The sequence below is a fragment of the Capricornis sumatraensis genome, chromosome 8 (assembly GCF_032405125.1).
Source record: "Capricornis sumatraensis isolate serow.1 chromosome 8, serow.2, whole genome shotgun sequence".
NCBI lineage: Eukaryota > Metazoa > Chordata > Mammalia > Artiodactyla > Bovidae > Capricornis > Capricornis sumatraensis.
In genome coordinates this window covers 7979149-8044239 of record NC_091076.1, presented here as the reverse complement: position 1 = coordinate 8044239, position 65091 = coordinate 7979149, and the positions used below count along the sequence as shown (strand labels likewise).

At 52.7% G+C, this 65091-nt stretch overlaps 4 protein-coding genes and 1 non-coding gene across 15 annotated transcripts in view; 1 reads left to right on the top strand and 4 right to left on the bottom strand.

Annotated features, from left to right (window-relative positions):
• Positions 1-5041: 5041 nt before the first annotated feature.
• SF1 (splicing factor 1) lies at positions 5042-18839 on the bottom strand. Of its 10 annotated transcripts, none has more exons than XM_068978758.1 (14): positions 18103-18839; positions 16651-16779; positions 13932-14007; positions 10754-10906; positions 10463-10552; positions 9738-9921; positions 9534-9649; positions 9327-9434; positions 8467-8647; positions 7937-8210; positions 7561-7620; positions 7266-7445; positions 6350-6554; positions 5042-5917 (listed from the first exon to the last, which is right to left on the bottom strand). In XM_068978758.1, exons 1-14 carry the CDS (start codon positions 18503-18505, stop codon positions 5788-5790), a joined length of 2289 nt encoding a protein of 762 aa, XP_068834859.1. In that variant the 5' UTR covers positions 18506-18839; the 3' UTR covers positions 5042-5787. The 10 variants fall into 10 exon arrangements, with proteins under 10 accessions (XP_068834859.1, XP_068834862.1, XP_068834860.1 ...); XM_068978761.1 differs by having other exon boundaries at positions 18475-18839; XM_068978759.1 differs by lacking the exon at positions 6350-6554.
• Positions 18840-29793: 10954 nt separating this feature from the next.
• MAP4K2 (mitogen-activated protein kinase kinase kinase kinase 2) lies at positions 29794-43041 on the bottom strand. Of its 2 annotated transcripts, none has more exons than XM_068977843.1 (32): positions 42946-43041; positions 42743-42800; positions 42416-42506; positions 42265-42329; positions 41901-41956; positions 41527-41574; positions 41398-41440; positions 40938-41010; positions 40726-40857; positions 40589-40651; positions 40162-40243; positions 39962-40069; positions 39435-39513; positions 39083-39141; positions 38282-38325; positions 38162-38200; positions 38037-38070; positions 37828-37933; positions 37660-37748; positions 37543-37584; positions 37359-37443; positions 37186-37265; positions 37046-37106; positions 36845-36962; positions 32918-32976; positions 32706-32809; positions 32440-32617; positions 31662-31730; positions 31483-31569; positions 31170-31240; positions 30848-30903; positions 29794-30736 (listed from the first exon to the last, which is right to left on the bottom strand). In XM_068977843.1, exons 1-32 carry the CDS (start codon positions 43039-43041, stop codon positions 30649-30651), a joined length of 2463 nt encoding a protein of 820 aa, XP_068833944.1. In that variant the 3' UTR covers positions 29794-30648. The 2 variants fall into 2 exon arrangements, with proteins under 2 accessions (XP_068833944.1, XP_068833945.1); XM_068977844.1 differs by having other exon boundaries at positions 37660-37724.
• A 438-nt stretch (positions 43042-43479) lies between these two features.
• On the bottom strand, positions 43480-49721 carry MEN1 (menin 1). Its single transcript, XM_068976210.1, has 10 exons — positions 49695-49721; positions 48841-49301; positions 47704-47912; positions 47377-47505; positions 47045-47085; positions 46884-46971; positions 46070-46206; positions 45520-45655; positions 44900-45064; positions 43480-44699 (listed from the first exon to the last, which is right to left on the bottom strand). Coding segments are annotated over exons 1-10 (1848 nt in total). The 5' UTR covers positions 49697-49721; the 3' UTR covers positions 43480-44219.
• Positions 49722-54616: 4895 nt separating this feature from the next.
• On the top strand, positions 54617-54689 carry TRNAE-CUC (transfer RNA glutamic acid (anticodon CUC)). The gene has a single exon. It is a non-coding gene; the product is annotated as a tRNA-Glu (tRNA).
• Positions 54690-60546: 5857 nt separating this feature from the next.
• CDC42BPG (CDC42 binding protein kinase gamma) overlaps positions 60547-65091 on the bottom strand; it is an 18172-nt gene continuing 13627 nt past the window's right edge. The window contains exons 30-37 of the mRNA XM_068978618.1: positions 64904-65091; positions 63772-63869; positions 63465-63549; positions 63239-63359; positions 62995-63115; positions 62772-62895; positions 62565-62650; positions 60547-61620 (exon numbers count right to left, since the gene is read on the bottom strand). The exon at positions 64904-65091 is cut by the window's right edge and continues 412 nt beyond it. Coding sequence (XP_068834719.1) covers positions 61564-61620; positions 62565-62650; positions 62772-62895; positions 62995-63115; positions 63239-63359; positions 63465-63549; positions 63772-63869; positions 64904-65091 — 880 coding nt within the window. The 3' untranslated portion in view covers positions 60547-61563. The remainder of the gene's footprint in view (positions 61621-62564; positions 62651-62771; positions 62896-62994; positions 63116-63238; positions 63360-63464; positions 63550-63771; positions 63870-64903) is intronic.

Here is a 65091-nt window from a genome sequence, read left to right as displayed (position 1 = left end):
TGCTGGCTTGAGAGGCCTGAGATTTGATTGGAGCGGCTGGGCTGTGACTTTGGCTGAGGCTGCCCTGAATTCGGATTATGGATGAAGGATGGGGCCTGACTGTGGGCCCTCAATCAGGGCTCCTTGGAGAGGCCAAGGGGGCTGTCGAGGAGGACAGGTGTCAGGAGGCCCAGCCTCCAGCAGAGCAGCTTGGCTTCGGTTCTTGACTTTCACACAACAGGCTGCACACCATGGGCAGGATGCTCTCTGGTCAAGCTGCTATGGTGGCCCTGCCCTTTGGTGGGGAGGACATATGCTGTGGCTGAAGGCCACCTGCGCAGAGCATCAGGGTGCCCCGAACAGAAAAGGTGAAGCTAACGGAGGACACTGGGCATCTGAAAAAGGGGGACCGGGACTCTCGGTTCCAGGAGAGGTCGCCTGAGGCAGGGCCACTGCCCCCACCCCATCCCCCACCAAAGTCCAGCCACTCTGAGCTCCCCCTGTTGCTGTCTCTCAAGGAGCTCTGAAGTGACCTTTCAAGGGGGATGGTCAGATTACAGGCCAGCTTTGGCTAGGGGCCACCAGCCTGGAGCAGGGGCCCCTGGGAACTGTAGTCCTGTGGCCCACAGGGGTAGGAGAACTGAAGCAGTCCATACACACACACACACAGACACACACACAGACACAGGCACAAGACACACACACACACACAATGGTATCAATCCCCATGCCGCAGGTGAGTGAAGGCCTTCTCCCATTCATTTCTCCTGCCCTGGAGCCACGCAGTTCCTAAAGATCCTTTAGGATGGACTGGTTTGATCTCCTTGCAGTCCAAGGGACTCTCAAGAATCTTCTCCAACACCACAGTTCAAAAGCAACAATTATTCGGCGCTCAGCTGTCTTTATGGTCCAGCTCTCACATCCATACACTACCACTGGAAAAACCATAGCTTTGACTAGATGAACCTTTGTTGCCAAAGTAATGTTTCCGCTTTTTAATATGCTGTTTAGGTTGGTCATACGGAGAAGGCAACTCACTCCAGGACTCTTGCCTGGAAAATCCCATGGACGGAGGAGCCTGGTGGGCTGTCATCTATGGGGTCGCACAGAGTTGGACACAACTGAAGTGACTTAGCTGCAGCAGCAGCAGGTTGGTCACAGATCCTGCTTTGTTCCTGTTTTTTGGCTGTGCCAAGTCTTAGTTACGGCATGTTGGGATCTAGTTCTCTGGCCAGGGGTGGAACCTGGGCCCCTGCCCTGGGAGTGCAGTTTTAGCCACTGACCACCAGGGAAGTCCCCTGCTTTGTTCTTTGAGCAAAAGGAGCCAAGGGCCTTGTGCTATTTCAAAGGAGGCTGGGCCTCCTAGAGTGGTGGGCCCGGGGAAGAGGAGCCTGGGTGTTCTGGTCTGAGGGCCAAGGAAGCACATCAGAAGCCTGGCCAGCTGCAAGATGCTACAGTTTGTTTCAAGGACGGCCCAGCCGTTTCTGAGAACTTTCTGAGCCACAACAGATCCAGCCCTGGAAATGGCAGCTTAGTATGGAGGCCAAACTCCTAGTCTTCCGAAAGCCAAGCCCTGCTCTGCCTCTGCTCCCAGACAGCGTCTGGGCTGGTCTTCCTTAGGGTGTGCTTCAAAAAAAAAAGACCAGGAAGAGGATTCCAAGACACACCTACACCAAGGTCGTATGAACATAGAAAACTTTCTCTTTTGCATTTTAAAACTATCCTACACCTTGCATTTCAAAAGAATGCCTGGTGGCTCGGTGTGTAACGCAGCCTTTCCTCCTGGGCTATGCCTCAGGGGAGGCTCACCTCCCCACCTCCCGACCCGTACCAAGCACTGAGCTCGGCCAGCATCTCGGGCGCCTGGCCTGCCTTCCTCGTGGAGTGCCGAAGAGAGCTCAGAGGCATTTTGGCACCAGTTGCCCGTGTTGGCACCTCATGCCCCAACTGTGGCCGCATGCTTTGGCCACGCAAACCTTCTTTGCACTGACCCTTAATTTTCCTGCTGCTAAGAACCTGCTCCCAACAGAGCACATTGCTATCTTATTCTGCTCCCCAAGTCAACTCAATCCACACCCCTCCCCCTGCTCAACTGGGTGAGCACCCTGCCCCTGCACTCAAGGAACTGGCTGAACTGGGACACAACATGTTTCTGGTGGGAAACAAATGTGATACTTTGAGTTGGTTTCTCCAGCTACCTTTCTCCTGGGCTCTTTTGGCCTTTGTTGTGTCTATGGCACCCATTGGAACTTGCCAGTCTTTTCCAGGGTAATGCCACCCCAGGAGACCCTTCTTTATTTCACATCCCCCAGCCCAGCATGATGGAAACTTGAAAACTGAAACTGACCTACTGGCTTCCCCAAGTCCTTCCCCCATTTCACTCCCCATTGGCGGTGTGTGTATAGGTTTATGTATCAGTTCAGTTGCTCAGTCGTTATCTGACTCTTTGCCACCCCATGGACTGCAGCACACCAGGCTTCCATCACCAACTCTTGGAGCTTGCTCAACTCGTGTCCATCGAGTCAGTGAGGCCATTCAACCATCTCATCCTCTGTCGTCCCCTTCTCCTCCCGCCTTCAATCTTTCCCAGCATCAGGGTCTTTTCCAATGAGTCGAGTTTCTTCAAATCAGGTGGCCAGAGTATTGGAGCTCCCAGCTTTAGCATCAATCCTTCCAATGACTATTCAGGACTGATTTCCTTTAGGATTGACTGGTTTGATCTCCTTGCAGTCAGTCTGAGGGACTTTGAAGAGTCTTCTCCAACACGGCAGTTCAAAAGCATCAATTCTTTGGTACTCGGCTTTTTTTATGGTCCAACTCTCACATCTGTACATATTATATATATATATACGTAATTCTGCTCATTTATTCAGGCTGTGCTTGGCCTTCGTTGCTGTGCAGGGTTTTCTCTAGTTGCAGCAAGCAGGAGCTACCCTCTACCTGATGTGTGCAGGCTTCTCATTGAGGTGGCTTCTTTTGTTGTGGAGCATGGGCTCTAGGGGGCTTGGGCTTCAGTAGCTGGGCTCCCAGGCTCTACAGTGCTGGCTCAGTAGTTGTGGCACACAGGCTTAGTTGCTCCTTAGTTGTGGGATCTTTCCAGATCAGGGATGAAACCTATGTCTCCTGCATTGGCAGGCATTCAGCACCGAGCCCCCAGGGAAGCCTTAATACTTCATTTACTTATTTGGCCTGTGCCGGGTCTTAGTTGCTGCACACAAGAGCTTTTGTTGCAGTATGTCGGATCTTATTTCCCTGACCCCTTCACTGGGCACACAGTCTTAAGCCACTGGACCAGCGAAGTTCCTTTTAAAGAACCCTGAAACACAATTTCCCAGCCCGAACTCTGAACTAACTCTATGTTGTTTATGTCCAATGGTTTCTAAACAGATACATCAACTAACTCAAGAGGTTGTTTATGTCCGACTAGATTTCCAACCAGAAATCCTGTCTCCTTCCTGGGACCAATCTTGGGTTTCTCCAGAGCACTTGGCGGGGTCTCAGTAACAGAGCCCTAACAGTGACCTTTCTCAACGGACATTCCTTCCACCAACCTGGCTCTGAGGGGGCAGGGAAGACACTGCTGCAGCAGCAGAACCAGAACAGGGTCAAGCAGAGGGCTCTGCCTTCCCCCAGGGGCCCAAGGCGGCTGGGAAAGCCCTCTTCACCCCTCTGGTTCCACCACAAAGGCAGGTGCTTGCTGCTTTGGAGAAAGGGCCGAGACCATGCCCCAGCCAGCCACTTTGTTACTCACCAAAACCTAAACAAAACCTCACTGCTGGGAGCAGAGCCGGAGCGAGCTCAGGAATGGAGCTGGCCCCAGGGAGAGAGACAGAAGAGATAGCTGAGCTATGGTTAAGTCATTTATTGATTTTATTTCTAAAAGCCACATAGCGCCACTTTGCCTCTTCCAGAGCTTCAAAGAGCTAATTAACCGCCCAATGAGCCCACCAGGGAAACCGAGCTTGTGGGGGAAGCAACGCGGTGAAGCCAAGGTCAAAGAGGGTTGCCAGGCCCCAGGCCCTGCCCCCGTTCTGTCAGCTAAGGACAAAGAAGAAAGATCTCCCCTCTCTTTCAGTCAAGGGACCTTTAGGGCCTGCTTGTGGAGACCTAGTGAATAGGTCCAGCTTCTCAGGCTCCATTAACCCCTGCAGGCCTACAGCAAAGCAGCCCAACCAAGCTGGACAGGGCTCAGACACCAAGGGCCTGCTCCATCTCCAAGCTGCAGAAGAGCCCAGTCCAGCGTTGTCTCCACTGGCCCAGTGCTGTGGGCTGCAAAGCTTGCTGTCCTTCAGCCTGCCCAAAGGGAAGGTGGTGGGAAGTGTGGGGTCCCATGCAGGTCCAAGAACTGCCGTAAATCAGCAGAAGCTGCTGATCAAGGACCTCACTCACTACCCCAGAAGTCCCAACTGGGTTTTCCTGGTGCCACAACGGGCCTGTCCCATTAGCCCAGACACAGAACAAAACAGCCTGAGACCCTCTATGAAGTGCTTACAAAGCATAAAGTGGGGCCCCTTCTCCTGCCCCCACCTCTCCCCAAAGCCTGCCATGGTGGCAGGCTGCGAGTCACCAGCAGAGAGAAAAGGCCACTTGGCGGTTTTAATTTTAGCAGCTTGGAGCCTGACAGGCAGGATTAGTTGGCTTGACCTTTCGTGCTGAGGCCTCCCCAGGCCCAGGGCCTCAGTCAGGTGGCAGCTTCCAGGCACGAAACACAACTGGAGCTCATCGAATGTGGGGGTCCGAGCCCCAGGGGAAGGCCTTCAAAAGGACAAAGACCAGGAAGGGGGAACCTGGTCTTCAGCCATTAATCAGTGAACTAGCAGAAGGTGGGGCCACCCACACACCAGCTTCCCCAGCAGACCTGCACAGGGAGGGAGAATGGGAACCAAGGGTGGGGGCAGCGGACTTCCTTAAATGAAGGTTCCAGAGGCTCCCCTGGGAAAGGGACAGTGGGGCCAGATGCTGAACACAGCTTCGGTACCTGGTGCTGGCACCGACAGTGGCAGAAGTGTGAGAGAAAAGAAAAACAACAGACCCAGAAAACCACACTGCTCTTTTATTCAATGGAACACCCCCCTTTAACGCAGTGTTGAATCATACACCAAAAAGCCCAGAGAAATGTCTGCTGATAAACCAGTGAAGAGAACGCGCATCATACATTATTGTCAACATAATCACTCCATGAAGAGGGGAGGAAAGGAAGGAAGCAGAACGAAGAAGGCAAGGGGCTCAAACCCCTCAACACTGCAAAACATTCAGACGTTTGGGATTAAAATGAATTTTAAAAGGTAGCCTTCCAGGAAGGAGAGGAACAAATGGAATCTGAGGCAGCTCAGGGAGCGCTGAAAGGGCTCTGCAGGCTGCAGACAAGCCCCAGGCAGCTTACGTGGCTCCACCTCCTGCAGGCAGGAGTGCCAGGATGGCTATGGACCCTGAACCTGGAGACTGACCCACTACCCCACGAGGGTGGCAGAGACAAAACCCCACACTTAAAATTAAGGGGAAAAAAAGTATCTCAGCTTGAAAAAAATATGGCAGTTTGAAAATCTTGGAACCAAAGTCACCCACCCCACCCTGCCACACTGATGGCCCAAATTCTTTGCCTAAAAACCACTTGCTCCTCTCTCCTTAAAGAAGAACCAGGAATGAGAAAAGGGAAAGGAATCTAATTGCAGCAGAAGACCGGGGAGAGCATCTCCTTGGACGGAGTCTGAAGAAAGGCAGAGAGAAGGACTAACAAGAAAAAAGAAAAATTAATAAAAATTTCACAATATGGAGCCAGCGTGTTCCGATTCCGTCCATAAAAATAACTCAGGCTGCTTTGCCGAACCATCCTGTCCACCAGGGGCGCTGCTGAGGCTGTCTGCCTGGAAGGGTCACCAATGGGCGCGGAAAGTCCTCACTCTCATGGCTCGGGCCATCGCCGCCGCGGGGAGGGATCCTGGCGGCCCAGTGTGGGGAGAGGCAAAGGGATTTGGGTGAGGAGAGAAAGAAGACAAAGAAGACACTCGATGCTACGGGGCGCCAGGAGAGCCCAAGCTGGCGCCCCATTACCACCTGCCCATTCCCAAGCGAGTCCTCAGTCGCTTGGCCCAGCCCGGTGCGTGCACACACACACATGCGTGCACACAATCACATGCGTGCATCCCAATGTCTGGCTCCATATGGTGAGGTTCGGCGTGTGTTTAAACGAGACCAATTCTCTCTATATATAATATATATTTTCTTAAAAAACCAAGTCTAGTTCTGTGGTGGAGGCGGTGGGGGAGCTGGAGGCATCCCAAAGGGTGGCATGCCCGCCACCCCCATGCCCATCATGGTGACAAAGTTAGAAGGGTCCATGGGAGGCGGAGGAGGAGGGGGTGGGGCATACATCATGCCGGCGGAACCAGGCGGCGGAGGCGGCGGAGGGGGAGGGGCCCCGGGCGGCAGAGGCGGCTGGACCCCTGGGGGCAGGGGCACCATAGTGGGGTTGCCTTGCATCTGAGGGGCTCCTGGAGAAGCTGCGGCAGCCGCCTGCTGCTGTTGCCATGGCGGGATGGACCCTGTGCCAGCGCTCGTGGTGGTAGTCGTCGTATCTGGGGTGGTAAAGAAGCCCAAGGTCACACGCGCGGGGGCACACCGCGGCTCTCTGCGGCTGCTGCCTTGGGATGGGGGGGCGAGGGATGCCTGCTCCTTGCTTGGCATGCGGTACGGTGGTGGGGGGCGGGCGGGCGGGGTGGTCCTGGCGATGGGGGTGGAGGGGTGGGCAGGACTACCCTGGGGTCAGCCTCAAGGTCTCTAGGCTTAGCGGAGTAAGCCCTTTTGTCACCAATGCCCCTGGAAGGGCTGAGGGGAAGGTACCAGACACAAGAACCGGCTCTGACATCCCTCCGCCCATCCGCCGCCACCACCGAACGGCACATTCAACCTCAAGGCCACAGCTACTCCCCGGTTCCATCCCTGCAGTCTCTCAGGCCCCAGTCACATCCCTCTCCAGAGCATGCATGCACCCCCCCAACCCTAGGCCTAAGGCGCAGGCGTGGGCCAGCCAGCGGCTCCCAGCCTACAATGGCGGGCTCCCCTCCAGCCCCCACAAACCTCTCTCCAGACACAGCCTCGCCAGACATCAGCTCTCCTCCCCCAGACCCCCAGGGGCCACAAGGCCCTTTCTGTTTACCCCACAGCAGAGACCAGAGTCTCATCCCAAGGTGTCTGCCTGCCTGTCTGAGCTGGGAGGGTCTCTCATTCCTCTCAGCCCCACCCTCCCAATACCACCCACCCCCACCAGCCCAAAATACTCCACTCACTTTGCTGCCATGGCAAGGGGGTACTGGAAGCCATACTGCTGCTGGGCGGAGGGGGTGGCGGAGGCTGCTGCTGCTGCTGCTGCCACGGGGGAAGAGGACCAGAGGGAGGGGGTGGAGGCTGCCCACTGGGAGGCGGCGGCGGCGGCGGCATCATGCCCATAGGTGGCGGCGGCATCATACCTGCAGAGGCAGAGTGTGAGGCCTCAGGAGAGGAGACAGGTTCGCCACAGGGCTCCCACTGCCTCCCCAGCCTAGGCAGGCAGCACGCCTCAGGAAGCACCAACCAGGCTGTTACCTTTTCCTTGATGCAGGCGATAGACCCCAGAGCCCACAGGCGTACTTCCCAGGTACTGATCTTGATGGAAGGAAAGAGCAGGGACTTAGCAGGACATTGGAACTGACCGGGGAGATACACCCCCACCAATAGCTCAGTCAGTGGCAGTGATGGCCACTTACAAGAGCAGTTCTGAATGCTACCTCTACGAGGCAGGCCTGTGTATACCCCACATAGAAATCCCTTCCTGAACCAGAAGGGAGATTCTCCTGACCTGGAGACCAAGCCTCAGCGAGAGACTCAGCACCGACACTCAACCCCTCTGAGACCTGCTCGCAGCCATGTAAAGCCCTGCTTACCCCAAAGCCCCAAGGTTTCTGGTCTGACACTTACTTACCCATTGGAGGAGGGCCATGGTGCCCAGGTGGGTGGGGGCCCTGGTTCATCGGTGGTGGTGGGGGCTGCATCCAGGGGGGCGGTGGTCCATTAGGGTTGTGCTGCATGGGATGTCCACCATGCCCACCTGTGAGGCTGGGCAGCGGGTGTGGGAAGCTGTGGGGACCACCTCCGGGCCCACCAGGGCCACCTCCATGCATGCCATGGTAGGGCCGACTCTCTGACGGGCCGGAATTCATCCAGGGTGGGCGGCTCTGGGTAGTGGACATGAGAGACTACGTGAGAGCATTCCCGCCAGTGTCCCTGCCTGCTCCCTTTGGCGGCAACACTGTTCTTTCGGCTATGCCACAGGACCAGGAGGCAAGGCCAAGACCTCCCCAAACTGAGAGGTCCCCGAACATTCCTGACGGCCCGAAAGAACAATGTTGCCGGCCATGTCCACTGTTCTACCCCAAGCGCCTGGCCACATACTCCCATCTCTCGGGAAGAGAAGAGGGGGCCAGGCTGTGAGAACCACCCCCTGAAACTCACCGGCGGAGGTGGGTTGTTGGCGGGAGCAGCAGGCCGAGGTGCACTGGCCAGTGGTGTGGTGGCAGGCCCAGAGGTGGAGCCCACAGATGCGGGCACAGGTGCCTCCCCCAGTTCAGCCATGAGGGACAAGTATTCTTTATCCATCCGCGCTTTATCCTGAGCTGACTGGGGGTCACCAGGCCTAACGGTGAGGTAGGCACACAAAGAGAAAAGGGGTGGGGAAGACTCATTAATATGGAAACCTTTACTTTGAAGAATTTACACAAAGTTCAGAGGAATTCAGTCACCCTTTCTAACACCCCTTCCTTGAAACAGTCCCATCAGCTCTTCAGCTCTGTGCCCAGCTCTGCATCTGGGAAAAGCACATGGACCTCTGCCACAGCAGAGACCCCTGGGCAAGAACAGAGGAGAAAGGAAGCCAGGAAAACTCCAGGTTTTCCCAAAACAGCTAGTTCCATCAATTTCCACATTACAAGTATGAGGAAAGGAAAATCTATGCAAGACCAGAGCAGCTGCCAACACTTTCTTAACAAGGCTTTTTATATTTATCACTCAAAGTAGAAAAACATTGCTATCAAATGCTGAATTGCAACTGGTCAAAACTATAAGCTGTCTTATAATACCAACCATAAGCAACAAACAGCAGTTAGCAATGAGCCACAGTGAAAACATCTATACCTAGAAGGGAAGTTTTCAGGTTCCCTGGGCTCAAGATAATAAAGTAGGGATGTTTGCCATCAACTGTTTTCCTGGGCTTTGCATCACACTGTTAATAGACCAAACTCACTGAAAGGAAGCTCTTGGGTCTGCAGGTTAACACGAGCTGTCCTATACACCAGAGGCTACCAGGAAACCCTCACCTTTGGAACTTGCAATCGGAAGCAATGTGGCCAGCCCCTCCACACTTGGTACACACTGTGGTATTGGTAATGCTGCGGGTCTCAGAGCTCTGCCAGGGTCTTAAGATCCTGTTGAGACAAAAAGGTCACCTCAAGGGCTGTGGCCAAGCACTCTTCTTCCATAGGTTCTGGTTTTGGTGCACATCCCTCTAAACCAATCATACGTACCTGTTATCATCTTCCCGAAGGGTCCCATTCAAGCGAGCCAACTCTCGAAGTTGCATCTTCCGTAGGTCATTCTGGTCCTCAGGAGTCTCGATACCCTGCTTCAGAATGTTTCTTATCTGGTAGAGACGCAACGGGCACAGTTATGTAAGTCCTGGGACTGCCACCTAGGTTTCTGGTTGGAGGCTTCCTTCCTGACTCCCTCACCTGTTCTACTGCTTTCTTCACATTCTCCATGGTATTGGCAGTGACCAGGGCATGAAGTGGCTCATCTTCTCCCGGCAGCATCTGGCCATCTTTGCGCCCAACTTTTCCTTCTTTCACAGAACCTTTCCCCCGGATCATGATCTTGGCATTACACTCCTTCTCTATGTTCTTTAAGGTGTTCCCTCTATAAGAGGCAGAAAAGATGGCTTTACTACCCAACATGGAAATTGAGAGTGGCTCACTGGGCAGTGACAGGAAACCGTGAGTGTATAGAATGGGATTTTCCCACCAACAGCTCCACGATCTTTAAGTTAAGGTCATAGACAGCAATCCTCAAGATCTGACTTCTCTGCGGTGAAATGGAAAATTTTCTCACCGAAAGGCACTCACTCAGCCAAAGTGAACATCCTACCAAAAGCAGGAAGATGGTACCAAGAAAGGCACAAGACAGACACATCTCCCAGGTCTTTGCATGCGTGCTCAGTTACTAAGTCGCATCTGACTCTTGTGACCCCCATGTAGCCCACCAGGCTCCTCTGTCCACGGGATTTTCCGAACAAGAACACTGGAGTGCATTGCCATTTCCTCCTTCAGGGGATCTTCCCAACCCAGAGATCGAACCATGTCTGTTGCATTAGCAGGCAGATTCTTTAACACCAAGCCACCCAGGGAGCTCCTCCCAGGTCCTTGGGAATTCTGTATTCCATAGAACAGCAGGTACTCACCTTGGCCCAATCAGCAGCCCCACAAAATTGATTTCTGGATACTCATCTTGTGGGATCATGACTTTATCGCTCACACGTGTTGCTGGAGGTCTAAGAAAGAAAAGACTCAGACTCTGCACACTTCTGACGTGACACAGATAATCAATAGCTCTTCTAGAACTAACCTTCTGTACCACATGTTGTTATGGGTGACAGAGGTAAGGAGTGAGAGGTTAGTATCCACAATGCTCTAGTACACCACACCTAATCCGTTGGGGTCTTTATCCCGGACCACCCAGTCCCCTGGCTTACTTGTAATCTGCAGGAGGCTTGAAATCAGGGTTGAGGGCAACCATTTCCGTGATGAGATTATGCCGTTCCTCCTCAAGTTTCTTGCGGGTGCGGAACTCGCGAGTGTTAAGCCTCTTCCCCTCACTATTGTAGATGGGCTCAGGGGAAGGGGACCTGTGGGAAACAGACCACTGTCACCCCTCTGCCTTCACTTTACTCTCATTCCCACACGGGCTAAAACAAGTCTTCCCCAGCCCCTCTGCCTCTCAAGACCCTAACACAACACTCTTCGGAGGAACCGACCATAACGTGTGCTATTCAAAATCGTGTGGAATAGGGAGGTGGAAACTTGCTTAGCATCAGGGGGACTGGGGTGTGTGTGAGAAAGGAAAAAAGTGGTTTTGTTCTCAAAGTGATGAGAGGAAAAAAAGTCTGTCCTTCTAAGGGAAAATCTCTAGACTGTAAATGGCAAGGACTGTATCATCCTCTGGAGTCTTCTTGCCAAATATGAATTTTCTTTTGTTTGGGAAAAAAAAACATATTACAACTTTATGAACCACGGAAACCCCAAGTTTAGGTAAAACGTTTAATGACTCTTGCAGAGCTCATGCCATAACAGGAAGAGAGGCTGTACCCCTACCACATAGTTAAGTATGAGCTCTTTAACCCAATACAGCTGGGACTCAAGGCTACTGCAGCTACTTGGCCCCCACAATGGAGAGAGATGGTTCAAGGCTTCGTCTCTGCTTTTCCTTCAATGGCCTGGCTGGCTGTGTCCAAGGCCCAGGAGTCAACCTGTTTTCTGGCTGTTCGAGGTTAGGGAGTCTGGGTAGAGAAAACCGTTAAATTGCTAAAGCAGCTTCTCTGAGAGGCTGCAAATGCAGATTTGGTCAAGTATTTGTCTAGGGTCTGAACCTGCAAACAGCAAGGGGAAAACCTATGATTCTCCACCAGAGTTTACAAGTCCAGAAAGCAGATTTTCTCTCTCTTTTTTTTAAAGGAGTAAAATGCTGTTGCTACAAGTAAAAAATAGCAATGATAAAATGATCAGTTTACCACAGCTGGATTTTGCGGTAATAAAAAAAAGAGAAGTTACACTCCTAGAATTCTGAGTTAAGATTACAAAAAGGACCATAGCTTGATATTCTGAATGAAAATTTAGTAGCAGCTGCAAGAAGGGAAGAGACCATGTGGATCAGGTTATTTTAAAAACATCCTGAAAGTAGTCAAGATTCCTATACCCTTTGTTTAGTTGAGAGAACCTTGCCTAGTTGGAGAGCAAGGACTGAACTCGGCTGCTCCCACTGTCTTCAGCCTAAAGGGAACCATGTCATACCACGTTACACACACGATGGAATAAAAGGTCAGGTTTGTTCATGGCTAATGACGGCTAAATGACACCTCCGTTTCTAGCATCTGTATAAACTGTTAGCACAATCCAGTAATAGTGAACAAAGACAAACATACCCCAGCTCATTAGACTACCATCTTATACATTTAAATCTACAGAAGATTTTAAAACATTTTTAACTGTGCAACTTAAGCAACATCAAAATGGCATTAAGTGGCTTCATACTGAGAATACACCTTCTTAAGAAATAACCTTAAGTGAGAAACTCATGCATTTCCCTCCAACCTGGGCTCTTTCAAAGCAAAACCATCAGGCATTAATTAGGGCCTCTTTCAAACTGAATTCAAGTGAGGAAAAAAAAACTCTCCTCTGATTTTATTTCTAACATGCTTGACATTTCTAATTCCCACCTCATTCATAGCTGTCTAGAATTAAGCACTTCTGGCTAATCACCAAAAGAAGCTTTACCAGTACCAAATTGGTCATTTAAAGGCCCCACAACAGTGTAACCTCTTTCCAAATTGTGGAAGTGAAAGGCAAAAACCAATATTCTAGAGGTCAGACTGGCCCAACTTCTTCGCTTTGAGTAAGAATAGTATTAGAGGTCATCTAATTTCTAATTCAAATTCTCCAGGAAACAAAGGTTTGTTAAAAATTCAACTTTTTGAGGAACTGCCTGGTAACCTGTGGACATATTATTAAAGGAAAAAGGGCCAAAAAGGCACTAAACAGTTGTGGTCTATAATCTATAAAGCAAATCTAAAAAAAAATAAAAAAGTCAAAATATAAAACATAACCACCCTCCAACCAAAATTTACAGGTGAAAAAATAAAAATTTAATTAACTCAAATGAAAAGTATTAATATATGTTACTTTGCTTCCTGACACAGGACACCAGAAAGGTGCTTATTTAAGTGAGTGGCTTCAAAAACCATTACATCATCTTCCTTATTTAACAAGTTATTAAAATAGGTAGCAAGCCAAAAACACTACTTTTTAAAGCAAAGTGTCTTCAACTATGCTGCATGCACTAAGAGAAACTTCACTGAGGAGGCACACTGCCTTTCTATTAAATGAACCAGATTTTAGCTGTTCAAATATTGGCCTGCCAATAAAATTCTTGTTAAAAAAGTTCATTTCCCTCAAACTTTGTAGACTTTTTACTTTTTAGAGGTGAGAAATTACAAACTGAAATGACATGACCACAGCTGTTTAAGGACCACACTCCCTTTAAAAAAAAAAAAAGTAATTGGTTGGTTGCTTGCCTTCCCAAAACAGGTGAAAATATTCTGGCCCCTCCCAACACCCCAGGCAATGGCCAAGGCTGACAATTAACTGGCAGCAATGAAGCAAGTTGGTTAGAATCTTGTCTATTTCAAAACCATGAGCAGGAGACTGCAGCATAAGCTGACCAGACTGAGTTTCTGGCCTGCTCAAATTCAGTAATGCTCAAAAATATTCTTATTCCCTACATTGTGTAGTACCTGTGAAGAACACGCTACACCTGGGCTTTCAGCCAAAGGAAGGACTGAAATTGCTGGTTAATGGGCCGCCTCACTGTCCCTACTAGTGGGTAAATCGGGTTAAAATCTACATGCTTTTCAATTGAAAACCAGTTGTCCGTTTTCCTGTAACTTTTGATTCTGCTAATAATTAAATTTCATTCCAATTTGCTAACTGATGACTGACCATATATACTGCTAATTTACACTCTAGTTCCCAGAATGGTCACAGTACCAGTCTTCTTACTAGGATTTTATTGAACTGACACAACATGTTGCCACCAGTAAAACGTATTGAGAAAAAGGTAAAAGCGTTACTGTCAGCTGGTTAAAACTGTTTCCCAACCTGTCCTCAGGGTTAGGGGGGATGCCCAGGTCTCCTGTGCGCAGTTTACGAGTCAGGTCTTCTATCTGCAGTTGCACTGGAAGAAACCAGGTTAGGAAAGAAAAAAAAGGATGGAAAAAAGACAATGTTACCAAAAAACATCTCAAATCTCAACAACAAGCATGAAGAACTCGGAGACTTTGAAAGGGACGACTGATCAGTGAACACATTGAGGCAAAAACTCCCAACCATCTACTGGCAGGAGTCCACTTACATCTCTAAGTATCTTTCACTTCAAAATGGTTATCACTTAAGGAAGCAAACAGTTTGTTGGAAGAGGGGTTAGCAGTATAGACTGTTCACTAAGGCTAACATGAAAACAATTATTAGGAGGCGTTTTGCCTCTTCCTCTCACCATGGCCTGCTATGCAACTGGCACCCAGAACTGAACCATGTATGTTACACGAATACCCTGTTCCCACCAAATTACATTCTTGAGTGTAAGACTCTTAGATTTTATTTTTCCTTCATCAAAACTTAAACATAACCCAAAATGAGATTCAATTAACATGGGACAAGGAAAAACACCAGTTAAGCAAAGATCATTTTCACTGTTACCAGGATTAAAATTCCTTAAATGAAACATTTAATAACCAATTCAACAGTCTCATATGTAAGTTTGTGCATATTCTTTCTGTAAAACCAGATCCGTACTAGTAAGGATCTCCCAATACCTGTTGTTTTCATTCAAATTTTATGACAATCAGTATACCTTAATACACCAGTAACAAGGCAGAAAGTTTAGACTCGCTCCTTACATGGGGAATAAAAGTAGGGGTGCAGAGAATGAAAAGTGTGGGTCAAGGAGTTATGTGGGGCCCTCAGACCTTGACAAATGACCAAATGAGGCTGTACATGAAAAAGAGAGATGAGGGTTTCACAAAAGTTCAGTGACTCCAGGGAAGTGTTACCCAGCTGATTTTCTCAAGATAATGGGAAATGTGAAGCCAGATTCTTCACATGCTGAATGACCACCTGTTTCTTACCTTTGTAGCATCTGAGTGTCCTAAGCAGGTATCTCTAACAAGGGCAAGTCTTAATGGGTTGGGTTCAAGTTGAGTTGACTCCAAGAATTAACACATGTCTAACCCCAGACACCCTTCTAATTTTAAATACACCTCACAGGGCTATATCCCACATCCACTCCAACTCAGAAGAAATGAAAATGTACATTAATATCAAAAGAGTATATTGGGGACATCCTGTGTAAGAGAGATAAAAGAGCACGAAGACATATGTGGGCCCCTAAGTTGTTTTATGCAAGAAAAGTTCTGACTTGGCAGTCAGGTGTTAGGCTCAACTGCTCAACGTGAAAGTCACCTTCATGGAGGTACGGCAGTACTCATAACTGGACAGCAGGGATGTGGGCTCTGATCTGAGGAGACCACCGGCACCTGAATCTAAAGGTTGCCATCTTCCTTGGAGAAGAGACCTACACTAGCTCAGGCTTTGATTACACGTTTAAACGCTCTTAGGACCCAGAGCAGTAACTTCCTCCAAAGGAAGAGAGCTGGAAATGTAAAGAATGAAGCTGTTTTTCTCATTTTCTACATCTGCTTGTGTTCTTGGGCTATCACTCCACTAGGGACATTTTCATAAGGTTATCAAGACCCAGACTAGTCAAATACAAGACATAAAAGGATGGGTAGAAATAGACTCAACAGTAGGGAAAGAAGAATTATTAGTATTGTAAAAAGGAGATAAGACAATTTCAACAACTCAAAATTCTCAGCAGTCTAGAAAAGAGATGAAGACCCTCAAGAACAATAATGGCCTAGAGGACCTCGTGGTCTAGGAGGCTTCTGCCCTAATTTACTCGAATGTTTATTTGGTTAGTAGGAAATGTGTATCAAGTAAACTTTTTTGAGACAGCTGTACAGGTACACAAATAAATGTAAAACTTGCATTAAAAACCTTTTATTTCTTTAAAAAAAGGTAATTTTGAAGTCAGTTTCATTTCTACTGTGGACATTGGTAATTCTCAAAATTCCCCAACAGTTAAGATCTTTTATCCTAACCACCTCATTATTCCAGATCCAAGCAGTACCCCTTTCCCTGCAGAGTTCCTTAGGAGTAAACACAAGAGCCCTCATTTTAAGACAGCTCTCCAAAGACCAAACCAGAAAAGATGCTGAAGGAAAGGTTAAATTCAACAAAATGGTAAAAGGGGGTAAACACACTTTCAGAACCACTTTTTGATTAAACTGAGTTTTTTCCCCTTTCACAAAGTACCTATAAAAAAATAAAAGACCACATTTTAGGGAAAGGAGGAATATGAAATTATGGTGAAAGGCCAGGCTGTGAAAAAGGTACTTGGTTTACAATACCTGCAGTGTTCTCCACTGGGGCCAAGTCCAGAGAGGCATGTAACACTCACCTCATCAATTGGTAATGAACAGCAGCTGAAAAGGGTCGGGTGGGGTGCTGGGCTGGAAACTATTCTCATTCCTAAGCAGGCCCCTCTACCCTTCTGGCACTCATGGAGAACACTGCTGTTACCAACAGACCAAAACAAGGAGCTACAAATGCAGGACTCACAGAGCAAAAACTGATGGATTATATCAAAGTCATCTGACCATAGCTCCTCTCAAAGAGAAAACTGTAAAGTCCCAAACTTTCAACAAATAAAATGGTTCAGTAACAATCTGAAAATGCATTTGAGTGCAGAACGTGTATTTACCTATATAAGCTCTTTCTTGCTCCCGAGTAAGTCCAGGGGGGATGACTGTAGGCATTCCTGGAATCACCGTCTTCTGTTCCATTGTGTCTTGATTCCAGCGGCTCCTCTTCCGCTTCTTACTGGGGAAGTCTAAAAGAGATAAGGTTCGTCAGATGCAAACATAAACCAGCAGAGTAACTACCAACAAGCAGTTTAGGATACTTATGATACTACACACAACCTCAGCAGACCGTGAAACTGAGAACTTGACCTAAAAAGAAACAGCAAAGAATGGAAGACAAACCTGGGAAGTCAAAAGACATGGCCACTAGAAGGGGACCTGGGTCTGAAAAGTTAACACTGCACATTTGTAATTTTTGTCCACAGAAATGTTGTGAAATATGTAAACAAGAAATCTCAGTGCATAAAGTTTCAAGTAGTGAAATAAAAAAGTATTGAGATAATAATATACCACACGGTTGTCCATAAACCTCTTAACAGCCCGAGGACATAAGAGCAGACTGAATATTCAAGGTATAAAGCAATATTGTTAACTTCTGGCTCCTCCCACCTCCCCACCAGTCACCTGAGACAAAACACAACTAAACTTATGGTTATCAACTGAAAAACCTGGATTTTTCAGCAAAATCACTTTTCTCCTCAGAGGTTTGGCTAAAGTCAGCATTTTCCTGGCCAGGTGGACACTTAGGGTCTAAAAAATGTATCATTAAGTTCAACAAAGAACAAACTATACAACAGGAGCCAAATCTTTCTTCCCCAGTACACAAGCAGAAACTTCCTGGCGTTTGATACACAAAGGTGCCTTCTCAGGAGCGAGACCCAGCGGAAAAGCCTCAAGAGGAGGCGTGTCATACTTCCTAGGTAGATACAGTGAGATATGGAAACGAACGGAACAGCCTTCCCCAAAAAGGGCCACAAAAAAATCGGACCCAAACACCCCCTGAAGACTTTCGTCCATTCTGGTTCTGAAGTGAAAGCCCTGTCTTATTAAAGAAGTTTTAAGGAGCTTCTCTTGGTACTTTCTTCCTTTAGGACTCGACTACAACCAGGAAGAGGACGCTCCACGTCATCAGTTGACCGTTTCCGCCCTCTGGACTTGCACGAGGCACCCCAACCACCCACTCGATCCCCTATACACACCCGCTCCTGAACACCAGGGGCAGAGAGCAACAAGGGGTCCCCCCATTCCCGGCTTTTAGGATAGCCACAAAGCCCGGCCGCCAAACTGCGCCTGCGCGCAACAAACTTCCTCCCGCCGGGCCCCCACCTCTGAGGCGCGTGCGCACTCGAGGCCCGAGAACCAGGCCGCGCGCCCCGTGGCTCCGCCGCCCGGGCCTCCCCGTGCGCGCGCGCGCCCCTGCCGCGTGCAGCCGCCGTCGCCGCCGCCGCGCGGCTCTCAGCCGGCCGGGCCCATCCGCGCAGCGCCTCGCACGCTCTCTCGGCCCGACTCACCTCCTCCGCCGCCGGTCGGGCCCGGCTGCTGGTCCTGACGCGGCGGCTGGGGTGGCGGTGGCTGTGGTGGCGACACGCGCTGGTAGAGCGGCGGCGGAGGGGGCGGCTGCGGCGGCGAGTACGAGGAGCCCGAGGAGGGGGGCGGTGGCGGCGGCGGCTGCTGGGGAGGCGGGGGGGGCGGCGGCGGCGGCGGCGGCGGTAGCGCCGCAAAGGGGAAGGCCGCGGTCAGGGCCCCCACCGAGCCCACGGGCGGGGGCGGCAGCGGCCCGGACACCAGCAGCCCCGCCCCAGGCCCGGGGGCAGTCGGTGGTCCCGGCTCGAAGCCCCCTTTGGGGCCAGGGAGGGGAGGGAGGCCTGGGGGGCCCAGCTTACCCAGCGGCGTAGCGTTCGCTCCGGTCGCCATGGCGCCCCCAGGGACCGGCACCGGCGGCTCCTTTTCGGCGGCGGCTACTTCTTCGCGAATCTTCTGGGGGGAGGGGACCCGACTGCGCTGCCGCGGAGCGCGCGGAACCCGTTCTCTCACGCGGCGGGGCGGCGGCGGCGCGAGACGCACAAAGAGGGAGGAGAGAGAGCGCCGCGGGGGCGGATCGGGGGCGACGGGGCCGGGGCCTGGATTGGGCCGAGCGGAGGCAAAGGGTCGGAATCGGCGGCCTCCGATTGGTGGAGCCTTAGCTTTTCTCGATGCGCGCTGGGATTGGCCGGACCGTTAGGCCAGGCGAGGAAATGGCGGCCGAGCCTGAAGAGCTGGGAGGTGTCGCAGCGCGCACTTCATTTGTTACTGCGCGAACAGAGCTCGGAGTCCAGAAAGGAGGGATAGGGTGGGGCAGACTCTGTGACGTATGGGGCCAAGAGCTCTCCCATTGGGTGGGCTGGTGTAGTCAATCAATCTCCGTTGCGTCGTAATGTCCTGGGATTGGCTGTCGCTGTTTTTTTTTTTTTTTCCTTGCTCCTTTTCCCCCGGGAGTAATTTCGCTGGGTTTAAGCTAGAGGTCGCGGCGGAAAAGCCTTGGCGGAACAAGGGGTCGGGGAGGAGCGGGACAGGAGCGCGCATGCATAGATGGGGCAAAACCGTGTCTCTGTCCCTGGCTTCAGCGTCGACCCTCGGGTCCGGCGCGGAAGCCCTTGGTGACGTCAATCCTCGAGTCCCCTGGTAACCCGGAACCGAGGGATGGGGGAGGGGCTGGCGCGGACCCGTAAACCGGATCCGTCGACAACACAGGTAAACGAGGACTTCCTGTTTTTGAAAAAAATAGAAAGTGGGAGGAAGAAGGATTAAAAACGGTATCCGAGCCCATGGAGGTACACATATCTTAGGTGAAAAGCAATATGAAGTTATCAAAAATACCGTGCGTTTTCATTAGAATCCCAGCGAAGTTAAGATTGATTAGATCATCTTTTAAGTCAAATAAAATAACTGAAAATAGTGGGGAAATTTGTAAACTAGGTTGAGGAGCTTGCCTTTCCGAATAATACAAAAGACACATTAATGAAACAATGTGGTATTGTTGTAGGAAAGACAGTACAATAGGATAGAGTCTAACCAAAAAAATGGCATTTCAATTCAGTAAGGAAAAAATTTAGCTAGTAAATGGTATAAAGTGAAGTGAAGTCGCTCAGTCGTGTCCGGCTCTTTGCGACCCCGTGGACTGTAGCCCACCAAGCTCCTCTGTCCATGGGATTCTCCAGGCAAGAGTACTGGAGTGGGTTGCCATTTCCTTCTCCAGGGGATCTTCCCGACCCAGAGATCGAACCCAGGTCTCCCGCATTGCAGGCAGAGCTTTAACCTCTGAGCCCTATAGAGTCCTAAATTTAAACAATAGAACAGACACAGTACAATTTAGGAGATTGTCGGAGTTATCTAGGGGTAGAGACTTTATGAAGACAGGAAACAAAAAAAGTTACCAAAGCAAACTATGATAAAGTCAACAGACAGTAATACATTAGGAAAGTATACTTGCCATACATATGATAAAGAGCTAACATCTGTAATATGCAAATAAGTCTTAAAAAATAAAATAGAAAACAGAAAATGAGCAAAGACTGAATAGACAAGTCTGAGAAGAGCAGATCCAAATAGCCAAAAAAACATGAAAAGTACCAACCTCCTAAGAATGAACGCAAATTAAAGGTGATATGAGACATCTTCAACAATCAGGGGAAAAAAAAAAAAAGCTAAGTTACTACTTTGAATGCTTTTTTGAAAAGCATTCTATTATCTATTAAAATTATACCTCTCAAAACTTCCTTGGTAGTCCAGTGGGTAAGACTTTGCACTCTCAATGCATGGGGGCACTGGTTGGGGAACTAAAATCCTGCATGGTGTGGCTTAAAAAAATTTTGTACCTCTTTCAGGGAAAAATAAAAAACATGTTCAATGTGGTAATCCCACTCCTGGGAATCTGCCCCTAAGCAAGGCATGTGATTACATAATGTAATGTGTTCAAAGTCTTCTATTGCGTTTTCTGCGGTCTTGTTTGTAACTGCAGAAACCTGGAAACACAAAACTACTATCAATATCTGATTGGTTAAATGAAGTAGATTATCCATAACCTGGTAGGCAGCCTTGAAAAGGAGGGACTTCTGTTCTGTATTGTTATTGAATAAGAAAAGAAGCAGAGAAATAGCTATTACATAATCCTGTTTTTGTAAAACAGAGTCCATACGTGTGTATGCATATGATTATATGAGTACGGAGAAAGCCACGGAGGATACACAAGTCACTGAAGATGCTGAAGAGGGAAATAGGTACTTGGAAGTTATCCAATACATTTTAAGAACCAGCATGTTTTTAAAATATTTTTTGTATTTTTTAAAAATGTATGATGTGATCCCATTTCAGTTCAGTTCAGTCACTTAGTCGTGTCTGACTGTTTGTGACCCCAAGCAGCACACCAGGCTTCCCTGGCCATCCCCAACGCCTAGAGCTTGCTCAAGCTCAGGTCCAAGCCGGTGATGCCATCCAACTATCTCATCCTCTGTTGTCCCCTTCTCCCCCTGCCTTCAATCTTTCCCTGCATCAGGGTCTTTTCTAATGGGTCACTTTTTCACATTAGGTGACCAAAGTATTGGAGCTTCAGCTTCAGCATCAGTCCTTCAATGAATATTCAGGACTGATTTCCTTTAGGATTGACGAGTTTGATCTTGCAGTCCAAGGGACTCTCAAGAGTCTTCTCCAACACCACAGTTCAAAAACATTTACATAACATTATACAACTGTATAAAGAAACGCATTGAGGGAGTTCCCTATGGCCCAGTGGTTAGGACTTGCCGGTTTCACTGCCAGGGGCCCAAGCTTGATCACTGGTCAGGGAACTAAAATCTCACAAGCCATGCTGCGAGACAAAAAAATATGCATTGACAGAACAATCACCAAATTTCCACTGTTAGTGGGATCTCAGGTAATTTTCACTTTTTCTCCTGTTTCTATATGTGATGTTTAACTTTTTATACTAAGCAAATGTAACTAATAAAAATGAAGTTAATATTGTGGGCATAAAAGGAAAAGTCGAAATGTTTAAAAATAAGGAAACATTATCAGTAAGTACAACAAATTCTAGGGAGGAGGGGAGAAAAGAGTCATTTGATGTTTGAGCAACTACTAGATGTAAAACAGCTTGACAGATAAGACCCTGAATGAAATTCAGCCCCTGCTTCCAGAAAATCATGGTCTAGCAAAAGAGAGAGACTAACGCACAAATAAAAATGTACTGTTACTGTTAAGAATGCTATTACCGTACTAGTAATAGTAAAGGCTGCAGCTGTGACTCTCATGGGGTAGTGACTGTCACTGCTTTCTAGTCATTTCCTTTAGGATTTTTGTGAGAGTTTTTTAAAAAATTACCAAGTTAAAATAATTTGGTTGTCCTTTTACTAATTTACATTTTTTTAGATTCTTCAGAATATGGTCTTAAAATCTCTAATCTTTAATTAAAAAATATAATTTCCTTTGTGGTCAAGTATATGATCAATTTTTATAAGTGTTCTAAGGACAGATGAATAGTTAAAAGAGTTTGGACATTGGCTACTCCCTGATCTGTTCTGACTTCTTTCCCTTGTAGTTTCATCTTCACAACCACCTTCAGAGATGGGTATTATCTGTTACTTACAGATGAGAAAACCCAGGCACAGTGAGGTTAAGTAACTACCCCAGCGTCACACAACTTACCAGTGTAGTCTTTCGGTCCAAGACTCCTATTTGGCAGAACAGGATTAGAATGTTGGCCATGCCGCTTTCTGGCTGAGGACCATGGAACAGACTTCCCAGTTTTGAGGCAAGTTGGAGTCCTACAGACCCAGGCCAGCCACCCGCCAGCTGGCAACTAGGGAAGTCATTTAATGTCTATGCATCTCAGCTTCTTCGTCTGTAGCATATGGACATTAATGCTACTGTACAGCGCACTGCACTGATAGAATGAAATCGGAGGACGTGGTTGGTTTTAATGGATTATCTCTTGAGCTGTGGGGTCAAGAATTATACACAGATGCCTCCTGATTTTAAACCAGGGTGCAGTATAATGAAAACAGCAACACATCTATCTGGTCTTTGTCCCCAGATCCTGGTAAAGAGCTTCAGAAACCCTTGGGATTTCCTGAGTGCTGGGAGTGTCTTTCATTATTCATAATGAGGCCCTTTGGACCGGTTGCTGGGTTTATGCTAACAAGGAGACTCACTGCCAGCTCTGAGGTCCCTGAGTGAGCTTCAGGATGGTGGCTGGTCACCAGAAAAACCAACCAATTTTCAGCCCTACTCTCCACCTCTGGGTCGGGGGGGAGAGGCTGGAGATTGCACTCAGTCACGTGACCAGTGATTTATTCAATCGCACCTATGTAATAAAGCCTCAATAAAAACTAAACAACGAAGTTTGGAGAACTTCCAGGTTGGTGAACATACCAATGTAACAGGACAGTGATGCACCCTGACTGCACGCATCAGGGTGAGGCTCCTGACCTCAGGACTTGTCCAGACCTTGCTGCCCAATGCATCTCTTTATCTAGCTCTTCATTTAAATGTAGCCTTTAAAATAATGCAGCAGTCACATATACTGCACTTTCCGGAGTTCTTTGTCATTCTAGCAACTTACTGAACCTGAAGTGGGCTGTGGGAACTACCAAACTTGTAGCGAAGGTCAGAGGTATGGGTAGCCTGGAGCCCAGGTCTTGTGGTTGAACCCCTTAGCCTGTGGGATCTTCACCCACTCAGGGTAGTTCATGTCTAAACTGAACTATGGAACAGCCAGTTGTGTCAGAGAACTGGTGTCAGAATGTAAAGAGTAAGTTTTAGGACTTCTGTGGTGGCCCAGTGCGTTTCCACTGCAGGGGCACGGATTTGACTCCTAGTCAGTGGTCTAAGATCCTGCATATGACGCAGTGCGGCCAAAAAGAAGTTTTGACAGCCTACGAATCCCTGGCGTTTTCCATCGTTTCATTCTAATTTGACAGTTCAGAAACTCCAAGCCCCTGGCAAGATTGAGAGGTAGTATTGTGGAGCTAGTTGAGCCTGGAGGGAGCAAATCCACAGATGTTTCTGACCCGCCCTTCCCCCACCATGTCCAGCCTTTGGAGAGCCTCACACATGATTTCATAGCCCGGATTAGGACTGTCTACCAGCGAGTGAGCACACCCGATGCACCAAGTACTTTTCATAATTTTTTCCTGGAAAACCATGTACATTTACATCTTCCTATTCAAGGTATGAATTTGAACGAGGGGTTGATAGGTATTGGAATTTGTGAGTTGGGTACAAATTAGAAATAATAGCAAGATAGCTATGTACAAATCACATATCTGGTAAAGGACTTTTATCCATACCCTTAAAACTCAGCAATAAGAAAACGGACAACTTGCGTGGTGTTAACTATCATTTCACAGTATATGTGTATCAAATCATCACACGGTATCCTTTAACCTTTCAATATGTTTTATGTCATTTGTATCTTGAAGCTGGAATTTTAACTCTATTTAAAAAATTATTATTTGTGGCTGTGCTGGGTCTTCGTTGCCGTGAGCCGGCTTTCGCTAGCTGCGGCGGGTGGGGACTACACTTCGATGCAGCGCTTGGACTTACTGCAGTGGCGTCTCTTGTGGGCACGAGCTTCAGTGGTCACAGCACACAGGCTCATTAGTTGTGGTGTAAGGGCTTAGCTGCTCCACACCATGTGGAATCTTCCTGGACCAGGGATGGAACCCATTCCCTTCATTGGCAGGTGGACTCTTATCCACTGAGCCACCAGGGAAGTCCAACAACCGTATTTTTAAAAGGAGAAGATTTGAATAGACACTTTACCAAAGAATATACCAGCAGGCTTCCTAGGTGGCACGAGTAGTAAAGAATCCTCCTGCCAACGTAGGAGACATAGGAGATGCGTGTTCCATCCCCAGGTCGGGACGATCCCCTGGAGATGGCAACCTGCTCCACGCTTCTTGCCTGGAGAACCCCATGGAAAGAGGAGCCTGGCAGGCTACAGTCCAGGGGGCCGCAAAGAGTGGGACACCACTGAGTGACTGAACACACTACACACGTATATTGGCAGACCTCGCTTTATTGCACGTCGTACTTTGCAGCTTGTGTTTACAAATTGAAGGTTTGTAGCAGCCCTGTGTCAGGCAAGTCCATCGGTGCCATTTTTCTAAAAGCATTTGCCTCCTTTTTCTCTCTCTGTTACACGTTGAGGGCTTTTCCGGTGGGTCGGCTGGTAGAGTCCACCTGCAATGCGGGAGACCTGGATTCAAGCCTGGGGTAGGGAAGATCCCCTGAAGAAGGGAACATCACATGTTGGTAGTTCTCACAATATTTCAAACCTTCAGCCAGCAAAAAAGATATCATTTGCTGAAGGTTCAGATGATGGTTAGCATTTTTAGCAATAAAATATTTTTAAATTAAGGTATGTACATTTATTAAACACATAATGCTGTTGCACACTTAATAGACTTGGTCTAATATAAATATAATTGTCATATGTTCTTTAAAACCAAAAAATCCACAGGACTCCCTTTATTGCAGTGACATGGGACTGAACCCGTACTATCTCTGAGGTGTGTCTGTATATGGTAAAGAAACATAGGAAAAGATGCTCAACATCATCGGTCATGAGGGAAATACAAGTTAAAACCACTGTGAGACACTACCACACACCTATTTGAGTGGCTAAAATTAAACAAGACAGACAATACCAAGTGTTAAGGAAGGCTTGGAGGAACTAGAACTCTCCTGCACAGCTGGTTGGAATGCAGATGGTCCAACAACTTTGCAAAACAGCTTGGCATTTTCTTAAAAAGTGAAACAAGATTTAAAAACAAAAATCAGAATTGAACACAAAAAATTTTTTAAGTGAAACAATACATACCACATGACCCAGCCCTCCACTCAAAAGCATTTAACCAAGGGAAATGGAAGTTTATATCCACACAGACATGTATGTGAATGTTCATAGCAACTTTATTTGCAATAAATGGTCCAAAGCTGGAAACAGCCCAAATGTGTATCAATAGGCAATTAGCTAAACAAACTGTGGAACATCCATCCAATGGAATACTACTTGGCAATAAAAGGAATGACCATTAATATATGAAACAACATGGATAAATCTCAAAATAATGATGCTTAGTGAAAGAAGTCAAATAAAAAGAGTACATACCATATGTTTCCATTTACATAAATTCTGAACTATGCAAATTCATGCCTAGTGACAAAACATTGGTTACTTGGGGCTGGGGAGGCAGGGAGGAACAGGAGGGCCTGATTACAGAGGAAGTTTCTGGGGCAATGGAAACATTTATCTGGATTGCAATAATGGCTTCACAGGTATATGTGTGTGAGAGTCATCAAACAGTACATTTTTAATATATGCAGTTCACTGCCAATTATACCTCAATAAAGCTGCTTGAAAAGAAGCAACAGAAGAAGGCAGCTAGAGAGAGAGGGACCTGCCCAGAGTTTGTCACAGAACCCTGGTTTCATTATCCACTTGATTTCATCGTCTAGGAGAGGACTATCTTGGCTTCTTGGTTTTGTTTTCTAAGCCATCACTGAGTTTTTTGAGTGCTTGCCTTAAAATACTTAAACTTATGTTTTCTAACATGGTTTTTTTCTTCTGGATTTCTGACAGTGGCATGTGCTGTGCTTGGTCGCTCAGTCATGTCCGACTCTTTGCGACCCTACACACTGCAGCCCACCGGGCTCCTCTGTCCATGGGGATTTTCCGGGCAAGAATACTGGAGTGGGTTGTCATGCCCTCCTCCAGGAGATCTTCCCCACCCAGGGATCGAACCCAGGTCTCCTGCATTGCAGGCAGATTCTTTACTATGTGAGCCACCAGGGAAGCCCAAGAATAGTGGAGTGGGTAGCCAATCCCTTCTCCAGGGGGTCTTCCTGACCTAGGAATTGAACTGGAGTGTCCTGCATTGCGAGCGCATTCCTTACCAGCTGAGCTACCAGGGAAGTCTGTGACATGGCATGGGGGATCTTAATTCCCTGACCAGGGGTGGAACTCAGGCCCCTGCAGTGGAAACATGGGCCCACTGGGCCACGGGGAAGTCCCTTACATAGATTTGATACAGACAAAAAGTATGTGGGCCCTCACGTGCATTAGGAACTGAGCTATAAAGTGAACATCCATGAACCCCCTCAAACCAGCCTGAGAACCAAGATGTTACCTTCGTAAATTCCTGAGGTCCTTCCTTACCCCAGCCCCACTCCCCTCACAGGGACCATCGCTTGAATTTTGTGCTTTCTTCCCCTGACCTCCTAGGCGTTTGATCGCATGTGTGTGCTCAGTTGCTCCGGTCATGTCCAGCTCTTTTGTGACCTTATGGACTGTAGCCCACCAGGCTCCTCTGTCCATGAGGTTCTCCAGGAAATAATATTGGAGTGGGTTGCCATGCCCTCTTCCAGGGAATCTTCCCAACCAAGGGATCAAACTCACATCTGCATTTCAGGTGGATTCTTTAATAGATGGCTTAGTTTTGCTTATTTTTGCTATCATGCTGTGTGTCATTTTATGCAATTTGCTGCTTTCACTTGACATTACATCTCTATAATTCATCTGTCTTGTTGGATTATGTGTATTACAATACCTCCAATTCTCCCTACACCCTGCAGGTCGATATAGGATATGGTCTACCTGGGGAAAATACAGCCCAGCAAGCTCACCCAGTCCAGGGACCCAACTCCAGGGCCTCCTTGTCAGAATATCACGTTCATTCCTTCACTCAAAAAGCCTTCTGTGTACCAAGCAGTGACCAGGCACTGGACATGCCACCGTGAGCACAGAGAATACCCCACTGTCCTGAACCACCGATCTGGTTGTTCTCTCTCATCCTGACCCTCACTTGACTCGGGGTATGGGCCAGCTACCCAAACATCCTGGGGTGACTTGCCTCTTCCACTTACCCACAGGATGGCTTAGAGAGGCTGATCTGACCCATCCCAGAGGCTTCTGCCCAGGGAGGGCAACGTGACAGTAGCTGTCACAAGGACAAAGCCAGCTCTGACCCAGCAAGGCCACTTCCAGGAATTTATCCTATGGGGCACTTGAGTATGTACAAAGTGGCCCTGGCTTAGGAGTATTTATTGCTGCATAATTTGTAATATCACACTAGCAGAAACAACTGAAATTTCCATCAGTAGCATCTAACTATGGTTAATTCAGATTAGTTATGAGAAACCCATACAGTGGAACATCATTAGCTATAAAAGAACAAAGGTGGAGGCATTGATCATGGAAAGTTCTCCAGGACAGATCTTTTTTTTTTTTTTTTTTTTGGTCATACTGCACAGCTTGTGGGATCTTAGTTCCCCAACCAGGGATCAAACCTGGGCCCTGAGCAGTGAAAGCACAGAGTTTTAACCACTGGACTGCCAGGGAATTCTCTCCAGCTCTCCAGGATGGATTTTAAAGGGCAATATTAGAATATTGTGTGGAATATATCACTGTTTAAGAAAGGGGAAAGACTAATGCATGCTGAACTGCTTAAACACGCATGAGTACTTCCAGAGAGTTCATAAGGAACTGGGACCTGGATAGGAGATTTGTCATTGTTATCCAGTTTGTTTGTTTTTTTTTTTAATTGTGGGACTTCCCTGCTGGTCCAGTGGTTAAGACTCAGTGGTCCCTGGTCTGGGGCGGGGGCAGCGGGGGGTAAGTTCCACAGGCCACGTGGTATGCTGCTGCTGCTAAGTCGCGTCAGTCGTGTCCAACTCTGTGCGACCCCAGAGACGGCAGCCCAACAGGCTCCTCTGTCCCTGGGATTCTCCAGGCAAGAATACTGGAGTGGGTTGCCATTTCCTTCTCCAATGAATGAAAGTGAAAAGTGAAAGTGAAGTCGCTCAGTCGTGTCTGACTCTTAGTGACCCCATGGACTGTAAGCCTACCAGTCTCCTCCATCCATGGGATTCTCCAGGCAAGAATACTGGAGTGGGTTGCCATTTTTTATGCCCCGCCCCCCCCATCTATGTACTATGGCCAAGGGTTATCTATTAAAAAACACACAGATAAAATAACAATTTTGGTCTTTCAGTGCGTATTCCCTGGCTTCTTGACCCTTCTTTGGCTGGTAGCCAGCCTTTGCTGGCAGCAAATATCTTATCAAAGCTCCCTGCTTTTCCCTGGCCCCCTGCTTTTGACACTACAGTCTGACCACCCCCCAACTGCTGTAGTGTGCTGGGGGACTGGGCTGCCACAAGGTGGCACTGTCTGCTGCCTGCTGCTTTGTGGGCTGAAAGTCCTCCAGGGTACCTGGGAGTCAAGGGTCAGGGTCTATGTCCACTGAGCAGAAGCTCACCTCCCCAACCCTGGCACTCCTCAATCCTGCACCTCTGCCAAGAAATCTGGAAAAATGGAAGTTAGGAATCATATTCCTGTCACCCCCTCCACCTGGCCCATTAAATGCCCCCCAAGTGGGTGCAGACAAACCTTCAGAACCCGGAAGGTGCCTCTTACCTTCCTCTGGGTCTTAGGGAGAACACAGGAGCTGTGCCTCCACTCCTAATCTGAGCCCCCATTTCAGTTGAGAAACCCTCTCTTATCCCTAAGAGAGCAGTCAAAGCTCTGCAGGAGGGTGGACAAGGGGACAATGTGACGAACACAAAATGGCTCAGGGTCCCCTGCCAGGAGCACTAGGGACTGGGCTGCCATCTACCCACCCACTCAGCACTTCATTCATTTATCAAATATTTGCCAACGGCCCACAGGTGCAGAGTTCTCATCTAGCACTTGAACATCAGAAGGGAGGCGACCGGGCCCAACTGACCTCGGACCTTTGCTCAGGCTCCTCCCCCAGCCCCAGGCCTCCCGGCCCTCTGCAGCCTTGGTCCTGCCTCACCTACCCAAAGACTCTGCTCAAGGGCAGCCTGGTCAGTGCCTGGGACCACTTGGGGCTCCCTGGCCTGGGGGTACGGCACTGTCTAAGAGGGACACATGGGAGAATGACCACGGAAAGCCCAAAGCTAGCAACAGGTGGATGGATGTACCCTCGAGATGCAGGCTCCAGCAAGGAGGACAGCTGCCCTCACTGGGGGCTGGCCCACATCTGGGTAGGGAATCCCTCTGGGAGCCCAGGAACTCTTGTTCAATGGACACAGGCTAATCTTCCCAGAGTCTAGCTTGATGAGCACGCCCGTGTTTAGTAATCCCAGCCTGACAAAGCAGACAGTAGGTGGGAGGCAGCCCCAGGCCTGGGTGCGGGATGCAGGTCGTGACAGGCTGTCTCCACAGGCTGCAGCCTCCCTGGGGCTGGGTAGAGCAGCCTTGGGCTGGCCCCTTCTGGCCCCTTCCACAGGCTACCTGGTGGGCTCCCACCTGGGACAGGGGTCCTCCGGATGAATCCGTTGTTCGGCGCCTCCCCCCGCCCCATCAGCGTAAATCCTTGGCCACAAAGGAAACCTCACACTGCAAGGCAGGGGACTCATCCTGAGCAGGGGAGCCCAGGAAAACATGGAGACCCTGAGATCTCAAGGGGGCCGAGGCCTCCCCTTTACCTCTGCCTGGCTCCCCGTGAGAGAGTCACCAGAAAACTGGTGGCCCCCCTTCCACGTTTCATCCACAGCCCCTGGTGCCAAGAAAGATGCGCTGGAGGGAGACGTGGCGGGAGATGAGGCAGTGGGCTCACCATCCCCTGACCCAGTGGAATCGAATCAAACCAGCTTTAATGCCAATATAGTCTCTCTTTTAAATACCACGTTCCCCAGGATGGAGCGCAGGGGCAGGCTCTTGGCAGGATGAGTGGAAAGGAAAAGTGGAACAAAATGGAATGGATAGCCCCAGGCTGCCCCCAAACTGCCCAGGGCCCTGCCACGGCGCTCTGGGGACCAGCTGCCCACTTGGGAGGGGGATATGACAGCAGCTTCTTCTGGTCCAGTTATTGCAGAGGTGTGGGCTTGCGGGCCCCTCCCTTCCCAGAGCCCCCAGACTCTTCTCAGGATTTCTGCCCTTTCAGACCAGCAGAACCAGGGCCTGAGCTCCTCTAATCTTGGAGGGGCCCCCCTGCCTGAAAGAACTGCCGCATGGGGCAGGCGGAGGCGCCCCTGGCCAAGCCAGCTAGGTGACTTGCTCAGTAACTGCTCTGGTGGCCTGTGAGAATGTAGAGGTTGCTGTGAGCCCCGGGCTTGTCGGTGGGAATGCTCTCAAGGATGATGTCTCTGGAGGGGAGGGAGAATGGAGGTGAGCGAGGTGGGAAGGCGCATGGCACCACCATCCGTGGGGGTGGGGGTGGGGGGTGACTGACGGGGAGGCCGGGCACCGAGTCCTACCTGTGGGCGCCGAGCACTCGGAAGATCCTCGTCTCATCTGTGATCTCCTGGGTTACCTGGGAAGAAAAGGGGCACTGAGGCCACCCCAGCGCACCTTCTCCTAGAAGGTGGGGACCACCGGGTGGGGAGGCCCACAGGTGCAGAGTTCTCATCTAGCACTTGAACATCAGAAGGGAGGCAACCAGGCCAAACTGACCTTGGACTTTTGCTCAGGCTCCTCCCCCAACCCCCGGCCTCCCGGCCCTCTGCAGCCTTGGTCCTGCCTCACCTACCCAAAGACTCTGCTCAAGGGCAGCCTGGTCAGTGCCTGGGACCCCCTCACCTCATTGGTGTCCAGGCTGCGGCCCTGCATCCCATGGCTCCAGAAGGCCAGCACGCTGTCCTGCAGGCACACTGGGAAGGGCCGGGCCACCATCAGCCCCGTGCCTGCCCGAGGCCACTGGTTCCCCCTGCGACGCCCCGGGCCCAGGTGTGGGTTGCAGACCAGACTGCAGGTGGCCAGGATGGCTCTCAAGAGGGGCTGGGGGACCTGCCTCCTTGTTCTGCTGCCAGCCCCAAGCCCCAGGGCCACATCATGCCCTCCAGGCTGGCATCTTTTGCACCCACCCCCACCCCTCACCGTCCGGTTCACTCACCCACAGTCTCAATGGGGAAGTCAAAGGTCAGCACAGGTGCCAGCGTGGCCGTGGGCTCGCCCAGCAGGTTGACGATCCTCACACAGCCTGCACAGGGGCGGGGTGGGGGGTGCTGATGGGTGGGGGGGCTCCCTCACCACCCCCTCCAACACCCCGGGCCTGACCCCAGGAACACTCACGGTCAAAGCAGACCAGGACGGTGTCCCTGTCCACCTGGATCACCTGCTGGGCCGAGCCCGGGAACCCCTCTGCAGTTAGGGAAGGAAGACAAGGCCTGGCTGAGCCACCAGCCCCGCTCTAGCTCCGAGAGGAAGACATGGGGCGGGGGGCGGGTCGTTAGGCAGTCTTCACCACAAGAGCATCCTGCGGGGTGTCATGATGCCGGATCTCACTGCACAGCTGGGGCACTGAGGCTTGGCGCCAAAGTGACCCATCCGCAGGCTCACAGGGAGCCGGGCTGAACCCCAGGGAGCCGTGGGAGAGCAGGGACCCGGGAGTCAGGGGAGCCAGGCTTCAAGACTCAGTCACTATGTGACCTTGGATCTCTGAGCTTCAGGTTCCTTAACTGTAACCAGGCATGACGATACCTACCTCACAGGGCCGTTGTGAGAATCAAGAGTGAAATCCCATGAGACCCCTGGCTGGGAGTTTGGGCACCGTACGGTCCGGGCGCCTCCCCTTCCTTCACCCACCGCCCCTCCCTTTACTCCCTGAGCTGCCCCAGCACCCAGGATCCTGCTTCCTTGCTCAGAATGAAGGCCTCTGGCTCCTGCCTTCCCTGCAGCCCCCGCGGGGTTGGTCAGGTTGTCTTAGCTGCCGAGCCCTTTGGTCTAGTGACATCTTCTATGGGGAGACCCAGCTAAAAGGAGGCTGGGAACCTCTGTGGGGCACTCTCTGTGTATACATACCACACGCACACACACACGTATTCACGCAGGGCCTGGCCCTCCAGCTTACCGGGTGGGATGAGGATGTCGGGCGTCAGGCCAGCCTCCAGCGGTAGGACATGAAACAGGACACGGCAGCCGGGCCCCTCAGGGCCCTCAGCCCCCACACACACCTGCGGGAGCTCCTTCCCGTCCAGTACCAGCGGCTCCAGCATCCCTGCTGGGCTGGGCAAGGGGCTGGAGAAGTTCTGGGGGCAGCAGCGGCACTCAGGTCTTCATTTCCTCCCCCAGACCCCCCTGCCACCCGCCCAAGGGGTCCCCCCACCGGCCCCGCACCTTCAGCAACAGGAACTTCTGCAACGGCTCGTACCACTGCAGCAGGAGCAGGCTGGCAGGGAGCGCGGCCAGCAGGAAGGTGCTGCCCGTGTGGGGGTTCCGCACTGAGGGAGAGGAGGTGGTGAGCCCCGGGCTGTGCCCGTCTGCGCCCAGCTAGCCCCGCCCCACCCCGCCCCGCCCCCACCTCGTCCCACCCGCCCCCCAGCTCTTACCCACACGACACTGCAGGCAGCCTTTGGTGTCAGGAATCTTGCTGGACAGGGCAAAGCGCCTGGGGGGACAGCAACCAGGGCAGGTGTCCCGGGCGCCATCCTGGGCAAGGCCCGCCCCCCACAGAGCCCTAAGGATGGGTTCTAACACCTTCCCTGCCTCACAGGTGGCAGACTGAGGCTCTGGAAGGCCAAGTCACTTGCTCGAGTAACAGAAGGGGATGTGATGCTGGGCCCGTGGCTCCAGCACCCAAATTGACAGCCTGGAGCCTGTACATCCAGACCAGGGGTTTGGCTCACAGAATTCTCTCTAACCCTGACTGGGGGGCAAGACACTTGATCTCTCGGTGCCTCAGCTGACTCCTCTGTAGATGGGGGGTGGGGGGTGCAACCGTGATACCCACCTTGCAGGGTCACAGTGAGGTTTGTATGAGTTAACTCAGCAGAGGGCTTGCAACAGAGCCCACGTAACAGGTGCCCTCACAGAAGGCTAGCTTTTCTCTTCCCCTATTAATACTTTCCCACCTATTTTCAGTCACTGAAAATCCTTTTTAAGGAAAGGAAGGATGCAAATGCTGTTTTTGTTTAGTTGCTAAGTCGTGTTCAACTCTTTTGCGACCCCATGGACTGTAGCTGGTCAGGCTTCTCTGTCCATGGAATTTCCCAGGCAAGAATAATGGAGTGGGTTACCACTTCCTCCTCCAAGGGATCTTGCCAACCCAGGGATCGAACCTGCATCTCCTGCATTGGCAGGCGGGTTCTTTACCACTAAGCCACTGAGGAAGCCCAAAATGAAGAAATGAGCGTGTGGGAGGGCTGGGAGCTGATTCAGGCTCCAGCTTCTCCTTCAGCCAGAGCCCTCAGGGCCAGTTCCCACCCCACGTGCCAAACGTCACAGGTGGACAAGCTGGCCAGGGGAGACGAAGACTCGCAAGAAAGGGCAATCGCCAGGCCTTCTTCTGTTTGCGCTGGCTATTACACGGGGTGGCCGGTGGGTGGCTTCCTCTGGTGCTGAGGGAGAAGTAGGGTCCTTGCTCTGGTTACTTGCTGTCCCCCAAGCCCTCAGGGGAAGCTCCGAGCCCATTTCTTGCTCTGAGGGACAAGGCAGCATGCCAGCAGCCCGGCCACCTCTCCCTGTGACCCAGGGCCTGTCTGCACCCTCTGCTGGGATGTGGGCCTCACCGAGGAAGCCAGCACCTCTCTCCCTGCCTTCGCTCCACCCTCCCCTGTTCCTTCCACTCTCTTCCCAGTTGGCCTTCAGATGGGACAGAGACAGACTTTTTTGTTTTTTTCTCCAACAATTTGAGATCTCCACTGTGACTTCCCGAACACACACCCAAAGCTGCCTGTGACACGGGGCTGTATTGAGCCTGTTTCCTGCAGGTCCCAGGCCAAAGCATAGGTTGGCCTGAGACTGAGGTCAGGAAGCTCCAAGGCCACTGGGTTCCCAGTGTGGTCCTCGAGCGAGCCTGCTGCACAAAGGACCTGGGCCCCTCATCTCCCCGGTGGGTGTAGCCACGGCCCATCCTCCTGCACCCACCCCACTGGCTTCCACCACCCACCTGGTCAGGGCAATGTCTAAGCCCACAGCCCACCTACCCGCTCAAATCTCAGGGCCACCCCCCACTGCCCAACAAGAGCTAAGGCCTGTCTTGTACATTTCAAACTCCACATGACACCATTGAATTCTGCCCCACCCGCAGCTGATGACAGCTTCATCCTTCCGTTGCCAAGGCCAAAACCCTGGAGTCATCCTTGACTCCTCTCTTTCTCTTCCATCCACCAACTGTCAGGAAATCCTGTTGGTCTGGCTTTCAAAATAAAACTGGAATCTGACTGCCTCTGTCCTCCTTCACCGCTACCCTGGCCCAAGGCGCCATCAGGTCGCACCAGCCTCCTGATAGGCCTCTGCTTCCGCCTGTATCTCCTCCAGCCTCCTCCCAGCGCAGCAGCCAGAATAACCTGTGAGAACCTCAATCAGGGCACACTCAGTCAGGGGTAAAGGCCGCTCTGTGGCGACAGGGCCCCCAGAGGCCAGCCCCTTCTCACTGCCCCCATGTGGACCCCCTGACTCCTTGCTGTTCCTCACACAAGCAGGCCTGGCCTCTGGGCTCCAGCCCCCAACCCCCAGCCCCCAGATATTCTCAGGACTCACTCCATCACCCCCTCAAGTCTTTGCTCACACAGCACCCTCTCAGGGACGTCCTTCCTGACCAGCCTTTGAACATCGCCTTCTGACCCTCCTCCAGGTCACCACTGGGCTGCCTCCTTCCTCATGCCTATTGTTGTCTGTCCCTCTTGACAGAGAGTCTGAGGAGTTACAAGGGTCTCTAGTTCCCAGAAGGGTCTCAAGCCCAGAAGGCTGCCTGGCACATACCAGGAGCTGTGCAGCTGAACGAGGGCCCCTACCACCCGTGGGCAGAGGAGCCTGGCAGGCTATAGCTCATAGGGTCGCACAGAGTCGGACATGACTGAAGAGACTTGGCACGCACACACCACCTCATATACACACCTCAAGTCTGCTCACGGGGGTCTCCCTGTCCCTCCCTTCCCCTCACGCACACTCTCCTTGGCCCCCAGATCCCGTCAATCCTACTTCCTAAATATTGCTCGGGTCCCTCGTCTCAGGTCACTACACTGGCCTCCTCTCCAGGCCCTCTCATCAGCCTCTTGCTCCATTCATCCTTCCCGCTGTCACCACAGCCATCGGCAGGCGCTCCCATGTCCATCTGCCCAGACAAGCCCCTCTCTCCTTCCCCAGCTCCAGGAGAGGGCGCGTGACCCAGGCCTGGCCTCTGGCTCCTCATCCCATGGCCGCAGTGACCAGTCCAGAAGCGGGCACGGCCCTCAGCTAGGCCCGTGAGAACTGGCCCCAGCCTGTGGTGGGAATTACTTGGAAACAGAGGTTCCAGTTCCATGGGTTTATTAGCTAGTGGATCACTGGGTGGACCTGCAGGTAGCTGTCACTGGACAGGAAAGCCTGCTTGAGGATGTAGGTGACAAGAGGAAAGCAGAGCCAGGAGATGCAGGAAGACGCCTAAGGGTGCTGCTGGAGCCTGGATCCAGCTGGGCCTGCAGCTGGCCCTACTCCTGTTAGTGCTAAATGTTAGTGCTTGGCCGCACAGTCCTGTCTGACTCTGTGACCCCATGGACTGCAGCCCACCAGGCTCCTGTGTCCATGGGATTCTCCAGGCAAGAATACTGGAGTGGGTTGCATTTCCTTCTCCAGGGGGTCTTCCCAACTCAGGGATCGAAACTGGGTCTCCTGAATTGCAGATGGTTTCGTTACTATGTGAGCCACCAGGGAAGCATCAGACTCCACTCCCACCCGAGGCATTAAATTCCCTTTTGTGCTAAAGCCAGTGAGTGAAATCATCCGCAATAGGAAGAGTCCTGACTGACATACAGAGGGATCCTACTAAGATGCCCCCAGTGCCACTGCCAGTCAGACAAAGCCCAGATCCCGGCCTGGCATCAAAGGCACAGCTCTACCACCTATGCGGCTTCCCCTTGGGCTGCTCCCCCTCCCCTACTCAGGCCAAACACCTTCTACCTCCCCAGATCGCCTAGGAAAATTCACACATATTCCTCCCTCGCTGGAAGGCTGATCTCTAATGCATCTGCCTGGAAGACCCCCATGTGCTGTCAACTCCCACAAACTCACCTAGCCTCTCTGAGGCCTCCCCGCCCCTCCCAGCTCTGGCTCACCCCAGAGCTGAGTGTTAAGGACTCATGGGACTAGTCCCCAAGCCCAACCTAAGAACTGGTGTTTCCCAGTGCTCAAGAGACATGTGCCCCACAGCCTACCCACCACAGTGCCAAGGGCTCGCCTGACACAGTGTCAGGACCAGGAAAGGCCAGTTCCAGCCCTGGCTCTGTCCCTCCATCTCCCCCAGGTGCTCCCATCCCCGCAGGGCCAGGGTTGCTGACCTGGGGATGATGCGCTGGGTGAGGCGGTTGGTGGGGATGGAGAGAGGGACCTGCTGCTGTAGCCGCCGCTGCTCAAACAGGCCTGGGAGGTCGTGGGCCCAGATGTGCGTGGATTTCCCTGCAGAGGGAGGTGGGAGGGGGTGGGGATCAGAGTTGGTGGGCAGGGTGCTGGCCCCGCCCCCTGCCTGTCCCAGCTGGTACCTGAGAGGGACAGTAGCACGTTGTTCACGCAGTAGAGCCAGGCGCAGCGGTGCGAAATCAGCTGGAGGCCACAGAGCAACAGGTGGACAGCGTCAGCCCCCAGCCCCCGGGCCCCCGGCCCCCCTGCCAGCTGGCCTCACCTTCTCCAGTGTATCCTCATGCAGTTCATGTAGGTTGAGGGTATAGATACCTTCCTCGGCTCCCACCACCAGGAACTGGTCTGCAGGTTGGGGCATGGGGTCAGAGGTCAGCTACATCCTCTGACCCAAGCCAGGGATTCCCAGTCTCCTTCCTCCTCCCTGGCCCTGCCTACCCCGCGTGACAGGGTGAATCCAGGTGATAGCAGCATGGATCCGCAGGGGGCAGCCATTGAAGACCTTGGAGAAGCAGGCGCCCATCTGGAGAGGAAGCAGGAGGCTGATGAGGAAGTTAAGGGGCAGCGGGGGGCGGTGGGGCAGCAGGCGGACAGGAGGCGGAGCTATGAAACAAACACTTACGTGCACCTTGGGAGTCGGGGGGAGCCCGTGGCAGGATGACCTCTGGGAGGGAGGAGAGGAGTCAGGGTCTTACCCGAAGACTCCCATCTCCCCCACTCCCCTTCAGCACCCCCTCACCTCAGGATCTTCCCGGTGCTTCATGGTGGCCCAGGCGGTGGGGAGCAGGGGAGGGCTGGTGGGGCCTGGGTGCGGCAGGGGTGGGGTTCCTGCAGGCACAGAGCGGCCGTGAATTCCAGTCCCAGACCACCCCCGGGCCGGCCTCCTGCCCCCCCACAGCTGGCTCACCTGGGAGGCTGGGGTGAAGGTCCTCAGCTGGAGGCTCAGTGGGAGATGGCCCCAAGAACGGGGCCCTCTTGATGGTTCCTATAGTGTCATCTGGAGAGTCCAGCTCCTGGCAGGAGGGTCAGGGGACCCAGCCCAGCTGTTAGCAAGTGACCCGGTAACCTACTCCCAGCCAGCAGCACCCCCACCCCCAGCTCCCCTCCACTCTGAACCTCGAGTTCCAAGGCCGGCCGGATGGTCAGGCTCCTGTTGGGGACAGATTGCAGGGAGACGAGGTGTGAGGTGTGATGGGGTCATGAGCCCGGTCCCCACCCCTCTCCGGGCTCCGGGCCCTCACCTTTCCTCCAGGGCCTCCTGGACTGACTGCAGCAGGCTCCTGGGCAGGGATGGGGAGGGGTCAGAGGTCAGCCTGCCCTCCTGCTCCTGCCCCCCTGCAGCTTCCTTCCCCCTCACTCACCCGCTCAGCTCCTCCTTCCCCAGCAGTGTCCATTCCTCTTCCCACTGTGGGGAAACCAAGTCAGAAAGGCCGGGAGGGAGGCAGAGAGACAGACAGGCAACATGAGAGGGCGCTGGAGAGACGGGGGAAGAGAGAGAGAAGGCAGACAGATAGACGGAAAGTGAGATGGTAACAGGCAAGAGAATTGGGAGAGAGACAACGAGACAAAGAAACTGTGAAAGAGGGACAAACGCAAAGAGCGAGAGAGAACGAGAGAGTGAGAGAGACAGGCATGGAGAGCCTGAGATTGTGGGGGCGAAGAGTGGTGCTGATAACGAGAGACAGCGAGAGAGCAGAGACGGTGAGTCAGACAACCCAGCAGTCACAGCGACTGAGGCAGAGAGGAACGTGCCGAAGGGGGTGGCGGTGGGGGGTGTCCTCCAACGCGTGACAGGCCCATGTGTGTTTTTTGGCCATGCTGCATGGACCACCTGGGATCTTAGTTCCCTGACCAGGGATGGAACCCGCGCCCCCTGCAGCAGAAGCGTGGAGGCCTAATCACTGGACCGCCAGGGAAGTCCCAGGCCCACACCTTAGAAAGGCATGATCGCTCTCTGCCACCCTCCACCAACTGTCCAAAACGATCTGCCCCAGGAAGGAGCCCCAGCCCTCCCAGTCCCTGTGCGGGTCTGTTAGAACGGCTCTCCCGGGCCCAAGGGCCAGGCTGCTGCGGCCGTCAAGGCTCCTGGGTTTGAGATGCTTGGCCGCTTGCAGAGCTCCCTAGCCCTGCCCCGAGGACCACCCTCATAGCCAGCCCCTCACCGGCTCATTCAGTGGGTCTGTTTCCTTCCTGCGTGGGGCGCCGAATTTCACCTGGTGAACTGGGGGCCCAGATCCAGGTGTTAGGGGGCCAGAGACTCAGGACTGATCCCTAAAATCATACCAACTCCACACACAGCTCTCCACCAACTCCACACAGATAGCCCTCTCCCAACTCTCCCAACTCTATACATTCAACCCCCCCTAGGCAAACACAAAGCCCCCCCAAGTCCACACTCAGCCCTCCATCACCAAATTCACATACATAGCCCCCTAATCCACACAGCCCCCCACCAAATCCATACACACAGCCCCCAAATCCACCCACAGCTCCCCCTCCCAAAAACAGACTCACACTGGATCTCCGAGGGGGTCCTCTCGGCTGGGCCATGCTGCCCCCGGGAATGAATGGTGTCCGGAAATATGTCATAAGTCTACAAGGGAACACACACAGTGGGCACACGCCCACACTCACCTCATACTAGGCATTCCTTGAGGTGCTTTATACACACTGACGTGTTTGTATTCACAATAACGCTCTGAGATTACCGTGAGATTAAATGCACCTGCCTTTCACAGGTGAGAAAACCAGCAGAGAGAGGCAAGGAACTTGCCAAAGATCACAGAGAGAACAGAAGGTGGCTTAAGTTAAGCACCTTCAGTTAAGGTAGCCCTTAACATCACAGGGCCAAGGGCAAGCCCCTGTTGGAGTGGGCGACAGGGAGGCAGACTGGCTGAGGGAAGATTCCTAACAGGTGGGCTCAACCAGACGGAAGCTCCCTGTGATGCAAACACACGAGCTGAAGGGACGTGACTGTATCACCTGTGTACTCCTCACCCCCAGACCAGGCCAAGACCCAGTCCCCAGGGGCTCTCACTTACCTCCAGGTCACAGTCTTCTGGAGAGGGGGTTCCCAGGTGGGGATCGTTGGCCTTGTCCAACAGCTGTGTGAGGAGAGCCCGAGGCAGCTGCTGGGTTGTGAAGGGGTGCTAGAGGATGGAGGGGGGGCGCAGCTTGGTTCCTGGCTTCCGGTCCCTGCTTCTGAGTATCAGGCCCCCTGCTCCACCCTCCTGCCTCCCACCTGCAGAAGCTTCTCTGCTGTCGGTCTCTTCTTGGGATTCTTGGTCAAGGCAAGCTTGAGGAAGTGATGGAAATTCTGGGTCCTAGTGGGTACAAGAGCCCCCCCACCCCAATCCCGCCCCAGGTTAGCCCTCAGGCAGAGCATCCTGCCCCCACTCCAGAGGATTCTGCTGAGCCTGCCCAGGAAGGGGCCAGTTTGAGGCCGCGGGCAGCTGGCCTGAGCAACACTGCTGTTTCGACACGGCAGCGCCTCCATTATCAGCCACCCGCCTTTCTTCCTTGTCCACACGGGTCCCCGGAGCAGAGACAGGGCCCAGGCCCCACTCCTGGACATGGTCTGTGGAGGCTCAGGAAGGGCAGACCCTCAAGGCTGCACCTGGGGAGCCGGCAGACTGAAAGGGGGGCCCAGCAGGCGATGTGGCCCTTACCAGCGAGTCTTGTCTCTCAGCTTTGGCGGCTGGAAGCTGCTCTTGGACATGAGCATCAAGGCCCTGTGGAGACCACAAGTCAGAGGTCAAGGGTTACAGGGTTCTTGGGCCAGGCCAGGGGCAAGTGTTCTGCTGACCTCATGGGATGCAGGTGGAAGAGAGGCGGCTGCAGCTCCCCCAGCTCGATGGCGGTGATGCCCAGGGCCCAGACGTCACACAACTCATTGTAGCCACCTTTGCGCTCCACGGCGGCCACCTCTGGGGCCATCCTGCAGGCAAGGTCACACATGAGATGGCCAGGGGCCTCCGCTCACGACCCCCACCCCCTCAGCCAGAGGCGCAGCCTCACCAGTATGGAGTCCCAATGAAAGACCTCCTCTTGGCCACAGACGCTGTCAGCTCGCCTGACACCCCGAAGTCAGCTGCAGGGAGAAAAGCTGCTCTCACCCCACCTCAGGCTGCCACTCCCCACCCACAGCCGGGGCACAGGCTCAGGATGCACCTGGCGGGGCTCAGACAGCAGGTGGCCCAGGCTCAGCTACAGCAGCCACAGGCACAAGGCAAGGCCAGGTTCCCTCCTGGGAGGGGTCGACCACCTTCTAGCCCTGACCCAGTGCCCGGTCCCGGGTTAGACTCCATACAGACCCAACCACATCCAACTTTCCAGCAGGAAGGGAGAACGGTGCCATGTTCTAAACGGGGAAACCAAGGCTCAAGTGGTAAAACGACTTGCCCGAGGACAAGCAGGCTCCCAGACTCCAGGAGCTCCCACAGAACCCTCGCCCTGACGGTGTCCCCAGGGTACTGACCCAGCTTGACATCTCCCTGGAGGGTGAGGAGAAGGTTGGCTCCCTGTGGGAATGGAGGAGAGAGAATCCTGTCTGGTGCCACCGAGAGTTCCCTCCTCCCTCCCACGATGCCCTTGGCCAGACCCCTACCTTGATGTCTCTGTGGATCTTCCCCTGAGAATGCAAGTGGTGGAGCCCCTGCGGACAAAGAGGAGCCCCTGAGAGCAGCTACCCCCTGTATCTCCCCTCTCCTGAACCCCCTCAGGCCTGGGGTCCCCCACCCAAGCAGCTTCCTCCACCCCTCTCCCCAAACAGGAAGTGACTGAGCCAAAAGGGAAATGGGCTGCTTCCGGCAATAGGGCTGGGGCCCCTTCCCCGCCAGGACCCACAGCCCCTCAGGCAGCTCAGCCTGAGGGACTCCACCCACCCCACCCCACCCCACCCCAACACACACAGGGGCCTGCTGGGCTGCCTGCCCTGCTCCTGGGGATGAGGGGTGTGAGCAGTCCTATGGGCCCAGCTACCTTCAGTGCCTCTCGACAGACATAGGCAATCTGCCGCTCCTCCAGGGGCCCGGTGGCTGCAATGGAAGGGGTAAGGGCTGGCTTGGGGGTCTAGGGGGGATATGCTGACCCACCCAGGCTCCACCCTGTGTAGGGGAAGCAGCAGGCACTGCTGGCGAAAGGGGAGTTGGCCACATCCCTTCCTGACATAGGGTAGGATATACAGCCCAGAGAAGGACAGCATTTTTCTCAAGGTCACACAGCCAGTGAAGAAGCGGAGAGGGGCCCAAGCGCAGGGCCTCATTGCTCTCCTCCTGCCCTGTGTTGGGGTAGGGGGATGGGAAGAAGGCTGTGGCCCTCTGGGGCCTGGAGTCCTAGCCCTCACCGTGGTAAATCTCCTGCAGGGACCCCCCTCCGCAGAACTCCATGCAGATCCACAACCGGTCATTCCTGGGGTGACACAGAGCTGGGGTGGGCACATGGCAGTGCCACATGGGGGCTGCCTGGGGGCGGGCAAGGGGATAAAGCAGCCTCACCTGAGGTAGCTGCCAATGTAGGCCACCACATTGGGGTGGCGGCACTCGCGCAGGATGGTGATTTCCTGCTGAAGGGAGCTGATGTCGTCCCCTGGGAAACACAGGGCATCATGAAGGGCGCCGCCTTAACTCAGTGCCCCATCTGCAAAATGGGCACAGAGTGCCTCCTCTCTTCAGGCCAGACAGATGCCAGCCGACAGTACCTCCTGGGGCCTGCCTCTCAGCGGGGGGCCTCGGAAACGGCAACTCTCCGCCCCTCACACCGCGCCCGCCTGCGCCGCGCTCTGCCCTCCCTCCAGCGCTGAGGCCCTGGCTCCCGGCCCTCACCTGGGTCTAGCTTGACTATTTTGACCGCGGCCAGTTCGGACGTGACCGTGTCGCGAGCCTGCAGGGGCGGAGGGGGTGAGGAGGGATGAGGAGGGGGTGAGGAGGGATGAGGAGGAGGCGGGGCCGGGGGCCAGCTCCCGCAGCAGGACGCAGAGCGCGCACCCAGCTCTCAGCTCTCCCGCCCGGCCCGCCGCCCGGCGCACCTTGTAGACGTCGCCATAGGTCCCGGCCCCCACGCGCTGCAGCAGCTCGAAGCGGTCCCGTGGATCCTGCAGCGACACGTTCTGCAGCAGCGCCATGGCCCGGCGCCGGGCAGGCGCGAGCTGCGGAGCCGGCGCGGGGAGGCGCGGGGCGGCGCGGGGCGGGGCGGGGTGGGACGGGCGGGGCGGGGTAGTACCGCCGGGGCGGGAGCCGGTGGCTCCGAGGCCGCGGGGGCGGGACCGGGCCCCAGGGCGGGGCCAGGCCGGGGATGCCCCGCCGCCCGGCCGGGAGGAGGCGCCCGCGGGACTGACCCTCGGCGGAAAGGGGAAGCCCCAATCCCGGGAGGAGCGGGCGGCGCCGAGGCTCTTCCTTCAGACACTGGTTCCTCGAGCTCTACAAATGGGGAGCCTGAAGCCCAAAGGGCCAGAAGGCAGAAGAGGGGACGCTCCACCCCAAAATTCCCAGATGAGACACCGACAAGTATTTTTTTTTACAAAATGTATTCATCTTCCTTGGAACTGAAAAATAAATCTATGTACAAAACAGGAAGAGATCAGGCTCCCCTCACCCACTCGCAAACAAAACCCCTGTAGATTTCCTCTAGGGTCCCCCGAGACAGGCTGGACCTCGGGGAGGTTCCCAGAGGGTCGGAAGAAAGGTCTGCTCTGATCTAGGGCCAGTTTGGGCAGGGAGGGGCAGGGCTCAGGATTCACACAGGCCGGGGGCAGAGTTTCACGTCCCCGACCCATGCGACAAGGAAGCTAGCATTTCCAAATTCTGGAAGCGTTTCTTAGGTTCTTTGTGGTAGGGGGCTTGCAAGGAATGGAATTCTGAAGTGTGGAAACGTTCTCCTAAGAGCTGGGCGGGGTCCTTGGTTCCCGGGCTGTAGGTGGGACCTGTGCTTCTAGGGTTTAGAGTGAAAGAGCCCCATGGGCTGGAAGCAACCCTGAGCCAACACCGATCAGGACGAAGGTTAGAGCCTGGGTTCTGAGGTGAAGGCTGTTTCCCATGGTTGGACCTTTAAAGACTGGTGATGGGCTCAGAGGGGAGGTTTCAGATGGCCGGCTGGGACTCTTGGGGATGGGCTCTATATTCCCATGACTGGGCAGAGCCTGCGATTCAGGGCGCTGGGCAGAGTTTGTACTCTGGGAACCTGCAGCCTGGCATTCTGGGTAGGGATGGGGCCTGCGGGCGGAACCTGGGCTCAAGAGGCTGGGGTGGAGCCTCGTCGGGTTGAGGGCGGGCTCTCGGTAGGCGGATAAGGAGTCCCAGTATTTCAGAGACCCTTGCGCTGCCGCTTGAGGAAGGAAAGCGTGTAGTCACTCGGTGTAGACACCTTCTGCTTCTTCATCTGCACTTGTGACTGCGCCGTGAGCTGCAGCTTAATGGCGCTCGAATTGATCTTGGTGGCCACGAGCAGCTCCTTCATGCCTTTCATCTTCTCACTCTGGAACGTCAGCACCGGACCCTCGGGTGGCGGTGATGCAGCGGGTGCCGGCACTGGAGCGCTGCCGCCTTCAGTGCTGCGGGCAGTCCCGGGGACTGTGCCTGGGGGCTTCCGAGGGGGTCCTGGTGCCGCACCCTGGCCCGCGCCTGGGCCCTTGTCCAGCGCCGGCTTTTTAGGCGGCGGCGGCTCCTCGGGCTTGGATTCCCGCCGTGGGCCCCGCCGCCGGCCTTCTCGGGCTTCCTCACCCCACGGCTCTTCAGCCTCGGCTGCCTCCGCCTCTCGGCTCACTATGCGTACCTTCTGCCGCACCTGGGCCGGATGGGGATGACAAGTGAAGACCAAGGTTGCAGGCCAGTGGCTGGCACCCCACGCCCTGGCCATCTTGGGGCCTTGGTCTCACTCGCACCCAAAGGGGATAGGCAGATGCCCTGCAGGGCTACAAAGGTCTGACTCCTCCTGGCTGCTGTCACCACCCGCCCTCCCAGCCACCCTGCACAGCTGCCTCTCACCTGTCCCTCAAAACGGCCTAGGGACTGCACAAGGAAGGTGGCCCAGCCCACGTGCAGCACGGGGGTGGGGCTGCCCTCTTCCCATTTGCAGATGCCATCGTAGAATCGCAGCAGATGGGCGAAGCACTCTGGGTCCTGGAGGGCAGAACCCTGGCTCTGCGTGCCCTGAGAAAGGGGGAAAAGAGGGCACAGTTAGTTCAGACCCCATTACTCACGCCTCACCAGGCGGCACAGGCCAGACCTCTCGTTTGGACAGAGAGCCCTGGCCCTGGTGGAGGTGAGTAGCGGTGAAGAGAATTCTTAGAAACTCCTTCCTTTTATAAATCTAGTCCTTAGCCTGGACTTGGGGGGAGTGGGGAACCACCCTTTATCTCCATTTCACCCCCTCAACTGAATGAGTGACCCTGACAGAGAAAGAGAAGGGCTTCCATCGCATTTACCTCAGCCCCTCAAACCCAGACCCAGGCCCTCGGCTACTGCGTAAGAGAACACAGCTGTCTGCCCGTCCTGCACCAAACTTTCCTGTGCCACCCCTAGTCCCATGCAGCAGTTCCACGTCCTGGGACTGGGAGCCCTGCCCAGGTGGCAAGGTGTGCACAGGCTGGAGCCCAGCCTTTCACCTGGGTCTGCTCCCCGGGCCGCTCCTCGCCAGCCTCCAGCAGGCTGGCGGCCTCCTTCAGCAGGTTGGGGATGACGTCATTGGCTACTTCAAAGAACTCCTTGTAGATCTCCTCGTCTTCACGGCAGTAGTTGTAGCTGTGAGGGCAGCAGGGCACTGTGGGGTCTCAGCCATGGCGGGTACCCCCAGGGACCTGGCAGGGGAGGGAGCCCTGGTTTCTTTTCCGGGTTCATCCGGGGACCGAGCGAATGGTTGGGGTCCTCACTCCGAGATGATGGTGCTGTGTCAGCCCAGAGCAAGAGTGAGGAGGGGGGCTGGAGATACAGAGCTGGATGGCAGCGGTCAGAAATCAGGAGAGGGGAGGGAAGGAAAGGCCTGAGGCCCTCATGAGGGGTCCCTACCTCTCAGGCGATGATGGTCTTGGCTGCCTAGTGACTGAAAGGAGAGGGGATAGAACTTGGGACCCAGGCCTCCCTCCTGGATGAGAGGGGTTGTAAATTGGGTGGAAGGGGAAGAAAAGCTGGGCTGGGGTCACGTGGGGGGATCCTCACTCCTGGATGACAGTGGCTGTGTCGGCCCAGGCCTGCAGAGCTTCGCGCACATTGCGGTTGCGACAGTGGTAGCCAGCCAGGTACATGTAGGGGTAGATGTGCTCATCCCGGTAGTAGGTCTTGGCTGAGGCAATGCCCTGAGAATGGAGCAGAGGGGTCTCAAGGAGGCAGCCCCAGATGGCACAAATGTTCCACTGGATCACAACTGGAAGGGGCGTCAGGAAGATTCCAGAGACTCCTCCCATGAGACCTTACTACCCTGGTCATCGTCTTCTCTACCAGCTGCCCCTCCCCTGGTCTGCGGGTCTGCTCGCTCAGGCCTGGGCCAGACTGCTGCAGGCACCCTGCAGACCAAGGCCTAGGAAGGGGAGGGGCTTATCCTCCAAGCTCAGGGTCTGTGCCTTTCCTGAACTTTCCCTCACAAACACCAAGGCCTTCCAAATCCAGTCTAATGTCCCTCCCAGCCCAGGAGCCCCCAGCCCCACCAAGTTAATACTCCCACCTCGGTGCTGTCATCACTTTTGACTTCTGTTATACTCCCAGAAGGACAATGACAGCTAGTAGAAAAAGTAGGGCTGAGGGGACAACTCTAGGACCTACCACTCCCAGGCAGAGAACCCAGAACACCTCTCAGACATCCCTGACTACACTGAATATGCACGCGGTAAATACAAAAAGGGACTGGATGGGTGATACCCCACAATACACACAAAGTTCTCTCCTCACCTGACCCCCAAGCTCCCAAGCAGAAGGGGACCCCAGCCACCACTGGGCCGCCCTTCCCTGCCCTTCTATATACCTAAGATGTCCCCACCTTGTGGTAGAGGGTGAGTGGGTCTGGCCGGCCCGGGGTGGGCTCCAGCTCCTCCAGATCCGCCAGGTTCCCCAGCGCCATTGGGTACCTGGGAAAGGCTCATAAGTCCAGGCTGCCCCTAGCCCGCCCTGCGGCCCAGCCTGACCACTGCCCCTACTGACCTTTCCAGATGTCCCAGGTCATAGAGCAGCCACAGCAGCTTCTAGGGGCCAAAGGAGAAAAGTGCGAGCTGGTGAGAGGGAGGCACGTCCTCAGCCTACCAGGCAGAGGAAGCAGTCCAGCACCAGTAGGGGACTCCCCACCAGGTGGGAAAAGCCAGAATTTAGGAACTAGCCCCTGACTGGAGTCAAAGCACTTTCATGTCTCAATTTCCCCCTTCCCAAGAGCCCCAGGAAAGTCCAGGCCAGCAATGATTCACCCATGTCACAGAAGAGGGAAGCTGAAGCTCAGCAAGCGGAAGCACCCTGGCCCAGGGTCCCACAGGTACCCTCACCTGCTGCAGCTGCAGTAGCTCCAGGGAGTCAGTGTGCAGGTCAATGGAAGGGTTGATGGCGCATACCATGAATGCCACCTCCATCTTGCGGTCACAGCGCATGTACGATCCTTTCAGGTACAGCCAGCTCTTGGGAGAGGACAAGACCAGATGTCTTATGATGGCCCACCAGTGCCTGCTGTAGGGACTGACATGAGGAACAGGGCCCTCCCCTTCCGGACATATGGAGGTGATGACAGGAAGAGGGGAGCATGACCCAAGAAAGCAGAGCTCCTTGGGTGGCCTGAGCTAGGAGAATATGTGGGGGTGGGTTGGGAAGTGCAGTACCCGCTCAGCCACACCCGCGTTGACTGTCTGGCCTCTGCGATCCTCGTTGCCCTTGCCATGCCAAGTGACTTCAGCTGTTTGTTCTCCATTGGGCCCAAACACTACCCAGGCGTGGTCCTCGGACAAGGCCAGGTGGACATCCCGGAGACCCAGAGCCTGGCAGGCCCCCACCACGGCAAAGGCCACACCAGAGCTGTCCAGTTTGGTGCCTGTGGAAGGTAACGTAATGAAAGAGGGTCCTCTGAGCTCTGGCCTGGGGGAAGGGACCCGACAGTGACAGGCCATGCTCCCTCCCACCCTCACCTCCATACCTTTACCCTCTGACACTCCTGCCCTGCTTCCCTCTATCCCTTTCCTCCTAAATGTTCAGGGCCTCTCCCTCCCCCCTTACATTCCCCATGCTCAACAGGAGATCCTGAATCTTTCATAGTTCCCCAGCTTTTGACCCTGCCTTTTCTATTTCTCTGCAACTATATTATATATTTCTGCTAACTTAAGCATTTCCTCATTTTACTGAAGTAGGTTATAACCAGGACACTGGCCAACACTTTTTTTACACACCCACTGATGGACACTCCTAATTTATCTCTGTCCTCTTTACTTGATAAGCTCAGAAGCAGCCTCAGATTCCTTCTCAATATGGCACTCCAGGACTTGAATGCCAGTTAACTGGCCTTAGAACAAAGAGGAAAGTCTTTGCAAGTCCTGAGCCTTCAGCTTCTTAAGGTGAAGCCCTAGTCTGTTCACCTTCAAATTATGTTCATAGATACTCCATGGATTGTCCCAATTCCATGAAACAGATTTTGGCTCCTCACCCCCTAAATCTTCTGCTGCCCTCTGTGCCCCAGGCTGGGCTGCAGTAGCTGAGGTGCTGAGGGGGCAGAAGGTGGGCTAATGGATTTGGAGTCAAGTGACTGAGGTCCAGTCCCAGCCCTGTCACTCTGTGTCACTTTGGTAGATCGCTTTCTCTCCCGGGGCTTCAGTTTCTCTAGCTGCAATGGGGGACATAACACTTGGCCCACCTCACAAGGCTTACAGGTCTCAAACGGGCTCTGTAAACCACAGTGTTGGGAAGAGGTGGGCCAAGATTCTCACGTGAGACAGCCACCTGTCTCTTGCCACCTGTCGGGCTCCAACCTGTGATGAAGCTGAAGAGGGACTGGATGTGGGCCCGATCCTTGAAGTAGGAGCGGCTGAGGCTATTCCAGATGACATCGGAGACCTTCTTGACCAGCTCACGGCTGGAGACGCCCCCCTCTCGCGGGTAGAGAGACAGGTCAACGGCGCCACGGATCTGGGCAGTGAAGCGGGCATAGAGGGCAGCGATGATGGACAGGTCGGCCACCGGAAAGTAGGTGAGGCCGCCAGGAGGGTCGGGCGCAGGACTGGGCTGAAAAGTGAGCTCAGGCACGTTGGTGGGGATGACGCGGTTGACAGCCAGGAAATGCTCCACGAAGCCCAGTACCAAGGACAGGAGCACCAGGTCCGGCTCCTCTCGGCCCAGCTCGGCAGCGAACAGGCGCACCACATCGTCGATGGAACGCAGCGGGAACAGCGTTTTCTGGGCAGCCTTCAGCCCCATGGCGGCGGCCCTCGGCCTGTGGGCGACCGGAGGGGAGGGTCGTGTGGGCACGGCCCACGAGTCCCCTCCCAAGCTCGGCTAGCGTTCCACACCCCCTTACACACTCACAGACACCAACCCTTGCTTCCCCGCCCCTTCACGCTCCGTTCATCTGTTCCCCCTCTTTCATCGAAGAGACCCCTCAGCCGAGGCTGTAGGGCCTTCTTGTTCCCCACAACACCAGGAGCCCCGGCCCCAATGGAGGTGAGCCCCTAGGACCCCGCTGAGCACTTCCAATGGCCGCCCCGTCCCTTCTCTGCGCTCATACCCCCGGGGCCCTAGAGTCCGCCGGAAGGCGCCCCTAGGCCAGTCCCCCCAAATCCCAAGGAGAGTCCTGGCCTAGGTCCCCCGCGCCCACCTCCGCGCTTACATCCCACACAAGGCACCGCGGTGCCCGCCGCCTGAAGCCTGCTGGGAAATGGAGTTCCGCCCCCCTCGGGCCGCACTGCCTGCCGGGAAGAGGAGTCCAAGGCCCCCTGTTGTCCCTGCCAAGTCTTGAAATGGTGGCCGGGCGGGCCAGTCCGCGATGGCTTATGGGAGTGGTAGTCCCGCTGCTCTGGGCGCCCCAGAGGGCGGAGAAGAGCGGAGGCAGCCCCGCCTTTCTGAGGTCCTCAGGGATTGGTCATTCCATTTCACACAGACCCAGGTAGCCGAGGGACCGCAGTGCCTTCTGGGAGATGTTGTCCAGGTAGTCAGCCGGCAGCGTCTGCGCTTCTGTAGGTTGTTGCTTGTTGGCAAGATGTGATGACAACGGGTACTTTTTAACACTGCTGGAGTACTGTAAACGTGTTCAGCCATTTTAGTTGGTTATTTATCAGTATCGATTAACGCATAAAAGTGCCTACTATAAGTCTAGCTTTCGGTCTACACGGAATATCTGACACGTGTGTAAAGAAGACCATCTAAAGAACCATTGTATTTATGTGCAATACAGCAAAAGAAGAGTAAAGTAACTCTCTGCATCCTAAAATGGATCTTCAGGACACATTGTTCAGGGGGAGAGGCTGCAGAACAATATGTATGATGGGGTAGTATTTATATTACCATTTAAAAACTTCAAAATAATATTAAATAATTTCTACAGAATCAGTCACTCTCTTAGGAAACAGATTTTTGCTGCCTATAATGGGCCAAGCTCTCAGGCACTGGCTATGTAGCAGTGAGTAAAACAGATTAAATTCCTACCCTACTTCCCTTCTGTACATTATCCCCCACAAAACTGTAAATCTAGCCTAATTATGAGAGAAGTTTGCACAAACACAAACTGAGGGACTTTCAGACTGGCCATACCTGACAGCTCTCTCAAAAGTGTTCAAGTCATGAAAAACAAGGAAAGAGTGAGAAACCATTGCACGTTAGAAGATACTAAGGAGACAGGGTCAGACTTCATTTTTTTGGGCTCCAGAATCACTGCAGATGGTGATTGCAGCCATTAAATTAAAAGACGCTTACTCCTTGGAAAGAAAGCTATGACCAACCTAGATAGCATATTCAAAAACAGAGACATTACTTTGACAACAAAGGTCCGTCTAGTCAAGGCGGTTTTTCCAGTGGTCGTGTATGGATGTGAGAGTTGGACTGTGAAGAAAGCTGAGCACCGAAGAATTGATGCTTTTGAACTGTGGTGTTGGAGAAGACTTTTGAGAGTCCCTTGGACTGCAAGGAGATCCAACCAGTCCATTCTGAAGGAGATCAGTCCTGGGTGTTCTTTGGAAAGTGAAAGTGAAGTCGCTCAGTCGTGTCCGACTCTTTGGGACCTCATGGACTGTAGCCCACCAGGCTCCTCCCTCTGTGGGATTCTCTGGGCAAGAGTACTGGAGTGGGTTGCCATTTGACTGATGCTAAAGCTGAAACTCCAATACTTTGGCCACCTCGTGTGAAGAGTTGACTCATTGGAAAACTCTGATGCTGGGAGGGATTGTGGGCAGGAGGAGAAGGGGAAGACAGAGGATGAGATGCCTGGATGGCATCACCAACTCGATGGACATGAGTTTGAGTGAACTCCGGGAGTTGGTGATGGACAGGGAGGCCTGGCGTGCTGCAATTCATGGAGTTGTAAAGAGTCGGACACAACTGAGAGACTGAACTGAACTCAAGGAGACAGGACCAACGTGGTGTTCTAGATTGAATCCTAGACCAGAAGAAAAAGGATTTAGTGGAAAAACTGGTGAAGAGGGTGGCTGATTGGCCCAGCTTGCCCAACTCTGAGGAGACTTCAGGGGAGTGGGACTTTCAGTTTTAAAACTAAACCAGTCAAGTCTTGGGCACCTGAGAGCACTACTTATGAAATTCAAAAATAGCTGTAGCTTTGTCTATTTTTCATCCCTACGTTTTGATAAATGTACCATGTTGTGTAAGATGTTAACATTTAACGAAGTTGAGTGAGGCATATATGAAAATTAGATCATCAAGGACTGAGTTCTGGGGTACCCCGTCATAGAGGTTGGGAAACCAGGAGGAACCAGCAAAGGATTCGGAAAGGAATCAGCCAGAGAGATGGGAGAAAAGCCACATGGGCATTTGGTTTAGAAGACCAAGGCAGAGGAATGATCCACAGGGTTGGGTGCTGCCCACAGGTCAGCAAGCTGAGCACCAAGAACTGATTGCATGTAGCTCTGTGAGAACCCCTGGCGACAGCCTTAGGAGTAGTTTGGGAACAAAAGCCCAGAGTTCTTGGGCTCAAGAAAAGTGAGAGGAAGAAATTGGAGACAGTGATAATACACAACTCTTTTAGGGAGCTTTGTAGAAGAGAAGAAAAAACCAAGCTGGCAACTGGAGGTAGAAGAGGGTCAAAGGAGGTCCCGGTGTTGTGGCTGTTTTTTTTTGGTTTTTTGATAGGTAAGAAGTGGATTTATTCAGATACAGACAGAAGCATGCTCCACAGACAGAGTTTGGGCCATCACAGAGGGTGAGTGCAGCCCTGAAATTTGATGTGGTTAGTTTTTATAGGCTGGGTCTTGATGTCTCATTGCAGAAAGAATTCAGACAAAGTGATTGGTGAAGAGTGGATTTATTCAGATACAGAGAATCACTCCACAGACAGAGTGTGGGCCATCTCAGTGGGCGAGTGCAACGTGGCTGTTGTTTAATAGGAGAGAAGGCAGGACTGATGACCTTGAATAAGTAGAGAAGATGGGTGATCCCAATTTGCAAGCCTGTAGAAAAAAAATTTTTTTAACTAAACCCCTCCCACAATTTGCAGGCTTGTCCTTTGCTAGTAGCATGAACAGTTCCAGTCACAGTAATTGGAGACATGGTAGAGTACATGGGTACTTTCATTTTCTCAGTGAAATAGGAAGCCCAGCTGGTCTTCCTCCCAAACGCCACCTTTTCAATGAGGCTGACCCAGACCTAACCAGCCTACTTAAAATCATACTGTCCAACCGAAATGCTTCTTCTAACCCCTCCCCTCCATTCTGCTTTCTAAAATGTTTTCTTCTAAAGCACTAACAGCTTCAAGAACAGGGTTTCTCAACCAGGGCACTATTGACATTTGTATCGTATACATGCTCAGTCACTCAGTTGTGTCTGACTCTTTTGAGATCCCATGGACTGAAGCCACCAGGCTCCTCTGTCCATGGGATTTTTCAGGCAAGAATATTGGAGCGGGTTGTCATTTCCTACTCCAGGGGAGCTTCCCAACCCAGGGATCGAAGCCATGTCTCCTTCGTCTCCTTAACTGACAGGCATATTCTTTACCACTAGCATCACTGTAGTTGGGGACTGATTTGTGCCCTGTAGGATGCTTAGCAGCCTCCCTAGATTCTCCCCCTGTTAGATGTCCCTCCCCCTGTTGTGACAGTAGAAATGTCTCCAAACGTTGCCATATATCTCTGGGGGGCAAACTGTTCCCTGTTGAGAGCCACTTCTCCAGCATCTCATAAGTGCTGAGTCACTTCAGTCATGTCTGACTCTTTGCAGCCCCATGGACTGCAGCACACCAGGCTTCCCTGTCCTTCACAATCTCCCGGAGTTTGTGCAAACTCATGTCCATTGGCTCAGTGATGCCATCCAAGCATCTCATCCTGTGTTGCCCCCTGCTCCTCCTGTCCTCAGTCTTTCCCAGAATCAGGGTCTTTTCAATGAGTCGGCTCTTCTCATCAGATGGCCAAAGTATTGGAGCTTCAACTTTTCAGCATCAGTCCTTCCAATGAATTGATTCAGGAAATTGATTTCCTTTAGGTTTGACTGGTTTGATCTCCTTGCAGTCCAAGGGACTCTCAAGAATCTTCTCCAGCACCACAGTTTGAAGGCATCAATTCTTTGGCACTCAGCCTTCTTTATGGTCCAACTCTCACATCTGTACGTGACTACTAGAAAAACCATAGCTTGACTTCTTTTTATTTGTCTCAAACCACCAAAATGCAAGCTCCACAGTGACAGATAACATGTCTGTTTTATCCATGTGTTCCGTGTTCCTAGAGTAGTGTTCTGTACGTAACTGATGTTCAACAATTATTTGCTGAATAAATGAACAAATAACATTCATTCATAAGAGTGATTATAAACATTGGCCCAGAAATTAAGCATTGGCCCTGTCTGAGGCAGGGGACAGAAGTACAGAGGACACAAGAGGAATGAGGGACAGCAAAAGTGTGGCAAAATCAATGGATTATTGAATTTCCCTGGTGATCCAGTGGTTAAGAATCCACCTGCCAGGGCTTTCCTGGTGGCTCAGTGGTAAAGAATCTGCCTGCCAATGCAGGAGATGCAGGTTTGATCCCTGGGTTGGGAAGATGCCCTAGAGGAGGAAATGGCAACCCACTCCAGCATTCTTGCCCGAGAAATTCCATAGACAGAGGAGCCTTGGTGGGCTAGAGTCCATGGGGTCACAGAGTCGGACGTGACTGAGCATACACATGAGCAGGGCAGGAGGATGGGTTTGATCCCTGGTCTGGAAAGATCCCACATGCTGTAGAGAAACTAAGCCCATTCACAGCTACTGAGCCGGCGCTCCAGAGGCTGGAACCGCCACTACTGAGCTCTCGCACCACAGCTACTGAAGCCCATGCTCAACAAGAGAAGACACCGCGATGAGAAGCCTGCTCGCCACAGTTAGAGAGCAGCCCCCACCCGTCCCAACTGGATAAAGTCCATGAGGCAATGAAGACCCAGCACGGACAAAAATAAATAAGTGGATTGTAGGTTCCAGTGGGGTTAAAACTTTCTTGTTGTTGGGGTACTAGAGAGAGCTGAAAAGATATGGGTGTTAGTTAAAGAGTGGGATGCTTGGCATTGAAATTATGGGGAGAAGGTTGCTTTCATTATTGGCAGTGAAAATGGTAGGGAAATTCCCTGGTGGTCCAGTGGTTAGGACTCCACCCTCTCACTGCTGAGGACCCAGGTTCAATCCCTGGTTGGGGAACTAAATCCCACAAGTCATGCAATGAGGGCAAAAAAAAAAAAAAATTAACAGTAGTGCTTCCTGTACAAAGCTAACAGGAGATGTATATGTAAATTTTAAATTTCTAGTAGCTACATTAAAAAAGTAAAAGATACAAGTGAGATTAATTTTAATCACATATAGCAAAATGTATTTCAACTCATAGTCAATATAAAATTATTAAGGACAATTTATGTTTTTCCACACTAAGTCCTGTTCACACAACACAAGACTTAGTTCTGTACACAACAAAGGTCCATATGGTCAGAGCTATGGGTTTTCCAGTACTCGTATGGATGTGAGAGTTAGACCATAAAGAAGGCTGAGCCCCAAAGAACAGATGCTTTCAAACTGTGGTGCTTGAGAAGACTCTTGAGAGTCCCTTGGACAGCAAGGAGATCAAACCAGTTGATTCTAAAGGAAACCCAACCCTGACTATTCATTGGAAAGACTGATGCTGGAGCTGAAGCTACAATACTTCAGCCACCTGATGCGAAGTGTCAACTCATTGGAAAAGACCCATCAGGGCCTTTTCTGCTGGGACAGACTAAGGGCAGGAGGAGAAGGGGGTGACAGAGGATGAGATGGCTCGATGGCATCACCGACTCAGTGGACATGTGTTTGAGCAAACTCTGGGAGATAAGTGAAGGACAGGAAAGCCTGGCACTGTGGAGTCCTTGGGGTTGCAAAGAGTCAGACATGACTTAGCAACTGCACAACAATTGAAGGACAATTGCTTTATGATATTGTATTGGTTTCTGCCATTCATCAATATGACTCAGCAACTGAACAACAAAGCCTTTGAAATCTGGTGTGCGTTTTATACACACAACATATCTCACCAGTCACATTTCAAATGTTCAGTGGCCACATGTGACCAGTGGCTCCCATATAATACAGTGTGGCTCTCCAGTATGGCTGTGAGAGTGAGCGACTGGAAGGTAAGATCATGGGACAAGATGAGCTCAAGGAACAGAGAGGCCTGGCAGCTGGATCATCCACGTGTATATCAAAGTCTCTAAGATTTAAAATAGTAGTAAGTGAAGTGAATTCAAAGTGCTCAGTCGTGTCCAACTATCTGCGACCCCATAGACTATATGGTTCATGGGACTCTCGGCCAGAATACTGGAGTGGGTAGCTGTTCCCTTCTCCAGGAGACCTTCCCAACCCAGGGATTGAACCCAGGTCTCCCACATTGCAGGGGAATTTTTTTCCCAGCTGAGCCACCAGGGAAGTAGGATAGAGGGAATTCCCTGGCCGTCCAGTGGTTAGGACCAGTGCTTTCACTACCAAAGCCTGGGTTTGATCCCTGGTCAGGGAACTGAGGTCCTACAAGCTGCACAGGATGGCCAGCCAAAATAAATAAATGTAATAAAACAGGAGTTGGATAGAGAGAGTGGCAACAAGCCAGGAGCTAGAATTATTAAGAAATGAGCCATGCATGGGTTGGGAGACACTGAGACAAAGTGAGTGGCAAAAGCTGATAACTTGAGTTCAAACCTAAGTGTTTGAAAGGAAGAGGGAGTAGGATGTCCACCAGTGGCCTCAGGAAGGACACCTACCCCATCTCCAGGCAAGGCAGGAGAGTTGTGGAAACTCTGCAGGACACAAGGCAGTGAGCATGACCCCAAAGGGCAAAGTTTCCACCAGAGCAGGAGGGCTAAGGACCATTTGCAAAAGAGGGCGAGGGCACAGGGTATTTTGCTGCAGTTGGACCATCTGCTCTAGAGCACATGGTGAACAGCTTTCGGGAGCTGAGGGTGGAGACGGGGTCAGAACAAGGGAAGTCCAGAGCCATGGAGAACCTAGAGGCCTCAGCCCCTGCAGTGGAACCGAGCAACAGGGACAGGAGTAGGCCCAGGTCTGATGGTCTTGAGGCAGGGGTCCGGCGGTGGGCCAGCTACAAGCATGGAGGTCAGGGCTTCCTGCCGAGGACAGGGAGGGTCCTGAAGATCCAACTTGATTCCTGCTGATGGAGAGAAGGAGGCTAGGGGAGGGTGGTCCCTCTGGATGCCCGCCAATGACATGGTACACACTGACATAAATTAACGTCATGAGGGGAGGGCAGGGAGCCAAATGGGAGTTCAGCCTCTAATTTACCAGAAAAACAAATGCGTATTGTTGCAATCAAAATTAATTTAAAATAGCATCTGCTATGTCTTGACAAAAGTATTAAATCTGAATTTAATGAGGAAACAATCAGACAAATGCAAATTGCAAGTTATTCTACCAAAAAAAACTGGCCTGGACCGTTAAAAGATGTTAACATCATAAAAAGATGACTTACAAAGGAAGGAGGAAAAAGTTGTCTTAGGTCAAAGGAGATTCAAGAGACACAAGAACTGAACGCAACATGTGATCTAGAATTGGATACTCAACATTTTTTTAATGCTATAAAGAATATTTTTGACATGATTATACCACAAGCTGGTTGACTTCAACAGAAATGTATCACTTCACAGATGTGGAGGCTAGAAGTCCAAGATAAAAATAACTGCAGGAGACATAGAGAACAGAATTATGGGCACAGGAGTGGGGTTGGGGGAAGGAGAGAGTGGGACGGATGGAGACCGTAGCGTGGAAACATACACACTGGCATATGTAAAATAGAGAGCCAGTGGGAATTTGCTGTATGACTCCGGGAACTCAAACCAGGGCTCTGTGACAACCTAGAGGCGTGGGATGGGGTGGGAAGGGGGAGGTTTAAGAGGGAGGGGACATAAGTATACCTATGGCTGATTCATGTTGATGTATGGCAGAAACCAACATAATATTGTAAAGGAATTATCCTTCAATTAAAAATGAATAAATTTAAAAAAAAATGTCTGCAGGATTTGTTACTCCTGAGAGCTGTGAGAAAATCTATTCCAGGCCTCTCTCCTAGCTGCTAGTGGTTTATTGGCAAATCTATGGCATTCCTCAGAGAAGGCAATGGCACTCCACTCCAGTACTCTTGCCTGGAAAATCCCATGGATGGAGAAGCCTGGAAGGCTACAGTCCATGGTGTCGCTGAGGGTCGGACACGACTGAGCGACTTCACTTTTACTTTTCACTTTCATGCATTGGAGAAGGACATGGCAACCCACTCCCGTGTTCTTGCCTGGAGAATCCCAGGGACAGGGGAGCCTGGTGGGCTTCCACCTATGGGGTCGCGCATAGTCGGATACGACTGAAGTGACTTAGCAGTAGCAGCAGCATGGCATTCCTTGGATTATAGAAGCATCACCCGAATCTCTGCCTTCATTTTCACTTGGTGAGCTCCCTCTGTATGCATCCACATGTCCCCCTTTTTTAAAGGACACCAGTCATTTGGATTAGGGCCCACCCTAATGACCTTGTTTTAACTACTTATGTCTGCAGTGCCTCTAGTTCCGAATAAGGTCACACTCTGAAGTGTTTGGGAATAGGACTTCATTTTTAGGGGTCATAATTCAACCCATAACAGATTCATACAGAGTATCAATATTAAATCTTGTGAGAGTGACTTCTAAACGTGTCGTTGCTCAGTCGTGTCCAACTCTTTGTGACCCCATGGACTGTAGCCTACAAGAGTCCCCCGTCCATGGGATTTTCCAGGCAAGAGTATTGGAGTGGGTTGCCATTTCCTTCTCCAGGGGATCTTGCTGACTCAGGGATCGAACCCCGGTCTCCTGCATTGCAGGCAGACGCTTTACCCTCTAAGCCACCAGGGAAGCCCTGAGAGTGACTTCTGGTGGTTCCTTATTCTTTCTTTTTTTTTTTCCCTCTTTTTTGGCCTCACCACGCAGCTTGCAGGATCTTAGTTCCCTGACCAGGGATTGAACCGGGGCCCTCAGCAGTGATAGCATGGAGTCCTAACCACTGGACTGCCAAAGCACGGCCAGAAAGAAAGAAAAAAAATGATATGACCTGGGAACTTCCTGGAGGTCTAATGGTTAGGACTCTACGCTTCCGCTGCCAAGAACATGGGTTCAAGACATGGATCGGCAGGGAATTCCCTTGGAATTCTTAACAGATGTCTGCAAAGCATTTAGCAAGTTTCAGGTTGTGTGTAACTGACCTTCAGATGGTAGCGAAATACATCATCAGTGCATGAGAAACACAAAAGCAGCAGAATGCGAATAATGGCGAATCCAGGAGAAGAGGGTGGGGAGTTTGTAATCTTTCAACCTTTTCTGAAATTTGTCAACATAAGACTTTGGGAGGAAAAACGTTTTTTTAATGTGAAACTGTGAAAACCTGTTGGCTAAATTATTGAACGGTGCTAGGGAAATGGCCATTTCTCCAATTTGGTGAGGATGGCTGGAGGCTGTAGCTTGCAAGAGGCCTTAGTGTCCCTGCTCTAGGCTCTGTCTTCAGGTTTTGGCATCTCCATAGGCAGAGCAAACATTTCCTGAGTGAAGTGAAGGCATTTTATACTGATTATCTCACCAAAGTCTTACGAGAAGAACCTCTCATGACGGGTTTTATGATCCCCACTTACAGAATGAGAAACTGATGCTTAGAGAGGTCAGGTACCTTGCCCATGACTACAGCTGTTGTGGTTCAGTGGCTCAGTTGCTCTTTGTGACCCCACGGACTGCAGCGTGCCAGGCTTCCCTGTCCTATCTCCCTGAGTTTACTCAAACTCATGTCCATTGAGTCGATGATGCTATTTAACCATCTCATCCTCTGTACTAGACTGGAATCAAGACTACACTCACAACCAGGCCTTGGAATTTCATGGGCCTCCAATCTCTAGCAAGACCTAGGCCCTTTTTTGGTTACTTTTCCTAGCTTTAGGGCCATCTACAAGCCTTAGGGCACAGCCATCAGCTGCAGACCTGCCCTGATCCTGGTGCATAGGCCTTACCCTCCTGCCTCACCCAGCCCCACCTCCAGGCAGGGTCCTGCCCAGTCATGGACACCCCAGCTCAGAACAAGGAGACCCCTCCCCAGCAGCCTCACCTGGGTGGAACAGCAGGCTATGCCCTCCAGATCCACTTTCTATCCCTTGCCCCCTACCTCCCAGTTCTGTACCCTAAAGGCTGCCCTCTAGATCTGCAGAAACTGAGGTCTAGGAGCCTCTGGTTGCTGCTTGGGTTTGGACGAGAGGAAGCAGGAGATGGAAGGGAGGGAGGGAGGGAGTAGAGTGAGGTATAGGAATTAGTTTCCTGGACTGCCTTCCTGCTTGGCCACGGCCGAGTGCATCCACTGAGAGCCATAACTCCCGCTGGTAACACCTGCCTTTCCCTGCCCAGCTGACCTGGGGGTGATAACAGCTCCTCACTGTTGCCAGGGCTCAGGGCACCACTGCTCCTTGGTCGGTTCCCCTGATGCCGCCCACACTTTTGTAAACTGCCCCTTCATTTATGACTTAAAAAAAAAAAATTATCTATTTGGCTGCTCTGGGTCTTAGTTAAGAGATGCAGGATCTTTAACTACAGCATGTGGGATCTAGTTCCCTGACCAGGGATCGAACCCAGGCCCCCTGCATTGGAAGTTCACAGTCTTAGCGACAAGGGCAGGGAAGGGACAGGGCAAACTCTCATTTCCCCGCCGTGTGAACATCATCTGATTTGTGAAGACACAGAAAGACAACCTGGTCTTTAACTGTCCCTGATCCCCTTCCTCCTCCCTGATTCCTCTGTTTTCTGAACCCCAGGAAGACAGATCCAGGCGGGGAGGCCAGCAGCTTACAAAGCTGTTTTTATTGGTTTCTTACTGCCTCACAGAGCGTCAGGGTTGATCCCTCCCGGGCATATGGCATTTGAGAAGATAAATACTTATTTTGCCCCCTTCTCAACCGTAGGGGGAAGTTTAATAAAAATAGTAATATAATAAAATAATAATGACTGTGATCAACAATAAAATGCTCCTATGATCGCCTCATACACAGGTGGTTGAAGCTTTGAGAAAAAGGACCCGTCCCCTTTCTGGGAAGGGCCAGAGTGTGCCTGGAGACCCACAGGGTGCCCACCTCTCACCAAGTAGCCCTTATAAATAACCCCCATCCCATCCCTGGCTGGGAGTTTGCTTCCTCCTGGACGGATTAGATGACTGACGGATGCTAGCTGGCTCTTGGGGCCCCTCCCTCTTCTGGGCCCCACCAGCTCCCTGCAGAGAGAAGGGGCCTGGGCCTGTGCTCTCCCAGCTCCCACTCCCTCCAGCCCTCTCCTCTGGCCTCTCTCTTCTCCATTGCTCCTCCTTTATCCTTCTCTCCTTCTCCTTCTCCTCTGGCTGGCTCTCACCTCCGTCTGATCACTATCCTCTCCTCCTGCACTTCCTTTCCTCCTCTGTGCCTCTCTCACCACCTTCACCGACATCCTCTCTCACCACCTTCACCGACATCCTCTCTCACCACCTTCACCGACATCCTCTCTCCTTCTCTACCTCGGCCTCTCAATTAGAGACTGTCTTTCCTATCCTGCCCCTGAGTAGAGACTGGGGATATGCCCCTACTTGGCCTTGCTGGGCTTTAGTCCACAGCCAAGACCCCAGCTTGCTCCCCGGCGTCCAGCTTTTCTCTGTCCTGCATCCGGACTCTCATAGGCCTCCTGGAGCTTGGCCCTGGAGATGAGAGCTTTGGCACAATCACCCCTGGATGATGGGGCAGAGGGGCCCCCAGAACAGGAGGGGGCCATCCTATTCCTCGTGGCTAGCACAGGTTGGGGTTGTGAGCAGAGGGAAGGGCAGGATGAGGGCTAGGAGTCAGACCCCCACCCCTATCCTGCTTGCAGGGGCCTGGAAACCCAGGCCATGGCTGCCCAGCCCAGACCCTCCCTGAGTCCAATTTCCACATGTCCCGGACCAGCCGGAGTTTGGCATTCCTCAAGCTCTTTGCTCCCTCATGTCTCTCTGGGTCCTGGGATTGGGAGTTGAGCCCTGCCAGAGGACATCAAGGGGAGCTCTCAGATTCAGGGGCTGGGGGGAGGCTCCGGGGTCGTTCTGAGACCTGGAGGGGGAAAGAAACGGAAGTCAGGGTTGACAGAGGAAGGCAGGACTCCTCTCTCACCACGTCAGAACCTCTCAGAGGCTTTCTCAGGACCCATCCATTCATTTGCTCTTTCTACATTCAATCAACAAATAGGCTTTATTCCAGGCAGAAGATAAACTTGACCCTCGCGATCAAGGACCTCAGAGGAAAACTAGAGCACAGCAGGATCGACAAGGACAGGGTGGAGGGAGGAGGGTGCCAGAGGTGGTGCCAGCCCCAGGGAGGCAGTGACCACCTGACCAGGCAGCCAGGTGGTCTTTGGAGAAGGTGATGTCGGTGCAGAGACTTGAGCATGGCCTGGGTCTTAATCAGGTGGAGGACGGGAAAGGGCATCCCAAGAGGAGCAGGGTCATGGCAGGGGCAAGGGCCTGGAGGTGTGCGAGAACACAGCGGGTCCCAGGGCTTTGAGTGGCCTGCTGTGGCTGCAGTGGGGGTGGCAGATGGAGACGGGGCTGGAGGGTGAGGGGATGCTTCCCAAATCCTTAGATCTTCTGGGTCCCCAGCCAGAGCGGACTGCTCCCTCCTCTGACCTCTTGCCCACAGGCTGGGCCTGTGCTCAGAATTTCAAGAACTCCCCTTCTGTGGCCCTCTCTCTTTGTGCCAGGCACTGTGCTCAGGTATCTTCACCTCACACAGGTCTCATAACGATAACCTCATTTTACAGGTGAGAAAGCTCAGGGAGGCTGGGCATGTCACCTGGGGCCACAACTACTGAGACAGTCAGAGCCAAGACAGTCAGGCCTAGGCTGACCTGCTTCCAGGCAGGTGAGACCCACTAAGGGGTTAGACAGAGGGAGTCAGCATCTCTTAGCATCCAAGGCAGGTGTAGGCTCAGATTGTTCTCTGGCCTCAGGTCCCAGCACGAGACAGAAGGGCCTGACTCTGAGCGGGGGGAGGCTCACCTGTATCAGGGAGACGGCAGGGCTCAGAGATCCCTGGGGGCAGGACACAGACTCGCTGGACAGAGATGTCCAAGGCTTCCTCTTCACTGCTCCAGGAGCAGAATGAGCGAGGGGACGAAAATCCAGGGTCAGATTTGAAGCGTCCAAATGGGGTGGAAACATGGGGGAGGGACGCAGAGGCAGTGGAGGCGGTGAGGCTGTCCTTACTGGGGTCTGCGTCTTTAGCGAGGCCGTCACTGCCCATGGAGGCTGGGCGCCGCGAGGCCTCGGAGAAGCTGTGGGGCCGCTGCGGGCCAGAGCCACGGGCACCTCGTCCCTTCTCTTCCACAGCCTGTTAGGGGACAGCGCAAAGGGCTGGGACCAGGTCACACGAACTGAGGACCCAGGTCAGGAGAGGCTGGTGATCGGCTCCAGAGGACTCATAACTCACCAGAGGGGGCAGGTCCCTGGCGCCAGGTCTCCCGTCTGTAGGGCCCACGTGCACCAGGTGGTTGAAGTTGGTGGGCGTTGAGATGAGCTTGGAGCGCACGAAAGGGTCCTTCAGCATCTCCCTACGCGGGCAGGGGAAGGGAGGTGGGTGGCAAAGGTAACGCCTCTCCAGGAAGGCGAGGCTTGGGTTCGCCCCGCCCCCAAAGCGGGAGGCCCCGCCCACCCACCGCACGGCGCACGCGCACCTGCGCTGCTGCTGCAGCTGCTCCTCCGACACGCGGAAGAAGAAGCGGCGCTTGCTCTTGGTGCGGAAGAGCTGGCGCCGGCTGTTGTCCGTGAGGTTGGGGATGTCGAACTCGTCCTTCTCTGCCAGAGAAGCAGAGAGCTGGGCGGTGCTCCCAAGGCCCCTTGGCCCCAGTCAGCTGGTGCTCAGGGTCACAACCCCTTCCTCCCACCCCCACACTCCCTCACCTGCCCGCGGGTTCCTGAGGTAGGTCAGCCGGACCTTCTCGGTACCGAAGAGGAACAGGGAGCCCTCTGGGTTCAGGGGTCGCACCTGAGGCAGCAGGCACAGGGGTCACACCATGTTGTCCAACCGCACCCCAGTCCAGCCCCAGGGGCCTGGGCAGGCCTCACGGTTTAAATTTTAATTTATTCCACTGCATCTTAGTTGCAGCATGTGGGATCTAGTTCCCTGACTAGGGACTGAACCCAGGCCTCTTGCATTGGGAGCGGAGAGTCTTAGCTACTGGACGATCAGGGAAGTCCCCACACTCACCTTCTTGAGTGGCACGGTCTGGACCCATTCTGCCCTCCTCACATCAAACACATCGATGGCATTCTCGCTGAACACTGTCAGGTAGGGGGCTGCATAACCTGTATAACCAGGGTGGGACTCTGTGCTGTGCAGCCCCAGGCAAGTCAGGCACCTCTCTGGGCTGTATCCTAGGGCACACCCTGTACACTGTCACAGCACTGTCACTTCCACACCCCACCAAAGGTCCCCCTGGAGACTCTCTGGGTTGCCCCACCCAAGCTCCACAGCAAGTCAGAGATAACAAACAGGGAGCTCTCACTCTAAGCCATGTCAGGCCTGCTTGTAACCATGTTGCGTATTTTTCCTCCTTTAATTCTCAAACAACTCTAGGCAGGTAATGTTATCGTCCCTAACGAAACCCCAGAGCCAAGTCTCACTTCGTGGTGAGTGAGAGCTGGGAACTGGCCCCGGGCAGTCTGGATCCAACGCCTACACACCGAGTGTCTGTGCTACACCCAACCCACAGGCCCCACCCCAGAAGGGCGACTGTGAAAGGAGCATTGTCCCTCTCTTCCAGCCTGTAGCCCAACACATCAGCTACCTGTGGACGTTTGAGGCTCCCCTGATGCCCTGTTCACTCATTCATTCCTCCAAACATTATAGTCCCTAGGGGGTGCTTGCCTGGGCTACGTGCTGGATGCGATGAAGCACTGCAGACCCCCTATGTACCAAACCAGTCATTGTAATAAGAAGGTGCTGAGAGTCAGGGCAGAGATCTGAATGGAGGTGGGGGAGCAAAAAGGAGCAAAGGACCAACGGCGGCGGGGGAGGAGTGTAAAAGCAATGACGATACTGACAACAATCATGGGGGTCATTTATGGAGGGCCCACTAGCTGTAGACCCTGGGGCTGGACTTGCAAGCTGAAGAGGCGGCCAGTTACAAAAAGGACAGTAGTTCAGGCAGGGGAAGAGCTTGAGTGAAAGCAAGGTCCCGTGCAAGAGGAAGATGAAGGAAGATCCCATACAAGCCACCAAGGGTGTGTCAGGCAGGAGGGCACATACTGGCCTCCAAATCCAAGCTCAGGGATTTGGGCAGGACCCTGTCTTCCTCTGATACCAGGCCCTACCCAGCCTGGCCCTCCACAGGCCTCACCCCAGCCCGTGGGCACTGCTGGCCACAGCAGCTCTTGCATGCGAGACTTGCGGCCGCCGCTGTCCACGTAGACCCCGGCGGTGGTGAAGAGCAGCAGGAACTCACTGAGGCTGAGCTCCACAGCGCCCAGGGCCTCGCCCAGGCCCCCGCGGGATGGGGGCAGCTCCTCAGGCACAAGACCGGCCCCC

Bases quoted from the DNA above. Each gene is read 5' to 3' on its own strand.
- SF1 (XM_068978757.1), bottom strand. From the start codon at position 18,505: ATGGCGACCGGAGCGAACGCTACGCCGCTGGGTAAGCTGGGCCCCCCA. The intron at 9,922-10,462 runs GTGAGTACCTGC...TGCCTCTTATAG, and splicing joins GGGCTGCTGATTGGGCCAAG to AGGGAACACCTTAAAGAACA. The intron at 6,555-7,265 runs GTGAGTGGAGTA...TTACCACCCCAG, and splicing joins CCCCTTGCCATGGCAGCAAA to ATACGACGACTACCACCACG.
- MEN1 (XM_068976210.1), bottom strand. The intron at 47,913-48,840 runs GTTGGAGCCCGA...TACCTTCCACAG, and splicing joins CCTCTTCAGCTTCATCACAG to GCACCAAACTGGACAGCTCT. The intron at 45,656-46,069 runs GTGAGGATCCCC...CTGCCCTCACAG, and splicing joins ACAGCCACTGTCATCCAGGA to CTACAACTACTGCCGTGAAG.
- MAP4K2 (XM_068977843.1), bottom strand. From the start codon at position 43,041: ATGGCGCTGCTGCAGAACGTGTCGCTGCAGGATCCACGGGACCGCTTC. The intron at 39,142-39,434 runs GTGAGTCTGTTT...CTGGGCCCCCAG, and splicing joins GACCCCCTCGGAGATCCAGT to TTCACCAGGTGAAATTCGGC. The intron at 32,977-36,844 runs GTCAGCAACCCT...CTGTCCCCCCAG, and splicing joins ACCCAGCGCATCATCCCCAG to GCGCTTTGCCCTGTCCAGCA.